The sequence below is a fragment of the Vigna unguiculata genome, chromosome 10, assembly GCF_004118075.2.
Source record: "Vigna unguiculata cultivar IT97K-499-35 chromosome 10, ASM411807v1, whole genome shotgun sequence".
NCBI lineage: Eukaryota > Viridiplantae > Streptophyta > Magnoliopsida > Fabales > Fabaceae > Vigna > Vigna unguiculata.
In genome coordinates, this window is record NC_040288.1 from 28485140 (window position 1) to 28557228 (window position 72089).

The 72089-nt window shown below is 31.8% G+C and overlaps 3 protein-coding genes and 2 non-coding genes across 5 annotated transcripts in view; all 5 read left to right on the top strand.

Moving 5' to 3' along the window:
* Nucleotides 1-24860: 24860 nt before the first annotated feature.
* On the top strand, nt 24861-30140 carry LOC114167006 (TATA-box-binding protein). Its single transcript, XM_028051897.1, has 10 exons — nt 24861-25133; nt 25423-25530; nt 26546-26633; nt 26967-27038; nt 27637-27687; nt 27970-28014; nt 28125-28217; nt 29232-29333; nt 29429-29502; nt 29718-30140. Coding segments are annotated over exons 2-10 (603 nt in total). The 5' UTR covers nt 24861-25133; nt 25423-25453; the 3' UTR covers nt 29719-30140.
* Nucleotides 30141-43905: 13765 nt separating this feature from the next.
* Nucleotides 43906-43996, top strand: TRNAY-GUA. The gene is given in 2 exon segments: nt 43906-43942; nt 43961-43996. It is a non-coding gene; the product is annotated as a tRNA-Tyr (tRNA).
* Nucleotides 43997-45302: 1306 nt separating this feature from the next.
* TRNAY-GUA lies at nt 45303-45390 on the top strand. Its single transcript is given in 2 exon segments — nt 45303-45339; nt 45355-45390. It is a non-coding gene; the product is annotated as a tRNA-Tyr (tRNA).
* A 21057-nt stretch (nt 45391-66447) lies between these two features.
* LOC114167172 (U-box domain-containing protein 16) lies at nt 66448-69086 on the top strand. The gene has a single exon (XM_028052163.1). The coding sequence runs from the start codon at nt 66852-66854 to the stop codon at nt 68919-68921; it is 2070 nt and encodes a 689-aa protein (XP_027907964.1). The 5' UTR covers nt 66448-66851; the 3' UTR covers nt 68922-69086.
* A 1861-nt stretch (nt 69087-70947) lies between these two features.
* LOC114167173 (transcription repressor OFP1-like) overlaps nt 70948-72089 on the top strand; it is a 1981-nt gene continuing 839 nt past the window's right edge. Inside the window, exon 1 of the mRNA XM_028052164.1 lies at nt 70948-72089. This exon is cut by the window's right edge and continues 839 nt beyond it. Coding sequence (XP_027907965.1) covers nt 71190-72089 — 900 coding nt within the window. The 5' untranslated portion in view covers nt 70948-71189.

The following is a 72089-nucleotide window of genomic DNA, read 5'->3' on the forward strand; positions in this document are numbered from 1 at the left end:
AGAAAGGATTATGTTATACATGTGATGATAAATTTTCTCCAAGTCATAGATGTCCTAATAGGAAATACTTATTGTTACAAATAGATGAAGAGAATGCACACTAACTTGAACTAGAACCCCTTGATAAGGTTACAACTATTGATACCACAAATGTTGCTACCTATTTTGATAATCAGCATCATTTGTCTTATGATGCTCTTAACGAGTCCTCTGGTGTGGGCACCATGAAATTTCAAGGAGTTATTAATGGAATGACGGTGCAAATTTTATTGGACAGTGGCAGCTCAGACAACTTCTTACACCAACGAATAGCTCATTGCCTCCAACTTCCTATTGAACATATTCCTAATTTTCAAGTGCTAGTGGGAAACGGGGATGAAATCACTATCGAAGGTTTAGTAAGAGTTTTGCACGTTAAAGTACAAGGTTACACTCTAAATCTCCCGGTATATTTGTTGCCAATTTCAAGTATTGATTTAGTCCTTGGGGTTGCTTGGTTGGCTATATTGGGACCACATATCTCTGATTACAGCAAGCTCACTCTGAAATTTTATTTGGGTAACCAATTTGTCACCCTCAACGGTGAACAACACAAGCTACCAACTCTTGCTCAATTTCATCATTTAAGGAGGAGGAATCACACTGCTGCCATTTCTGATGTTTTTACACTACATGATCAACATCATGACTGTCTTATAGGTCAATGGTTAGGTATTCCTAAGACAATTGTGTTAGATACAGACAAAGTCTCCACAAGCAGTTTTTAGCAACACTTCTTCAAGCTTAGTGGCACAAAACTCAAAAGGATTATGACTTGTCAAACTCTTCGGAAATTCATTTCTATTTTGCACACGACTTAAGCTCATATGAAAAAAATTGTGCAACAACATATACTACAGTGGAACAAATCAGAGCACTCTCAAGCTTCTTGGGAAGATCAACCAGCTAAGGCAGAAGCTTACTTCTATTTCAACCTTGAGGACATGTTTGTTTTTAATGGGAGAGGAATTGTAAAAATTAGTATAGGAGTGGGTCATAAAAATGCTCTTTTGGAGATAACACAATATGTGGCAGTTGAATCATGCAATGAGCTAGAGAGGAAAAAACGTGCCCAACACACATTCGAGGGATTTGGTGTTGGCCAGAAAAGAGAACATATTTCAGTTACAGAGAGAAAGGAGGGGTGGTGAATTTCTGATATTTGTCTCTCTCTTATTATGTTTCTTCTTGTAATCCTCTACTATTGAAGTAGTGTAGGAAATCTCTTATCATTGAATAATACAACAAATTCCCAAAGTATTTAACTTCCCTTTAGAATGCCATTTTTATCTTCATTACAAATTGCTCCCACTCTTTCTTTCAACCAAAACCAACACTCCATCTTTGTTTTCATCTTGGCCCATTGCAACGTAGACATAAATTTCTCCATCTTAATCTTTATCTCCCATTTTTACATTCAATCTTTAGCACCTCACATAATCAATCTTCATCATCACATCCATCTTCTACTTGGCCTAAATCACCAAAAAATACAACATTCTCAATTTCATCAGACCCTCCACTTCCACTCTACACAAAGCAATTTCAATACAACACAACTAAAATAAAGAACCACAATCTAGTTTATCCAAAAGAGTACCAAATTAAAAAAAATAAAAAATGAAAAGAAAAGAAAAGAAAAGATAGAGATGGAATTGTTGTATAGAAGCAGCGCCAAAAGAATCAACATTGATGACCATGGTGGCTTGCGATTGAGGGCACAATAATGGTGGCATGGTGCGACAACACGATTGCTACATCCTGGGTTCGCGATTTTGAAGGGGAAGAAAAAGGAGAGCCCCACACGAGGGAGGAAGACCGACAACGATAGCGACACAACACATTCTAATCGTTCCAACAACGTCAACAAACTAAGGGGGAGCTTGATGGTTACCAACAACAAAAGCATAATTAATATAAAATCTATAAATCTATAAATTAATTGGGTAAGACTTGGTCAATTAAATTAGTAAGCAAATAAATATTTTTATTAATATGATTAATAAAAAGAAAAAAATATATTATGTGGGCTTTTCTATTTTTCATTCGATAAGATTAAAATCCACGTATGAGACTCTTAAAAACATAAAAGAGAAGATACACATTGGTTCTCTTTCTAGAAAGAAAAAGGTGCAGTTTTTCAATATTTATCTGGAAGAGTTGCTTTTACCATATTATTAAGGTTACAGTTTTTCACATGTCAAGGGTTGACACCACAAGGCCAATCTCGGTGTGGATACACGTGTAAGACCTTCATGCTTTTGAAGAAAAAAAATCCCAAAACCCATACAAGATTTTTTTTCCTTATTTTTTTGTCTCCTTGATATTTAGTACGCATAATTTTAACCTTGGGTTGAGTTTTGGGTTCCTATGCCCTCTTTAGTTTAGGGTTTTCCTTTCTCAAAGTTGGTAGTTGTTTAAAGGTAAGGAAAGCTAGAACTCCTTCTTTTTCTTTGAAATGGATTGTACTTATTTTCGTTCTGGAATAGGCCGAGTATGTTTAATTGATGATTGCACTGAATGGGGATGAATGTCATGTTTGGGTATTGATGACTATTTTTCAACAACCATTTCCCAGCAAGTGTATTGGTACGTAGTAGTATCAATAAGTGTCGTATCCATAGGGATTTAGCAAGTATATTGGTATTTTGATTTTTGGATTTTTGATTGATAGAGAGTACAATTAAATAAAAATAGTAGTTATTAGATAGATTGAGTGGAGTAGGGGCTATGAATTGCTTTCATCTCATCTTCTCCTACTACACCACTGCCATCTTGTTTACTTACTTTACAAATCATTCAATGTCATGGGAGTACTCTTTCTATGTATATCTAGGATCATCTCTGATACACTAGAACCTAAGGACTCCAAACCCCGGTATGATCTCTCAACTCCTAGCAGAATGGGTCTTTGCTTTAATGTGTAAGACTTTTTCCTCCAACATCCATTATGGTATGCCATGAAGCATCTACTTTGGTATGCCATGAAGCATCCAGTACATGTATAATGATTTGATTTGATGGGACCACATTTTGAGATCGGATTCTCAACTCAAAATCCAAATCAGTTAAATAGATGAGTGATTAAGTCATCATTAAGAATAAATCAAACTACAAACAACTAAATGAAAGCAAAGATAAATACCCAAGAAGTAGAACTGAATAGAATCAGAATTGATTACATCAAACCTGGACACAAGGGAGTTCAGCTACTCATAGAATATTACAATGCAATTTCAGCAGCATCTACACATAAGATATACACTAAGAGCACCTCCCTCGTGCCTCACAGACCCTATTATGTCCTAATAGTACATTGTGCAGCCTCCACTCAATGGTTAGAATGAAAACCCAAGGTCTTTATTTATACAAAGTTTTGGGTGGTGCTCAACCCAACTTTTGGCGCTCAGCCACGTGCCACCTTAAATGCTAAGCTCATTCTTTCGTGGCTCAGTCATGCACCACCTTAAGTGCTGAGAACATTTTCTTATGGCTCAGCCATGCACCGCCTGTTGAGCACCATTTTGTTGTGGCTTAACTTCAAAAGTCATATTTTGGATTCTTCCTTGATCGACGTACTGGAGCTCAGCCATGAATTTGGGGCTCAGTTGCATCATTTTTAACTCTTTGAGAAATTACTACAAAATCATAAAAAATTCATCAATTTCTTATTTTTCTTCTTTGTAGTACCTCATTCTGTAATTGTCAACACCAAATTTCGTTTAGGTAAGAAATAAAAAATTTAATTAAAAAAATACAAAAAGTGAATATTTAAGTGAATATAAATATATATTTCTTTTTTTACTTTTTATATTATTTTAACTTTAATATTATCTTGCTTTATTTTTATTTTATCTTGTTTTATTTTTATTTTTATTTATTTTATTTTATTTTTACTTTATCTTATCTTACCTTTTTTATTTTATCTTTTTTTTTCATCTTCTTTTATTTTTGCATCATCTGATTTTATTCTCTTAAAAAAACATATAAAAATGTATAAAAGAACTTTTAGAAAATGAGAGCCAATCGGTTTGGCCTGTTGTTCCTACCTTGTTCACGCAACAAAAAACGTTTAAATTATGTTTTTCTCTACTTTTGGGTTCTTGGAAAAAGAAGGAAATGTTTGGGTGGCTATATCACTAATGCAGCCATGACAGTCGTAGTAGCAAACCTAGCAACAGTGGTAAGGTGGTTGGAAGATAACCTGCCTCATGCTTTTTGATCATTGGCAAAATTTCAAACAAAAGATACATAAAATGGGAAACTAGCATGATAATAAGAGGAATATAGCTGTTTGAAAAGAGGACAACTTCCTAGCACAAGCAGCTCACTCGTACGAGAGGATTTTACCGTTTCAAAATACAGTTGATAACATAGAACAAAAGGAAAAAAGGGGGAGGATGAGAAAAAAAAAGGGGAGAAGAAAATGGAACAACGGGAGGAACAGGAGAACAAAGATGAGGGAGTGATGGGGAGAGAATAACAAAGGTGGTTAGCCAAAGAAGAAGGAACGGGGTGATATCGGGATAAGCAACTACAAGAGGTAAGCACCCCAATCTTGAATAAATGATTGTTTGAATGAGCATGATGTTTTTGTGTGTTAGGCTTGATATGTTGGTGAGTTTCATCCTCAATACTTGAGTATTATTTGTGAATATGCACGATGTAAGTATGTTGGGTTTCGTCTTTTTGGACTATGAGTCAAATATATTGTGCTCCCTATTCTTGTTTGAGTCTGGAAAATGAAATATGCTCCATCAAAACCGCAAGCATCGTCGTGCACTCATCACCATTTTCGTACCATCATCATGGCCATCATAATCTTCTTCATCTTTCTTTCTTAGCCAACCTGAATAAAACAAAAAAATAGAAACACGCGAAGGCCAAAAGCCATGACAGATCTTCACCATTCTCCATAGTCCACTCTACTCCATTATTCCTATGCAACATAGTTTTCCTCCATTATCACTTTCATCTTGAACCTGCACAAACAGCACAACTAGTTCATCCATCACCTTCACTCACTCACATAAATTCACTTAACTCTTTCAACATCGGCATTCATCAACCAATACATACAAAACCAAATTCAACTCCAGCCCTGCCAGAGCCACCAAATCATCACACCCCATCTTCCACGAGATTCACCGTCACCATCAACAACCTTTATACACCCAAAACCATACCCATCACGCCAATGTACCCACACACAGAACCACCACCATTTTCGCATTCCACTCCCTTTGCTTTGTATTTTTGTTTTGGCCTTTATTGCTTGCCAACACCACTTCTCTTCACAGTTCACACCCCGCTTTCTAAGTTCACTCTACTTTCAACTTTTACTTGTTGCATGTAACATCCCTAAGGAATATTACTGATATTAACGAAATAAAATTCGAATTAAAATAAATGCCGCATTCAAAATAATTATTTCCCAAAACACGGGAAATTTAAAATTTTAATAAATATAGCCATAACACCAGGACTCAAGAGTCCATAAATCATAAAACCGTAATAAAAGTCAATGGCTCCCGAAAGGGTTACATAATTTTCTCAAAGCTAAAAACATAAACATATATATACATATACAAAAATATCCCCTGCTAGCTCTCGCTCGAGTCTAAGCGTCTTCTGGCCCACCTGTCACATCATCTGCTCCCGGATAACAAGTCATCTGATCATCGCCACACACACAGAAAGGGTGAGCTATGCACAATATATATATATAAACAAAACATGAATATAAATATGTTTCCCAACCCAAAATAATCATAACTAAATGCTCATACTTTTCAAATCATCCCACCATGACCTCATAGTCCTTCATGAGTTATATGCATGAACTAGATCTTGGGACTTCACTGTGCTTCCACGAAACTAACTCATTCGTGGTCCAACCCTATGAGCCTATCCCGCTCATAGTCCTGCCCTACAGACTCCTTGTCTGTAGTAAATCATCCAAGTCTTCTCACTTGGACCCTGGCATGCACGCAATCACCATACTACGTAGCCCTAATTTTCTCATCTTGAATGAGAATACGTAGGACCAAGGTCAATCCTTGTCGGACCCAAAAAATTAAAAAATATTTTTGCTTCTTTTTAGCATTATTGTCTTATTATTTTTGGAGAAAAATAATATTTTGAAAACCACATCAACTTTGCATTTTTAACTAAAGGTATTGCCCTCGGGCGGGTGTTGTAGGGTGCTAACACCTTCCCTACGTGTAACCGACTCCCAGATCCAAAAATCTGATTTTTCGCAAGCTTGGTTTATTTTCACAGTTTTTCATAGTTTCATAGAAATAACTATGGTGGCGACTCCAAATCTCTTTTCTAAACCCGTTTTCTTTTTTGGTTCGCTCTCCCGTCGCAATTTCGGTTGCGATAGTAATTATAAGCTAAAATAGGTTGTTTACTTAGAAAATTTGATCAACATAACCTTACTGGAGCTACAACCGTGAATTTGACCTTTGTCACTTGTTTACTGCATAACCTTTTTTGTAGCTACCCAATCAGATTAATTCTTTTTGCATCGAGTTCTTGATTCAATCATCTTTAATTTAAAATTAAATACAAAATTTTTGGAGCTTTACATAAGCTATAGTTTTATTTCTAAAATCCCAAATTTTTTGCATAATGTGTTGTTAAGTTGGATTGGATAAAAATGATAAGATTTAGTTATTTTCTAAGAGAGACATATGTTGTATGGTTTCTAATATGCGTTTTCAAGTGCTTGTGTGAGAGTATAGGAGATTCCATGTGGGAAATCTTATTTGATTTAATTAGTAGTGTGTTCATTGATGTAAGGAGTCAGTACTGGAGGTTTATCCTGATACTCTAATGTTCATTCAAGACTCATGTAGAATGTAATGAGTCATATGGTGAAAGGGGCAAGAGGTCTTGTCTTTAAGAACAACCTTAGAGTTTTTATGACGGTTAAAGGGACTAACCTTGTGTGGTAGGTTGAAATCCATTGACAATAACTCTGTAAGTAGTGGAGGCCACCACAAGTGCAAAAACCACCAAGAATCATACATCAATGTCTAGATCCAGATAATTGAGTCTAGAGTGTCATCATGTGTGATGGGTTAATTGATATTGCTTAGCTTGGTGTAATTAGTGCATTATTCAGCAATTGTTTTGAGTGTTATATATATATATATATATATATATATATATATATATATATATATATATATATATATATATATATATATATATATATATATATATATAGGGTTAAATATGTTTTTGGTCCTTCAACTTCTAGTGAAATTTGGAATTAGTCCCTCTTGAAAATCTTGAACCAATTTAGTCCTTCAACTCTGTAAATGCGTGAATTTAGTCCTTTTAACCAAATTTTATTAAGTTTATTAGACGTTTCAATACCCACACTTCAGTAAAGAGAAAATCAGTCTCCCTTTTCTCCACCAAACCTTTCCTTCCATCGTCTCCCCTTTTCCCTCTCTAACTTCCCCTAACTCTTATACCCCTAATCTTCTGTTTCTCATCTACATCCTCCATCCTTTTCGTAACAGAGACTGGATTGGAGACCACTACGAAGCCCTCCTCTTTCTGACTGAAAGTCCTTCCTCTTCAAAATCCTTGGGTTGAGTTTTGGGGTTCCTATGCCCTTTTACTCTTAGGGTTGTTTAAAGAACTCTTTCTTTTTCTTTGAAATGGATTGCATTTATTTTCATTATGAAATGTGCCGAGTATGTTTGATTGATGATTGCATTGAATGGGGATGAATTTCACGTTTGGGTATTTATGGGTTAGAGAAATTTACGGGTTTTGTTGAATGCATGTGATTTAAGATAAATTTGATGGAAATTGAGACTGTAATGTGAAATTGGAAATGTTTTTGACTTACATGGGGCTTAAAATGGATTTCAGGTTCATTTGATGCTGTGAAAATTGTAGAATTCGCATTTCTGCGTTATGTAGACTCGTTGGGCGAGCCCAATATCTAGCTGGGCTAGTTGAGCTTTCCAACTCCGACTTATCTCGCGAAATTTTGAATTCCCACTTTGTTAACCATCAGAACAAGTTGAAATTTTTACAGCAGGTCATAGACATATGATGCTTTGTTTTGACTGTTATGATCTCTGTTTGGAAGTCTATAGTGAGAGCAGTTTTTTATAAAGGTTCCCTTAGATTAGGTTGTTGGTAGCTTTGACCTTTCTCACTTGTTTACTGCATAACTTTTTCTGTAGCTACCCAATCGGATTAATTCTTTTGCATCGAGTTCTTGATTCAATCATCTTTAATTTAATGTAAATACAAAATTTTTGGAGCTTTACACAAGCTGCAATTTTATATCTAAATTCCCAAATATTTGCATAATGTGTTGTTATGTTGGATTGGATAAAAATGATAAGAATTACTTATTTTCCAAGAGAGACATATGTTGTATGGTTTCTAATATGTGTTTTCAAATGCTTATGTGATAATATAAGAGATTGCATGGGGGAAATCTTATTTGATTTCATTAGTAGTGTGTTCATTGATGTAAGGAGTCAATACTGGCGGTTTATCCTTATACTCTAATGCTCATTCAAGACTCATGTAGAGTGGAATAAGTCATGTGATGAGAGGGGGGAGGTCTTATCTTTAAGAACAACCTCAGGGTTCTTATGACGGTTAAAGGGACTAACCTTGTGTGATAAGGTAAAACTCATTGACATTGATTCTACGGGTAGTAAAGGTCACAACTGTAACATCCCGACCGGATATTACGGATTTAAATAAGGAAATAAAGAAAAAGTAATTTCAAGTCAACTAATACAACTTCATTTACCAAGAACACGGGAAATTTAGAAACTTTTATTTCATTCGCAATAGTCCAAAATTCCATAATTTTAAATATCATTATAATCATCCAAAAGTCTGGTAATGTAAATGATTACAATTTATTCATAATCATAAAACAGGAAATCTCTGATAAAAATATTTATCCCAAGTCTAGCCCTTGCTCCGTCTCTATGTCTCACCGGATCCACCTGCAACATCATCTACTCACGCGTACCGAGTACACGATCATCGCCAAACACAATAGGGTGAGTTAAATATAATAAACATATACACATAAGATATAGCACATTCAGATGTATAACACACAAACACACCAAAGGATTTTCCTTCCTTTTGAATCCATACCACATGGCCACAACCATGTAAATCGTGTCTACGTCTTCTCGTGAATACCCCAAGATGTCTTGCTGCCATACCTATCGATCACAACCGATAGAACACGTGCGGGAACCATGCTACAGATCACACACCGTAACACCGACTAGAATTCCCAAATACGAACATAGTTCGTAACGTCCCAAGACTACCAAACTTGTCAGCTAATCACTAAAGAGGACAATCCATCTGGACCCATCCATATTGGCCATAACCAGCACACTCGTCAATCCGAGCTCAACTCAAGGGTTCCTTGTGTTCATCCGCCATCTCGAGCTCAACTCGAGAGATTTCATTCCGAGCTTAACTCGTGAAATGTCAGGTGCTTAACCCCTATCCCGAGCTCAACTCAAGGAACACCAGCAACCCACCTTTGAAGCATCACTAAAGCCTTGTAGATCATGCAACCAAACAGCAAACACATCATTTTGCTGCCACCAGATTGTCTGGCGCTGCTCACGAGGCGTCAGGCGCTGTCGCTTCCAGATCACCTGGTGGGGGACGCGTACGGCCAGGCGCCAAGCGCCTCATTCCTCACTGCCTCTGTAACTATCGCTTGGCAAAACATCCTTCACCGCCAGGTGCCTCGCATCATACAGAGCTTCTGGAATAATGGTTATCGCCTGGCGGGTTGAACTCTGTCGCCAGGCACCACACCAGTACAACAAACAGTTCTTATTTTTCTGCACTTCATTCTCATGCTCCCCTCAGTCACGTAATTGCACATCTCCATAGTATCGAGTCTACTAATAGTTGTGTTATTACTAATGTCCTTACACCCATATGGGTTCCCAATTCCATTATATCAAGTAAATCTATGTAAGATCAATTGAACCACCAACCTTTTATTAACTTTATATTATCCCAATTGCTTTAGTCAATATACTTGTTCTTGTCAATTTCCACTAACTAGTTTTACACCCTTTGATCACTTTGTAATATACCTATTTTGTCATATTCAGTTACCCTTTGCAATTCACGCCGCATTATTCATCCCTTAGGCTCTGTTCACTTGGTAGGATAGATTTAAGAGAGAGTGTGAAGATAGATTTGTGTTGATTTGAGTAGATGAATATGTGTGTTTTTTTGAATGGATTTAGAGAATAAAAAGAGTGGATTTGGAGATGAATTTTAAAAAAGTTAGTGAGTGATTTGATTGATGTAATAGATTAAAAAAAGTTTTAATAGATAAAAATTTAAAAATTACTAAAATATCCTTGAAGATAAAAATAAAATTAAATGATTATTAAATGAATTAAAAATATTAAAATTTAACAATATAGTAATTATCATTAATTATTATAAATATTTATATATTTTTTTATTATTATTAATTAATTATAAAAATTATTATACATATTATTATATACAAATATATTATTAGTTATTGTATATATTATTAATTATATATAATATAAAAAGGACACAAAAGTAAAATGAGTTTATATTTCTTCAAATCCACTCAAATATGAGTGGATGGATTTTACCAAGAATCGCGCAAATCCATCTATGCTGTTCCGCTTGAATCATTTAATAAGAACAGGGAAATTTTTTTTCATCCATCTTTGTAGATCCGTGCTTTGTTACTATCTATTCAAACGAACAGAGCCTTAAACAACTTGGTTATACTCTTGGCTCACTAGGCACCTAATATTAAATTCCAAATGCCTAAATCTTTTCCCTTGATTCTTCCCAGCCAATCTCTTTCCTTACTCCTAATTAGGCACTAATTGTAAAGTACCACAAATCCTTATTCTTTCCATTCCACTCCACCCTCAAATTTATTCATTCCCCATTATCCTTTAGAATTTCTCAAAATCCAATTTCCCCCAACAACTGGATATCAAAATACCAAAGAAAAATCAGAATTTCCCCTCGCAGCCACACAGACCCATTGTCCCTGCGATGGTGCCTGGCGGCAGGACATGTGTTTCTAGGCAAATTTCTAGAATTTCAGCACCTGCGAAACCCCCCTCATTTTCCCAATGCTTTTCTTGCATTACTCAGCTGTTTCACACACGAATATAATAACCTTGACTCAATATTCGATTTGTTTAGCTATCTCCAGCAACAATCCAAATGGAATTAACAACCATGCTCTCAATTCATCAAAACCCCCAAATTCCAACCCTAAAAAGGATGTTCATGGCAATTTTATCGAATTTAACTTCCAATCACAAGCAATACATCAATGTAACACTTCTAATCACATATAATCACTTGAAACTTCCCTTTTCCCCGATCAAAATCAACCTAGAAACCCCAAAACACCAAAATCGAGTCAAATCGACTCTTGTCGCCTAGCGGGTATTCATCATCGCTAGGCAATTCAACCAAAACCTCAGAATCTGGTTTGCAGCCATGTGTCGCCTGGCGGCCAGGGATATGTCACCAGGCGATTCCTGCTCAGGAACCCAAAAACAAGCAGTACAAGGATGAGTTGCCTGGTGGCAATTCATCGTTTACAAGGCGATTTTTGGAAAATTTTCAGAAACAAAAATTTCGAGCAATGTAGGGAATCAATCATACATATACATGTTATAATTCTTACAATTTATGCGGAAAATAAAAGAAACGCAGTCCAGCTCCCCTAACCTGGTTTCCCTTACTTAAAACTTGAGTAGCCTTTGATTCTCCCTTGCTTCCAATAGCCTTACTTAGCTCCCCTCAATTCAACCTCAATGTTTCCCTCAATCCTCACCACTCTCAATTTTCATACTTTATTTTCTAAGCACAATGACAATTTAGCAAAAATAAAGTTTAATTTAGGTTCTCCAAGGCTTGAACCCACAACCATGCCAATTCCATATCAATGCTCAACCATTCAACCAATTCATATTTCATGATGACTAATATAATTCAATGATTATATTATCTGTCAACATGATCAACATATATTTAAAAATAATAATATTTAAATAATACACAATTGGCATACATAGGACTTGAACCAAGTCCTTTCACACAATAAAGTACTCTCAATCATTTGAGCTAGTAATTTTCCACATCACACCCATCAATATTTAATGTCATAAAGGCTCCCACTACTCGCATTTATTAATTATTTATTTATTTAATTAATTAATTTTCACGGGTCTTACAACCACAAGTGCAAAAGCCACAAAGAATCATACATCAATGTCTAGATCTAGATAATTGAGTTTTGAATGTCATCATGTGTGATGTGTTAGTTGATATTGCTTAGCTTGGTGTAATTGGTGCATTATTATGCAATTCTTTTTAGTGTTATATATATATATATACATATGTATATATATATATATATACATATGTATATATATATATGTATATATACATGTATATGTATGTATATATATATATATATATATATACACATATGTATATATATACATACATATACATGTATATATATATATACATGTATATGTATGTATATATATACATATACATATGTGTATATATATATATATATATATATATATATATATATATATATATATACACATATGTGTGTATATATATATATATATATATATATACACATATGTATATATATACATACATATACATGTATATATATATATATACATGTATATGTATGTATATATATACATATACATATGTGTATATATATATATATATATATATATATATATATATATATATATATATATATATATATATATATATATATATATATATATATATATATATATATATATATATATATATATATATATATACATGCGACAAAAGTACAACATGCGACAAAAGTGTATGAGAATCAACCTTCTACAGTTATTCAAAATATACCAAAGCAGGAGTACCATAGGCACAAGACAATGCCATAAACAGAACTTAAACATAAAATAGTTTAACAAAAGGATTGCTCGACAGAGCAAAGAATTACAATTAAAAATGTTCTTCAAAATGGTGCTCCAAAGAGTAATAACTACCACGTAGTCTAAACAGCAACATCTCCACCATCAGAACAATCTCCAAGAATCTCCACATCTGCTCACACCAAAATTTAATGATCATTGCAAAAAAGAAAACCATACAGGAAACAGACACAGAGAAAAAAGAGTAAACTAATTGGAAAAAGAAAAAGAAATACATATATATATATATATACATATATATATATATATGTATACATATACATATATATATATATATATATATATATATATATATATATGTATATATACATATGTATATGTATATATATACATACATATACATGTATATATATATATGTATATATACATGTATATGTATGTATATATATACATATGTGTATATATATATATATATACATACATATACATGTATATATACATATATATATACATGTATATGTATATATATGTATGTATATAAATACATATATATATATATATACATATACATATATATATATATATGTATACATATATATATATATGTATATATATATATATATATATATATATGTATTTCTTTTTCTTTTTCCAATTAGTTTACTCTTTTTTCTCTGTGTCTGTTTTCTGTATGGTTTTCTTTTTTGCAATGATCATTAAATTTTGGTGTGAGCAGATGTGGAGATTCTTGGAGATTGTTCTGATGGTGGAGATGTTGCTGTTTAGACTACGTGGTAGTTATTACTCTTTGGAGCACCATTTTGAAGAACATTTTTAATTGTAATTCTTTGCTCTGTCGAGCAATCCTTTTGTTAAACTATTTTATGTTTAAGTTCTGTTTATGGCATTGTCTTGTGCCTATGGTACTCCTGCTTTGGTATATTTTGAATAACTGTAGAAGGTTGATTCTCATACACTTTTGTCGCATGTTGTACTTTATATTATAATATGAAATGCCGTATTTTAATAGTTTTATACTACTAGAATGGGATGTTACAGATCCTTTAACATGTTTTTTTTAGATTAAGTTTTATTCTTAATTTCTATTTAACCTTTTACTTATAATAACATGTTTTAGTTTGATTTCTTTTATATACCCGTTAAATAAATTTAATCTTAAGCTTATATCCTAATTTTTCTTTTTTCTAGTGCTTTTAATAAATCATGGATATATGTTGTCTCATACTTGACTCTTATTTTTCAAAATTAAAAGTGATAATCAAAATATGTTTTTAAAAGGTATGGGTACTCGAGCAATCATTCACTCTAACTAGTACTTAATACATTTCTTTTTTAATAAATAATCAAATTGTGCTTTTTAAAAGGCATAAGTACTTGTGTGATCATCTGCATCAGTCTAGTACTTAATGCCTTTCATTTTTTAATAAATAATCAAAATATGTTTTTAAAAGGTATGAGTACTTGAGCGATGGTCCGCATCAGCCTAGTACTTAATGTCTTTCGTTTTGTTCAAAATATTTTCAAAAAATTAAAAATACTAATATTCAAAACCTTTTTTATCAAAGAACTATGTAACCTTGATTCTCTATTATGAATAGAGATACGTAGGAGCGAGAAATCATCGTTGTCGGGCCCCTAAATTATTTTTGGTTTTTTATATTATTTTTGGGATAATTAAACATCTTGAAAATCACATCATCTTTGTATATCTAGTTAAATGTATTGTCTTTGGGCGAGTGCGGTAGGGTGTTAATACCTTCCCTACAATGTAACTGACTCCTAGACTCAAAATCCGGTTTTTGCATACCACGTGTTTTATTTTATGGTTTTCCACTGTTTTCTAAAATAAAGTATGGTGGTGACTGCCAATATAGTATTTTATCTTAATTTTTTTTCGAGTTAGCCATCCCGTCGCGATTTAGGCTGTGACAATATGTAATGAGGTTTTACGTATAGGAAAAAAATGTATATTAAATACGTATGTAAAACATAGTTTATCAATATATTTTATTCTGTATGTAATTATCCATAAATAATTTAATTTTTTTTTTGGAAGTGGAAACAAAATTTGTTAAACTAACATTATTGTACTTATGGCATTTAAATGTCATCAAAATTAATTTTTGTAGTGAGAAGAGTATATGTGAATAATAATTTTATCCAAAAGAATAATAGTAAATTGTTACAAATATGTCCAAACATAATAATAATAATAAAAAAAAAGAGTAGAATGTAATAGTGATGGTAAAATTTTAAGATTGTAACAGTATTATTTTTTTAATATAATGATTTTATGTTATTGTTAACTAATTTGAATATTTTATTTACGTTTAGGAAGAAATAAATGATAGGATATTCTAACCTAAAATACTATATGATTTGTTATTTAAATTTGTATGATATATTCTAAAGGACAAATAAATATAAGTTTTTTGTTTTATCTTGTTTCACAAAATTCTTTAAGATAGATGAATTTAAGATTTCATGTGACACCATATCTAATATTTCACGAGGAGAAACAAACTTTAAGTTTTGTCTTACACGTTCTGTAGGAATTGCAAGGTAAGAAGGATAGGATTGTAAGACTATCCAAAGTCTTAACAAATCTTTTGCCAAAACTATTAGTCATAAGATTGATTAGAGTCTCGATATGATCAATTTAATGTCAGCCATTATTTCTTTTCTTCTACTCCATTTAAATCCTTCTAGATGTAAATTTCCGAATTATCGTTTTTATAAATTACCTGGAAAATTTATCCTTTAGTTATATTTTACAAACTAATCATTAAACTTCAATTCATTTGAAGCTGAATTGCCAAATTAGAGTTCAAGTTGAGAAAGAGGAATCATTATAAATTCTACTAAAAATAAGAATATTACATTGAGATAATTACTCACTCTCAAAAGAGAATAAACACCCAAAGAAAGGAGAAACATCACATTAACATAATTAAAACTCAATCTTCATTTGTTTAAGTAAGGAAAGAAGACATTTGTCATACATATATTATTCAAATTATAATGATCTTTATCAAATGGGGTGTCTTTAAACTCATTATTATGTTGAGATTTATAATGTTTGACCTAAATAAAGTGTTCTTGGTTTTACCTTGTGTGTCTGACACTGTTTTGAGAAGTGGGGATTTAAATTATGTGTAGACGGAGATTTAGTCTTAGGGATTTAAATGAGTGGTATTTGAACTAGATGACATGGTCTCATACATACAAGTTCATTTATCCTCAATAACATGTATAAAGATTATTTAAATCTATGCATGTGAATCAAATAGTTGGTTTGATTAATCACTTCATAAAAGGACTTTGCACAAGAATAAGCTGCAATAGTGCAACAAAAAGTTGGGAGACACTCCACCCATTATTGGTTTGTTGATGCTATAAGTAAATTTTATTATTTTAAGATTCATATTCCCTTCTCATTTAAAGTTGAGCATGATGTTATTACGACATTAAAGTGTTAATTTTTTTATAGATGAGCATGGAGTTCCTAAGAAATTAAAGTTGAAGGTTAAGGATGTTCGTAATAATTTATAAAATTGACTATGTATTGTGATCAACTATGATGAAAGGCATCAACCTATTGGTGAGACATTTTATTTACTTGGAGGTGTTGGTGGATAGTTAACAATAAATCATGTGTTATTTCTTATAAGTTTTCACAATTGGTCAAGGATGATGTATGAAATTATCCACTCTAGCTAATTTAAACTATATTATTTATTTTCATATTTCTTTATTTACTATGTTGTTCTAAACTAACATCGTATTTGAAGTACCGATTGTTTCAAGATAAATGAAGGCTTAATAAAAAGAGATGTTTTGTTTAAAATTTGGAAAACTAGGGAATGAGTATACATATAAGCGTTGAAATGAACTTTATGATGCACTTTTGAATAGAATTGATCCTATGAAAAATGTTCTAGAGGGTCATGGCATGGAACAATGGACATTATTTTTTAATTATCACCTTAAACTTATGCAATGGTACAAAACATACTAGTGATTATATTTACACTAATCTTCTCATTTACATGCGTAAATTGATTTTATTTTCATTTGTATAGCCTTGATAATATAAATAAAGAGATAAGTAAAAGGAAAATTATTCTTTTATTCAAGAATCATTCTAATGTATTATTTCAAAGAATAAGGTACCATATATATACATACAAGAGTGCTATAATTCCTCATCTATTAAAGGAATGAGTGCACAAATTTGCTCACAGAGGTAATAATGCCTAAATTATAGCTAATACAATATTTGATTACATAATATTTGCTAATAAAATATTTGACATATCTTAACACCCCCACTTAAGTTGGTGCATGGATATCACACATTCCGAACTTGAATAGAGACTCATTAAACACTTTGCTTGACACTCCTTTAGTGAGAACATCGGCTAACTGCAATTCTGATCTTACAAAAGAAAAGGAAATTATTCCAGCTTCAAGTTTCTCTTTGATGAAATGTCTATCAATCTCCACATGCTTTGTTCTATCATGTTGCACCAGATTGTGAGCAATTGCTATAGCCGACGTATTATCACAGTACAAACGTATAGTTTCATTTTGTTTAAAGCCCAAATCTGATAGCACATTTTTAATCCACAAAAGTTCACATACACCTAGTGTCATGCCTCTGAATTCTGCTTCAGCACTAGATCTTGCTACTACAGGCTATTTTTTACTCCTCCAAGTTACAAGATTCCCTCCTACAAAAGTAAAGTATCCAGAAGTAGATCTTTTGTCATCTTTTGAACTGCCCAATATGCATCAGTGTACCCTTCTACTTTTAAGTTTCTATGATTTGAGAAAAAAATTCCTTTTCTAGGAGTGGACTTTAAATATCTCAAAATACTCTCAACAACATCCATGTGAAGCTTTCGTGGGCCATGCATAAATTGACTAACAACATTCACTGCATAGGTAATATCTGGATGTGTGTGAGACAAATAAATTAATTTTCATACCAGCCTTTGGTTTCTCCCTTTGTCTATGTTTGCTGAATTTGAGCATTGAAAGAGTTTATGATTTTGTTCAATTGGTGTATCAACTGGTTTACTCCCATGCAGTCCAGTTTCTGATAGTAAGTCAATAGTATATTTTCTTTGGCATAGAAAAATACCATGCTTTGATCTAGCTACTTTAATACCCAAAAAATATTTGAGGTTTCCAAGTTGTTTCATCTCAAATTCAAATGCAAAGTATTGTTGTAAACTAGAAATCTCATCTTGGTCATTTCTTGTAACAATCGTGTCATCTACATATAATCAAAGCTGTAATTCTTCCTTTTCCTTTCTTAAAAAATAAGGTGTGATCAGAGTTACTAGCTCTATAGCCAAAAGCCTTCATAGACTTGGTAAATCTTCCAAACCATGCTCTTGGGGATTGTTTTAATCCATATAGAGCCTTCTTTAATTTGCAAACCTTCATTCCAATTGAATTTGTCATGCCTGGTGGAGAATCCATATAAATTTCTTTTGAAATTTCTCCATGTAGGAAAGCATTTTTCACATCAAATTATAGAAGAGGCCAATCTTGGTTTGCTACTAGTGACACAAGTATTCTCACAGTATTGAGCTTGGCTACCGGTACGAACGTTTCTTGGTAATCTACACCGTAAGATTGAGTGTAACCTTTAGCCATAAGTCGTGCTTTATACCTCTCAATAGTTCCATCAGCTCTATGCTTAATTGTAAATACCCATTTGCAACCCATGGTTTTCTCCCTCTTGGTAAGGACACAAGATCCCAAGTGTTATTTTTTTTCTAAAGCTGCAATCTCATCAACCATTGCTTTGGTCCATCTAGGATTTGCCAAAGCTTCTTGTATATTACTAGGAATAGAAATTGAAGATAATTGAGATACAAATGATGCATATGATTGGGATAACCTGTGAGATGACCCATATTTACTAATGGGATATTTAACTTTGGCTTGGAGGTCTGGTTCATATTTAGCTGGAGGTTGACCACGATTAGAACGGAATGGAAGATTATACTAGACAATAGTAGACTCAATGTTTGGTGTGTTGGTGGTCTCATGCAGACAAGGATCAATTCCATGATTGGTTTCGTCTAAATTAGTATTATCAAGGGTAGGATCAAGAGAAACAATTTCATGATTAGTTTCAACTACATTAGAATTATCAGAGATAGGATCAGAAGATACCTCTGAAGAGTCAAGCCAAACTTGTGGAGAAGATTGAGCCAATTGGTTAGGATCAAAAGATATTGCATTATCCAAAGGAGAAGTTTCCATATTTAGGATTGGCTCACTTCCTGCAGAATGATCCTCACACTATAATTTTATATATGGGATATCAAACATACTAACATCATGATTATGCACTTCACTTTCATTGTCGCCCTGAAGTGTAGAATCAACATAAAAAAAACTATCCTCATTAAATGTCACATCCACAGAGATATAAAATTTCTTTAATGGTGGATGGTAAGCACAATAGCCTTTCTGAGTTGATCCATACCCAACAAATACACATTTTAAAGCTTGTTCTACCATCTATCAAAAGTGATCTTGTCACCTCTAATATATGTCTATTTTTTCTCTCAATCACCCCATTTTGTTGTGGTGAATATGGACATGTAGTTGGATGTAAGATGCCTTTGGAGTTCATGAACTCGATTAACTCAGTCTTAAAATATTCCCCTCCATTGTCTGATCGAATGACCTTAATATGTGTGTTAAATTGAATAACTATCATATGATGAAAGGAACGAAACACATTACACACATCACTTTTATATTTAAGCAAATACACTCAAGTTACCTAAGTAGAATCATCAACAAAATTGATAAACCATTTTTTTCCATTATGTGTAGATTGTGGGACAGGGCCCCAAACATTTGTGTGGATTAATGAAAAAGGAAAATTTGTTTTTTTATTGCTTAAAGGAAACACAATACGATGACTTTTTGCCGTTACACAAGTTTCACAAATAAAATAAAAAATATTACATTTATGAAATAGTGATGGAAATAATTTTTTTAGATAATCAAAAGAGGAATGCCCCAATCTTCTATGCCATAACCAAATTTCCTTTTTATTTTTATCCTGTATGTGTTCATTCGCAAGACAAGTCAACGTTCCTATATGAGTTTGTTGTGAGACATTTTCAAGATAATACAATCCTTCTCTCCCTACCACTGCCAATCTTCTCCTTGGAATGGATGTTCTGAAAAAAAAAATAATGGGTTGGGTAAAATAAGGCAACACAAGAATGTGATTTGGTTAACTTGCTGACAGAGAGAAGATTATAGTTCAATGTAGGAACAAATAAAACATCAAGAATTGATAAGGAGGGTGAAAGGGATATAGTACCTACACCCTCAATAGGAGATGAGACCTCATTGGCATTAATAATAGCAGTTTTAGAACAATTAAGGGAAAATTAATAAATTTTTGTGGATCACAAGTCATATGATCGGTAACACCTGAATTATTTATCCAATCACTACCCCTAGTAACAACCAGAAAGATCAAGAGCAGAGTTAGATATACTTGACTTGGTCACAAATCTAGCAGTAGTAGAACTATGGCTCTTGGGAGTAGCTTCTACCTTGGTATTAGGAGTAGTTTTGCCTTTCGGATACCAATCCGGATAGCCATGGAGTTTAAAACATGTTTCCATGACATGATTATCCCCATTGCAGTGCATACACTTGTGTATTCCTTTCTTAGGAAACTTCTTAACAACAAAGGCAATCCCCATAGTAGACTCACTATCAAGCATAGCCTCTTGGCAGTTTGCCTCGGCACAAACAGTTGCATAAACTGATTGAACATTTGGAAGGGGAGTAGTAGCAAGGATACAACCATGAACTGCATCCAAATGTGTATCTAGGCCAGCCAAAAAGACATAAACTCGTTGATAATTAATCATGTTGTTATACTTTTCAACATCTTTAGGACATTCCATGCTACAATTTGTGATAGTATCATATTTCAGCCATAATCTTTGCAATTTACCAAAATATGTAATAACAAATCCTCCATTTTGCTGAGTAGATATTACCTCACGATATAATTGATATGATCAGGACGCATCCTGGTTGACTGAGTATGTTTGTTGCACAGTGTCCCAGATATTTTTTGCTGTAGCTAAGCAAATAAAAAGGGATCTGATTTCTTTCGTCATGGAGTCCAAAAGCCAAGACTTGACTAGACAATTTTCATCTTCCCATACTTCATATTCATCAGATTTCCTATTTTCTAGTGCAACCTTTGTTCCAGAGATGAAACCCAAACATTTTCTGCCTTTGATCTTGTTATGTGCGTTCAACGACCACTCAACATAGTTGGTGTCGTCAGGTCGTTCAGGGGTGAGCACTTCAAGCATATGGGTAGCAATGGAAGTCCCAAAATCATGTTTCTCCGATTGATTTTTACCGGAAGGAGCCATCAGAAATATTCAAATAAATAAGCATCGCTTCCTATATTGTAGAGGATTTCAGTGTTTGGCTCTGATACCATATATAAATGATGTAAAGAATTATTTTGATGTATTATTTCAAAGAATATGGTACCATATATATACATACATACATACAAGGAGTGTTATAATTCCTCATCTATTAAAGGAATGAGTGCACAGATTAGCTCACAGAGGTAATAATGCCTAAATTATAGCTAATACAATATTTGATTACATAATATTTGCTAAAAGAATATTTGACATATCTTAACAAAACATACTAGCGATTATATTTACACTAATCTTCTCATTTACATGCGTAAATTGATTTTATTTTCATTTATATTGCCTTGATAATATAAATAACGAGATAAGTAAAAGGAAAATTATTCTTTTATTCAAGAATCATAGGATATTTTACCTCAATCAAGAAAATGAAAGTATTTTCCAATCATAGACAAAATTTTAGAAAACAATTATGGGTGGTATTGATAACAAACATGAAGTATAGAAATAAAATATTAATATTGGATAATAAAGAAGATGATACAATATAAGGGAGAGTTTGTTGTAACTACATCTAAACAAAAATGAGTTTCATTGATGAAAGGAGAAGACAAAATTATTTTAAAAAAAGAGTCATAAAAACATAAGAGAAGAAATATTCGGCCAATGTGTGAGAAATTTATTTATTTTTTCCAAAATCATATCTCCCCATACACCATATCACTTTTAAAATAGTTCATTAAAACTCGATATAAAGAATAAATCATCTTTATCCATTTATATATTTCATTATCTATATATTTACTTACATACCTATCTATCTATCTATCTTTTAGGTGGAATTGGAATATTTAATTTTAAGCTAATAACTTTTATTAAAAAAAAAAATCTTGAATAATATTGTTTTCATAAAGATTTTCAAATTCTTTATGTCAATAAATTATACTTTTAAAGTTGAATATCCAAAATAAATAAAAAAATGTAAAGATGGAATTACTAAATAGGTGTTATCATTTACTTTTTTTTTTAATTCAATAAAAATGTAGGAATACTCTTTCTTTATTGATTCAAAAATGTATTTCCTATGCAAAAAATTCAAATTCACTCATTTCATATGATTTCTTCTATTTTTCATAGCTTGTAATTACCATGTTTTGCAATGCTGATCTAGTTGCTAGGTTTAAGGCTGATCTAGTTGTTAGACTAATATCAGTGAGACTATTAAGACAAGAGTATGAGACTGAGACAATAAATGAGGAGTTTAATGTTGATAATTCGTGTAAGTGTTCAAGACAGGACAATGAGCATGCATTAAATAGAGAAATTTGATAAACATTGAAGATGAGAAAAATCCAAAGAGTCAAAAAAGATAAACACAAAGGAGAACTTTGAAAGAAGAAAAGGACAAGACACTTCTGAACTTTTTGGTCAGAACAAGTATAAATATTAAAAATCATCTACATCTTAAAATTTTAAATTTTTATTTATCAACAAACTTACATTTAGTTTATGTATAAATTGATGTATTTATTCTTATTCCTTTTGTACAATGTTACAATGATGTTGATGTAGAAAAACTTCCAAAACCAACCCTGTACATTTACATTTTGTTTTAAAATATAATTTGGAGGGGTTTGTTTTACTGTATAATTTTGCATTCTAAAAAATCATATTCATAAGAATATTATATCTAAAAGAATTATTTCCATGGACATACTTGATTGATATTTAGTAAATTTAGATAAAATGATGATTAATTTTTAAAAAGAGGTGAAAGAATGTAAGAGGATATGATGGAGACAAATAATTAATAAATTGCAGTCGAATAAAAATAACGACTTCTCATATATATATAATACGAATATAATGCTTAGATTTTCTAAAAAATAAACATATTCAACCTATATCTTCATAATCTTTCTATCAAGTATAGAAATATTTATTTTCATTATAATGTTTATTGGGCCAAAAAATGAAAAACATGTGCATCTCTTATTTTTCATTTTTAATATTTATATGATGAGATTTTAAAAGAATAAAACTATATACGCATTCATTTTATAAGGATGGGTATAATTATTCTATTTGTTCGCTATATTTTATTAGAAGAAAAATGGATAAAGTAATATTGGAATTGTTGTTCTTCATTTAACAATTACTTGGATAAGAACAGAATATAAAATTATAGATATAAATATTTTATCTTTTTAATGGTTGTTTTTCTAGAGAAAAAAATACAGCAATTTAGAAATTTTATGTTTGTCATTTTTCAATAATATAATTTCTGTAAAGATTAAATATGTTTTTAGTGAATTTTGAAATTAGTTTATTTTAAAATTTTGGACAAATTTAGTCTCATATTTTTCAAAATACAAACGCAATTATATTGATATACAATGTACTTTTTTCATTTAAACCTTAAAACGTAAATTATTTTATTTTGAGAGAATATAAAACTAAAATTAATATAACCATTAAGTCTTAACTTAACTCATCTAAATAAAATGATAGAGAATTCAGAAACGCATATCTATAATTATTGTAATAAAAAAATAATTAAGTTTTAAATTCCATAAAGTCGGATATATTTTATTAAGCTGTTATTAGTTATTTTTTATTAAGCATTCTATTTTTCTTTTAATTTTTAATTAAATATTTAATATTTAACTTTTCATTTTTGGATGATTTGTTTCTTATCTTGTCTCGTTACTTAATTTGATTTTACTATTAAAAATATATGATCATGTGATTAATTAAATTGATATCTTCGTTAAAAACTAATTTATAATTTTTATGAACAATATATTAGCTAGACATCACAATCAAAGAATGTCATTATCACCACTAATCATATAAATAAAAATATTATTTTTATCTAATATGCTTTTAATCAAAACAATAAAAAATGTTTAATTTTAAATTAATTATAATATCATTATATTTTATAAAATCTTATTATAATCGAACAAGACGATAACATTATAAAAGAAAAATTAAAATATCATTAAAAATAAAAAAAATTAAATACTCACAAAAGATTTAATAAATACTTAAACGAAAATATGTAATATGGTTTAAAACTTAATTAAATTAATAATAAAATATTTGTTTAAATATCTTTATTATTGAAAGGAATTAAGATAAATAATAAATGAAATAAAAAAGAAAAAGGCGTGGTTCCCTAATTTCCCGAAAGCCCAGTCAAGTCAACCGTTGTAGCCACATGTCGTTGTGCAATTGGGCGGTGAGAGAAGAGGTGCGAGAATAGCATTGTCCTCCCTCACGCTTATAAATAAGAGGTGGCAGATCTCGTTTCTCTTCTCTCGCTATTGCCTCCAGATCTTTCCACACACATTACAAATACCTTTCACTCTCTCTTTCTCTCTCTTCCTCACATTCTCTGGACATACAAACTCTCTCTCTCTTCAAATCAAAACCTATCACAACATACAAATCCCAAATCCTCTGTCTATATAGCTCCTTTCTCATATAAAAGAACTCTTCTTTCGAATCCTTCCCGCTCCCTCTACACCTTTTCACTCTTTTCCCTCTCGATTCGCTCCACGCGCACATCCCAACCCTAATTTCTTTCTTATAGGTCTGATTTCACATGCAAATCCCCAATTTTTCTTTTTTTCTCAAACTAATTTTAAGACAAAAAGAGGGGTTCGTTGCATCGGGTGAAAATCTTTGATTAACTGTTTGGGTTGTTTTAATTTTCGAGATCTGGGTTCTTTGTCTTTTTTTGGTTTTTAATTTTTAAAGGGTTTTCCTTTTCTTTGGCTAGAGTTGAAAAAGAACGTAGCGAACTTTTGTTTGGTACTGATTGGTGTTGAACGTGGTGGGTTGTTTTTGTTTTGTTTTTTTTTTTTTTTGGTTGCGGGCAGCTCTGCGTTTGGGTTGTTAAATTAGGGTTTGATGGCTGACCAAGGATTGGAAGGGAGCCAGCCGGTGGATCTACAGAAGCATCCTTCTGGGATCGTGCCTACCCTTCAGTGAGTATCCGTTTTTTTCTTTTTCAACAAATTACATCGTTCTCTTGTTCGATTGATTTCAATTGCAAGCTTCAGATGGCTGGATTTTTAAGTTTTAACTTGTGGGGTTAGCCCCCTTTTTTTTTCGTAATAAGAAGTGACTTTTGATGTGTTGCTAGTAATAGCTATCCAGTAAGTCATCCCCTATGCCTTTGTATCTTAACACTATTGTGTTGCTAGGGAATTCAGCTTGTAAACAGTGATGTAAATCTTTCTGAGTGATGATGTAACTGTAGCTGGTATTGTTGGGATCGCTTTGTGGTAAATCACGGTGCAAAAGAGATGGCGGTTATACCTTTAGTTTACATTCAATTATTGTTATCTAACTAGTGATGACTGTGGGCGACTCTATGGCGTCCTAATCAGGGATTAGTAGGCATATGCTTATTGCTGGTCAAGGTTTCGAATTACTGACATTGCGGACAATTGTGAACAAAAGAAGTCGATATGGCCATAGGCAGTATCACAGATAGCCAATAAACATTGACATCAAGGCTGAAATTACAGCTGTGGACTTTATAATTATTTGAAAGACTGCTAAATGTTAAATATAACAGTAATTTTTACAATTTCCGCTACTTAACCAGTACACGGGGCAAAAAGATGCAACTTTTAATTCCCAAATTTTCTACTTAAGTTCATCCTAAGCATGTTTTGCAGAGTTGATTAATGTCTTTTTACCACCCTGCTTTTTTGTGTAATCCTTGACCTATGTGTCAAAGCACCAAATTTGCCACTTTTGATCATAAAATTTGCTTTTGTTTTTGTTGGAATGTATAATAATTTTACTTCTGTTCACATGGGAATGTTAAGGATTTTGCTTGAATTTACATTGTATTACTTGATAATTCTGTTTACAATTTACTTTGGACTATGCAAAGGATTTGTTTCTATTTATATTTGTGTACATGATAATTTTTCATCTATTTACGTGGTGTAAATTGTAATTTAAAAATCAAGCTGTTTGTACTGCCAGAAATATTGTATCCACAGTCAATTTGGACTGTAAGCTGGACCTTAAAACAATTGCACTACAAGCTCGTAACGCAGAGTACAATCCCAAGGCAAGTTTCATTTACTTGTTGTGAGTTTCACTCACATTTCCTCTCTGTACAGTTGTGGGTGTATACATGTTTTTTTCTCTGCTTTTGCATCTGAATTGCAACAAAGTTTGCTGGTGGCTGTGCAGTCATGTATTCTGCTTTTGGAATTCTTTTTGTTTTTATCTGGATCCGAGAAGTATGATTAATCTAAGATTGCTATTTTATATTAATATCCCGTGTGATATCTTCCACATGTTAGTATGTAAGATTTTTAATTAGCAGATGTACTATATATGCTTGTTCTAATTGGTTGGTAGTTTACTGTACTGATATTTGTGATGTGTTTGCTTGCAGCGTTTTGCTGCTGTTATTATGAGGATAAGAGAGCCCAAAACAACTGCACTTATCTTCGCTTCTGGCAAGATGGTATACTTCTTTTCTCTACTGCCGTGTCTGTCTACAAGATGAGAGTAGTGCATTGCGCTATATTCAGCACTGTCCTCAAATTACTTCAATGTTAATTCGTAGTTGTGTGGTTCTCTTGTTCCATTTTACTTGACTGTGTTTATCAAAGCAATGGACAAACTGGTGTTGGTTGTAAAATTCAGGCTTGTCTTTGTCTTAAGTTATATCATTGAAGGTTCTCGTAATGAGGTTGCAAACGCAGTTGCCACTTGTCAGAATTGCATGAATCAATTGGTTCTGTATAGCATGATGAGAGAAAAGGAGAGATGATGCATAGAGAAACCTCAGTGACCCAATTATTAATTTATGCAAATTATAAATAAAGAAGACATTCTATGTCTAAATTTATTTTTACAGTTTTATTTTTTTTCTTATTTCAACATTTAGCATCTATCTTGCAATTTACTATACATTTCAATTATGAATCAGATCGTGGGCCTTCTGGGTTGCAATTTTCTTTTCTGCATTATGTCATTGCTCTAAATTTTTTTTATAAAACCAAATTAATTTGGTATCCTTCTTGTGGACTCTGATTTATTCTTTTATGACCATTGGCTAGGTTTGTACTGGAGCTAAGAGTGAACAACAGTCTAAATTGGCGGCCAGGAAGGTATGTTACTGTTCTTTTATTTTATTTTTTCCTATTGTCTTCTGGGTATTGATGATTTTTTCGCAAATTGAAGCCCTGACCATTTTGTTGGTAGCTTGTTTTTGAAACTATTCTTCCTGTTTTTAGTAGACTGAGCTGTTAAATAGTTGAAGGAGGCTGGCTGTTTTTTATTCTTTGCTTGTGTTTAATATGGTCTTTAGGTTCGTCACCTCAGTTAGAAATGTAAAGTTAATTCTGAAAAAGTTACATATTTTCTGAAGTTTTCTATTTTCCCCCTTTCAGTATGCTCGTATTATCCAAAAGCTTGGTTTCCCAGCGAAATTTAAGGTATTACTTTTGCTCCTCATGATTTTTGCTGAAATTGTTTTATCCATTGTTATTTTTTCACTTAATTAAGTAGTGTTTGATTACTAATTTATTCCTTCGTTACTCTACAGGATTTTAAAATTCAGAACATTGTTGGCTCCTGTGATGTCAAGTTTCCCATACGACTGGAGGGTCTTGCGTATTCTCATGGTGCTTTCTCAAGTGTAAGTTTTTTAACTTTTGGTAAAACATTTCACAGGCTTGGATCGGATCTTTGATGTTGACTTTTAAAATAACACTATTATTTACTTTCACTGTCTTGATGCTTAGCAGTCTCTAAAACAGTTTTAAGGGCGTCTTTTTGAATTGTATACTTGATATGAAAATAACCTGTGGAAAAACTGTATTTTGTTTGAAGCACTATGTTGCAAGGCTTTTTTTAATGTGTTGCTTAACAGTGTAGGTACTTAATGTATTGTTTGGTATGCATGATGTATTAGTTGTGGCGATTGATTTGAGATGATTTGTGAGGATTGTGTGTATTTGGTTAAGGTGATTTGTGATGATTTGTAGGTAATGTTTTGAAAGAGATAATAATGAAGAGTGAGATGAGGAGAAAGTAGTATATTTGGGGGGGTTTAGTAAATTACTAATGTAGCCCTCCATCTAAAAGTTGATTTTTTAAATAATTCTATTTATTTGACATGTCTTTAATTTTTTACAATTACTGGAAATTAATAAATAATATTTTTAAGAAATAATTTATTTTCGTTTACCCAGCTAAATTTCTTTTAACCAAAATGTTTATATTTAAAAAATACACCTAATGACAATTTTTGTATTACACTAAAAAACAACTTACCACTCTTCATTAATTCAATCAAATCAATAACATACCAATAAACTTTCTACTCAAATCCATTATCTTCCATTAAACCAAACCACCTCACTTTCTCTTAAAATCCCTCCAAATCAATCCACTACAATCCACCCCTCAACCAAAGCATAAAGGATGGAAAGGCTTTTTGATTTTTAAAATTTTAAATAGAGTGAAATGGTTGAACCGGACTAATATTATTATAAATCACTATGCTCGTGTGATCAATTAACTTGATGAAGTATAAATTGTGGAAAGGGACATCTTCTGTTATGTTTATGCATGTGCTTAATCTAATGTTTTGAAGTAGAGGAAAATGATGGTTATTTGCTGATACTTTACTTGTTTGTGGTGTTGGTAGTATGAACCAGAGCTGTTTCCAGGTCTAATCTACCGTATGAAGCAACCTAAAATAGTGTTGCTTATATTTGTCTCTGGAAAAATTGTTCTAACAGGAGCTAAGGTGATTTTTTGCTTTATAATTTCCCATTGTAATTGCCATCCACCCACGCCCCCTTTTTTGTACTGGATTTTAGCTGTTTTCATTTCCATTTTCAGGTGAGAGATGAGACTTACACTGCCTTTGAAAACATATATCCTGTACTTACTGAATTCAGGAAAAACCAACAATGGTACGAATTTGTCTTTATATATTTAATTTTTTCTATACATATATAAATGTAATTTCAACGATTTCCATAAGGGTGGCTATCTTTTGTTTAGCCATCTGATTTATGAATTGCGTTAGATTTAGATCTGGTAAGGTTGTACTTTTTGTATGAGTGTTGATGTAGTTACACTTGATGCATTCGTGAAATGAATTTATTATTTGACCTGGTTATGGCAGATTTGTCAAGAAAGAGCAGGAGCAGCGGGTCTTGCAGAGAAGTTCGTGGAACTGTAAATACTAAGACAAAGGAGATGATATCTAGATTGATATAAATTAAAGACAGCCGTTTGTGTTGCCTTGTATCTGTTTTTTGATTGATCTTCATGTAGTAAAGTGCCAGACATTGTTCTATTGATTTGAAATTTTAAAAAAAGATGATTGAGGAGTCAGAAATGAAAAAAAAAAATGGAGAGCAAAATACAGCAGTAGCACATTCAGTCCTGACTGACTGACTTTTCAATCTGTTTTCATAACTGTTTCTACTAATTATCCTTAGTGGGTACTGGACATTTTGATCAACAGATTCAATATTTTGATGATGGTACTACTTGGATTCAGTATTTTGGACATGGATTTGGTTCCAAAATGTGTTGTTCTCAAGAGAGTAAAGGTGTCATAAAGTTGCTTTGTTCATTAGAAGATCAATGGCTAAAATCTATAATACAATCGTTGATTTAGTCTGTATGGTATTGTAGCATTTTTTGAAGAGTGTATTATTCACTTCAGAGATCTAGCTCTTATTAATCTCAGCATCACAGTATTGAAATAAAAAATTGAAAAAAAGAAACTGAATTCAATTTTTGTTTTTTAGGGTCAGCGTTTATTTTAGCTGAATCAATTTTTTGCAAAATCAAGAATTAGTAGCTTTTTATTTAATATAATTTTTTTTTACTTTTTAATTTATTTTGAAAATCAAACACAAAAAAATCAATTTTAATTGATTATTAATTTGATGCAGAATCAAACAGAAACTTGTACTAGTTTGTTTCTACAATAACGTAAGCTAAGAGATAAACAAAGCATTGAAGTGATTTGGATTTGGACGTTTTGAAACGGAGAATTTATTGGCATTTAATTTTTCTTACCTTTGCCAGAAGTTATCTGAGTCTGATGGAAGATCAAATAAATTGGTATTACCTGTCATTGAATGAAGGATAATAGCATAATTAACGTAATCATTCCCTTTTTCTCAGGGATGCTACACTAATTTTTCAACTCCATATTTATTGTGTATGCATATTTAACTTTTACAATTGGTTAAATCATTTCACATCTCTTAATTTTTGCAGTAAAATTTTTAGTAGATTTTTTCATTTTTATTTAACTTAATTGAGTCTCTATTTTAGAAAATTCATTGTTAGTAGTATAGTATACATGATTTTTAAATTTTTATTAAATTTTATTAAATTTTTTTTCTTTTTTTATAATTTAAAAAAAAATTGTTATGTTTCAATCTGATATCGTGTCACGTGGCAGAGATAGTGTGATGTGATAGGACCACGTGTCACTATTAGATGTGAAGTCTCAATGTAGTTTTTGTATTTGTTATTTTGTTTCAATTTGATCTCAATTTTGTTAAAACTGAGTCAATTTGATCGTTAAATCAAATTTAATTTTTATATAAATTTTACAATAGTATTTTTATTATAATTAATTAAGTTTATTTAAATATATATTTTATATTGAGTTTTATTTAAATTTTTTTAAAATATTTATATATCTTTAATTTTTTTAAAATTATTAAAATATTTAAAATTTAAAAAAAATTAAAAAAAATACGTATTGAGATGTGGAATATAATTAACACGGTTTACTATTAACAAAAAGACTTGATTGAAACGAATTTTTTAAAATAAAAATTCAATTGAATTAAATAAAAAATGAAAGAACATATTTAACATTTGGCTGCTCCATGAAACCTAGAGAATGATTTAACCTTTCCGATTTTACTATTTTGAAACTGCAAAATGTTCAAATCTCGTTTTTATTATTTTCCGCCTAAAAATAACGAATGTTCAGAAACAACTGTTTTTTAATTTCACATGTGTTCCTTATGTTATTACATATTAGTTTAGGATTAGTTGGGTGGTCACACTATCATATAGTATTATTTATTGTCTGACATTATGAGGTAGTGTCATTGATAGAAGATATATATTTTTTTTTAAGTCAGTTGTTTTGTGCATTTTAATGAATAATTAAATGTATTAGGATAATCCAATATTGATTATCTCATAACAAAGTAAATTTATTATCTAAGACATTGTATATATCCATGACATAGTAAAATAAAAACTAGGTTTAATTATGCCTTTGGTCTCCATTTTGGAGTCAAAATCTCAAAATGGTACTCAAGTTTTTAAAAGTTTCAAGTTGGTCCCTTTTTTTGTTAAAACGTCTCACGTTTGTCCTTTCGGTTAAGTCAAGGTTGACGTCGTTAGAGGGAGTGTCACGTGTCAGTTCCTTGATTTTTTGAATTTTTTTATTATTAGTTTTTTGAATTTTTTTATTTTTTATTTTGAATTTTTTTTAAAAAATCCAAAAAATTGCCACCTGTCAAGCTGTCATCGTGCCACGTGGCAGTGACAGAGTGATGTGGCACGTATCAAATTTAATAAAAATATTTGTATAACATTTATATAAAATTAATTTTTGTTTCAATTTGAAAAGGGATAAAATTGCTACTTTTTACAAAAATTGGGACTAAATTGAGACAAATTAAAATAAAGGGACCAAATTGAGACTAAGAAAATGACATCTGTAAGACCCAATATTTCTGCCCTTATGTTTAAGGGCTGCCTCAGATCTAATTGGGCCTAAGGGCTGGCTCATGAGGAGCCAAAGACCCTAAACCAGCCTAACACTCTCACTCCCATCTCACTTTCAGAAAACATCTGTCCTCAAACCCCTTCGTTCTCAATGGAAGCTTTGCTAGGGTTTGATCCTTAGCCTTCGTCAAGGTTGCTCAAGCTCTTTCGGCCCCACGTAAGTTGCTCATTAGCTCATACTAGATCTCTCCTGGTCTTATTTTCGTGTTTACTCTGAGGCTCATCTCAATGCCCTTGTTCTGTTCCATTTTTCTATTTTGCCAGCTTCTAAGTTTGTTCCTTGAGCTGTGATGTTCCGCTGTTGGTGTCGAGGCCTTGCACTAGCTCATTCCAGGTGAGGGAAGCTAGAACCTAATCTTGTATTCGTCCTTTTTACTGTTTGGCTGTTGTACTACGATTTTGTGGTTGATATGATGTCCTGGATGCGTGAAATGCTTTAGTGTGTTATTCTTGGCTTGGTATGAATGGCTGTCACAGGAAAACAGTGGCGAGACCTGATAATCTCGCCCAGGCGAGCCTGTCTCGCCCAGGCGAGCCTGTCTCGCCCAGGCGAGATGAGCAGAGGCTCGCCCAGACTTTTTACGCAAGGGGTCGCTCAGGCGACCAGCTCAATTTTGAGCGAGCGAGTGTCTCGCTCAGGCGAGGGGAGTCTCGCCTAAGCGAGAATGCGCATAGGCCGTTGTGGTGTGTGTGTCGAGCTCTCGCCTAGGCGGAGGGAGCTCGCCTGAGCGAGATCCTCCAGCCTGAGCGACGAGCTGGGCGAGAATGCGTCCTGAATTGGGTTCCCTTTGTGCTTGAATGTTTAGCTAGTACTTGTATGAGTTATTGTATGATGGCTTAATGGGAATGTTTATGCATGATTGGGAGAGGGTTTTATGTGTGAATCATGAGTTTGACATAATCTTTATATGAATTATACTCGAGAGGTTGAATATATGTATATATGTGGTCACGAGTTTGACATGAGCAACAATGGACATGATGGTTGGTAATCTAGTGGCATGGCTTTGGTATGAGGAGAAACTCTTTACTCATTGTTGGGAATGACGAGTTGGTATTGATTCAATGTATGATAAATAAGGATTGGTTACAAATGAGGGGATGAGGTTCCTATTTATGATATATGTATCTGTTACTTGGCTGTTTGTGTATGTTTGTTGTGTGGTCAGTACGTAATCCCTTGAAGTCTCTAGGTGGAACTTCAGGGTCGTGCTTCAGTGGTCGGGACGTAATTCCATGGCCCCTGTTAGTGGGTGTCCATGGTGGTACCCCATCTATATAACTTGGTAAGGATTCAAGTAAAGGATCGTATCCTGACACTCTAAGGAGTCAGTTAGTCTCACTTAGAGCGGACTGGCTCCTGTGGTGAGAGTAGTAGGAGGCCTGAAACTCATTAAGGGCTAACCTTGTGTGTGAGGGAAATCGATTCATTGTAACACTTGTAACACATAACTCGGGGGTGAGCACCTCGGGGGTGAGCAGAGGTATCCACCACAAGTGCAAGTATCCGCTGAATCCGACCAGGTTATATATATCCGGATGAGTCGAGTCTTAGTGTATTGTTTTGGAAGGTCATAACATGCTTGGGTGATGTATGTATCATTGATTGTGAAAGCATATCTGATTGCATGATAAAACCACTTTTGGCTCTAGCTTACCCTTTTGTTTTTGTTGTGTGTTCTGCTGTGTGGTACTCTCTTTTGCGATGATCATCAACTTGTTGATGTGAGCAGATGCGAGGAACATCCGTGGTCAACATGGAGGTGATGGTTATGCTGCTTAGCCTTTGGGTTGACTTCTGCCTTTGGGCTCTTCATTTAGGGCTAAGGCCCATGTATTGTTTTCTCCGGGAATTTGTTTAAGTCATTTTCACTTTCTTACTTTACTTTGTACCTGACATCGTGGTGTATTTCTTTTATTCGTCCTCTAAGCAATTGGGATATCTGTAGGAGTGACGTTATACTCTTTTATCCTCGTTTCTTATATTATATTGTGTGACATATCCTTTATTTAGCTTTATTAAATAAATGGGGTGTTACAACACCTAGCGTAATACTGACACGTGTGACTATCACTGCCACGTCACTTTGTCACTACCACGTGGCGCAATGACAGCTTGACACATGGCAATTTTTTTTATTTTTTTAAAAAAAATTCAAAATAATAAATAATAAATAATAAAAATTCAAAAAAATAATAATAAAAAATTCAAAAAATCGAGAAACTGACATGTGGCACTTCCTCTAACGGCGTCAACCTTGACTTAACGGAAAAGGCAAATGTGAAACGTTTTAACAAAAAAAGGGACCAACTTGAGACTTTTAAAATTTTGGGTACTATTTTGAGATTTTGGCTCCAAAATGGGGACCAAAGGCATAATTAAACCTACAAACTAATTAGTAACTTAATATTTTAGATGAAAGAAAAAAACTTGATCATATTTTAACTAAACCACACATTTGTATTAAAGTTATCAAATCAATATTTGACCTTTTATGTAAAAAATAAAACTATGCAATAATATTGTTTTTCCAAAAATAATTGCTTGGAGAGTTGGATTGAGCTTTTAATTTATTGATTGACACTTTTTGTAAATATCATTATAAGTGATATTTAGAAGTTAAATTTATATGTTAAGCAACTAGTTGATGATAATTGTGTAGTTGTGCTTGATGATGTGCAACAACGTAATTTTATGGCTTAACTATTTATTGTTTAAAACATTTTGATTATTATTTATTCACACAACGAATCTCCTTTTACATTAGACAATCTTGATTATTGTCTTTTGTTAATAAATCTCTACAGTAGACTGAAGAAGTTATTAAAATTCCTAATTACATGTAAGAAACATTTATATGTTATAGAGAAATGATATTTTGACAAGAAAAATCTGAGAAAGTATCAACATTCAACATAAGCTATACATCAACAAGCATGAAGAGTGATGGACGTCCTTGGTGTAGGAGAGGGAGGAAATCCATGGAGAATGTTGAGGAGAAGATGAAGTGCAGCGGAATTTGGAGAATTAGAGGAAGGTTGCTCTCGGAAATGGAGAATTTGGTGAAGATGAAGAGTAGAAGTGGAGCTATGGTATGGAAGGTGGCTAGAGGAGATGAAGGAGAAGGTTAGCCATGTGTGCTCTCAAATTAATAGAAGTGTGGAGTGATCTCAAACACTAGCATCTAATAGCAATTCAAGAGTAACCATTACAATATTTGAGTGGCTCTATTTATGGGCACATGGCCGACCAAATGAAAAGAAAATGCAACAAAGATGAAATGCAAATGTAGCTTGGAGAAGAAGCTTGATTATAGACCATGTGATGTAGTAGATGAGTCTAGATGGTGCCAAGTGGCATATCACACTCTCTTTGCCCAAGTCACACGCACCATGCTTCCATCACATGCTCCTTGCTTAGTTCATGCTTTGCTTGCATCCAAAAGGAGAGCCACTCTAGTAACTCTCGGCCAATGGTAGCACATTGGGCTCGGCCCAAATGATCCTAACAAGTGTTCTAGCTTTTATTGAAAGCAAAGCCTAAACAATGGCCCAATTTAAATCTAGACTACTTCCTTCATGCATCATCTCATATTTTAGAGATTTCTTTAGCCCATGTAAATAATGTAAAAAGCCCATGATTGACTTGATCATCTTGTGAGAGGCCCATGTGAATCTTTCTCATCATGCTTCTTTCTAGTGATTGGGCCTTGATATGGGCTTGGTCTTGTTGATGCATTTGAGCTTGGGCTTGTTGGGGTCACATCAAAGAGGCACCGGTGACAACCCCTATTGTTGACGGCGGTATCTTTGACGGAACAACGGCTCCGGCGATGGCTATGGTGGCCCGAGATGGAGACGTTGAACATGAGGGTTACCGTTTAGTGATATTTCGTGCAGAGGCAAAACGGAAATGGCGCCGGCAAGGTTGTTGAGGGCGATCGGGGCCGCCGGCGCCGACTTTGCGGTGAACAATGGAGATGGCAGTGATGTTGATATTGTGCATCGGGAATGTGGGATAGAAATTGGAGAAAATTAAGTTTGGTGTGTTGATGAATATGGGGATAGTGGACTAGTGTTTTGTTGCCGACAGAATATAACATGATGCACCTGCATAACTTAATTTTCATAACTCTCCAAATTTGCATAATAATTGGGCCATTTGTTTTATTTTCCACTTCATGCACTTTTCAATGTAAGGGGTTTTCTTCCTGCACCCCCAATATTTCTTCTGCACCTCCAAACTTTTCATAAATTCCAAAACTACCCTTTTAGTATTTTTAAATTTTAAATCAATTAATCTCTATTTCTCTCTCCTATCTAATGCTTCACTTGTTTTCACTCAACCTTAGCCGTCGCACACCCCCCATTCTCTCATCTGCCCCACTCACCTCTCTAACGTGCCTTACTGTCGTGCCCCACTCCTTCTAATTTTTGTCCGCTCTTCCTCTTCCCTTCACCATTCCTCTCCAACAGGTAAGTAAAGCTATCCTGTTGTATATTTTAATTTTTTAATTTTTTGATTGTTTCTGCCATGTTTGTTGTATGTAGTTATTATTTTTTATTTGAATATAGATCTGTAAAAACACAAACTCGGAAGTCGTGGACTTCCATAGAACCAGGTTGGGAAGCAAAAAAAAAATGGCACTTACGGAAGTCGACTTCCGTAAGCCATTAATACCGGAAGTCGACTTCCATAGTTAAAACTGAGTTCCGTGAAAGTAAACATTATTGATTTCTGTAAGAACATATGACTTCCGTAGAAAATGGCGTGACTTTCGTACGCGACTTCCGTAGGCGAGTTCCACTTTCGTAAGGTGAGTTCCACTTCCGTAATAACGTAATGATGGTGTTCCGTAATTTTTTTTACTTAATTTTAATTTTAATGTAAATAATTTTGATATTAATTAATTTTAATTATTGTTAATTTTAATTAATTATAATTTTAAAAAAGTAAAATTTAGAATAATTAAAATTTTAGTTATTTACTATTTTGAATAATTTTAATTTTATTTAATTTTATTATTGAGTAAATATAATTTTAAAAAATTAGAATTTTAAATAATTAGAATTTAAAATAATTAAAATTATAGTTATTTACGATTTTGAAAATTTTAAATTTTAATTAATTTTATTATTGAGTAAATATAATTTTAAATAATTATAATTTAGAATAATTAAAATTTTAGTTATTAACGATTAAGAATAATTTTAATTTTAATTAATTTTATTATTAAGCAAATATAAGTTTAAATAATTATAATTTTAAATAATTATAATTTAGAATAATTAAAATTTTATTTATTTATGATTTTGATAAATTTTAATTTTAATTAATTTTATTATTGAGTAAATATAAATTTAAATAATTATAATTTTGAATAATTATAAATTTAGTTATTTACGATATTGAATAATTTTAATTTTAATTGATTTTTTATTGAGTAAATATAATTTTAAATAATTATAATTTTGAATAATTAAAATTTTAGTTATTTACCATTTTGAATAATTTAAATTTTAATTAATTTTATTATTCAATAAATATAAATTTAAATAATCATAATTTTGAATAATTAAAATTTTGGTTATTTATGATTTTTGAATAATTTTAATTTTAATTAATTTTATTATTGAGTAAATATAATTTTAAATAATTATAATTTTAAATAATTATAATTTTGAATAATTTTAATTTTAATTAATTTAATTATTGAGTAGATATAAATTAAAATAATTATAATTTTGAATAATTAAAATTTTAGTTATTTACGATTTTGAATAATTTTAATATTAATTAATTTTATTGTTGAGTAAATATAATTTTAAATAATTATAATTTTGAATAATAATAATATATTATAATTTTGAATATTAATAATTATAAATAATTATTATTTGTAAAAATTATGATTATTATTTATAATTTTGGATAATTTTAATTAATTATATTGTTCGAATAATTTTATTTTTAATTACAGACATGGCTAGGACAGGAGAAGCTCATCGTGGTGGCTTAAGTTCTTCACATGCTGAGGCTTCTAATATCCACAGCAAATGGGTGACCAACTAGTGTATGAGACACATCATGGTTATGATATCCACACATTACCTTCAACATCCAACCATCTCCATTACTAATTGGTTTGCCTCTGAGTTTAAATGGACAATCACATTTTCTTGTGCCAGAGACACTAGGCTGAACATCAGATTTATACTTCCTATACTTACCACCCCTTTCACAGCCTAACAATACATATGTTTTCCTCCCAGGTTGACTAGTAGCTTTGTTAGATCTGATAGTGACAACAACAAAACCAAGATGAAATGCTATTCCTCGAACCCACTGAATCAACTCATCTCGTGTTGAAAATATCTGATCAGTCGTAAAATTATTTGTATAGTCTCCATCACTCATCTCATTTATAAAAGAAGAGAAATCTGAGATGAAACTCGAATTTACTTGTGAATCCATGAAATTTAAAGGGAGATCGTCCATCTTAGATAACTTTACCCACCTATAATCTAACATTAGTAATCAATACCACTTTTTACAAAATAAAATAAATATAAAAAAAATTAAAATATTCCTCAAACAATTAAATAAATATAAAAAAATAAAATATACATAAACACTCAACCATAAAAAAATCAAAATAAATAAAATTAAATCAATAAAAAATAAAAATATTCATTCAAAAATATAAAACAAACACACAATAAATAAATAGTAAACTTAAACAAATAATAATTAAAACACACAAAAATATAACAATAAAAAATATATAAAAAATAAATAAATATTCATGTAAATAAAAGTTAAATAAATAATATAAATAAATAATAAATAAAACATAAGTTATTATTTAAACCCTAACAAAATTATAAATTACAAAATAAAATAAATTAAAATATCACTAAGTCTAAAAGCATGGAAGTAGAAGAGTGAAAGAAAAAAGAAAAAACAAAACTTAGTGTAAAAGCATCTACGGAAGTGGAAAACTGAAAAAAAGAAAAGAAAAAGAAAGCTTTGTCTAAAACCATCTACGGAAGTGGAGTGGAAAAGTGAAAAAAAAAAGAAGCATGGTAGAACATAGAAAGCATCGAAAGTGGAAAAAAGGAAAAACAAGATAAACCATTAACTACGAAAGTGGAAAAAATTTACTCACCACACTACTTACCAAACATATACTCGACTTCTGGGCGAAAAATTGACTTAAAAGAGCGGAAGTCCACTTCCGTAACACTATAAAAATTTTACACATCACTTCCACTTCCGATTAAATCATACACTTCCGGAAGTTGACTTTCCGTTTCACACATACATTTCCGGAAGTCGACTTCCGTAGAAGAGAAAAAATAATTTCATTTTCGTAAAGTTAGATTTGGCTTCCGGAAGTCGACTTCCGTTTTACATATGCACTTCCGGAAGTTGACTTCCGTATATGAAAAAATAACTTGACTTCACACTTTCGTATTGACTTCCGTAAAATGTAAGAATGAAATATTAAAAATGCACCAACATTTATCTCAGAGATAAACTTATCAAATATAAACTTCTATTCTAAATGCACATACCTCTTTTTCCGAGAAGAAATGAAGCAAAGCAAATGGTAAAATAGGAGTGGACCCTCGACTAAAAATTTCACACCTCAACCACCAACAAAATTTTTTGCACTGAAAGTGAAAGTGAAAGTGAAAGTAAGTGTAAGTGAAAGTGTAAGTGAAACTGAAGAGGGGTGCAGGGTATATAAACCATTGGCCGGAAATTAATTCAGGCACCCAACTAACTCTGTCATTCATAATTGTTTAATTATTGCATCTACCTAATTAAACTTTTTTATTTATTTAATTTTCCAAGGGCATAAATGAAAAACCGTGAATATTTGGAGGTGTAGAAGAAATATTGGGGGTGCAGGAGAAGAAACCCCTTCAATGTAATAACCCCGGTTTCTTGCAACTTTTGTTTCATTTTTATTGATTTTACTTTTATACTTGGATTTTTACTAAGTACACACTCTACTTTAATTTTATTTGTGGACTGGTTTACTTTTTACACTACGTCTTTTTGCTATGTGCACCCCATTTCAATGTATAATTTTTCTCATTACACTTATATACTCACTTATGTAAACTCATTTTTTATTTCCAATTTTATCATTTTTTAATTAAATCTCATATTTCAATCACATCATTTTCTAAAATAATAAAAATATTTTAAATTGAAATAAATATTAAAATAGTTTTTAAAATGATAAAATTAAGAATAAATAAAAATTTAGTTTTTTTTTTCTTTATTCTTTTTTCTTTTAATGTCTAATTGACCGTTCGCATCGTATAACACTTCTTTTTAAAATACAAAAATTATAAAAAGTCTAATAGACCATTCGTATTGCACGACACTTCTTTTTTAAAATACAAAAATTATAAAAACAGTTGGTGTCTAATCGACTGCTCGCGTCGCACGACACTCCTTTTCAAAATATAAAAATCATAGAATATTTTTGGTGTTTAATCGATCGCTCGTGTCGCATGACACTCATTTTCAAAATATAAAAAATCATAAATTTTTTTTTGTGTCTAATCGACCGCTCATGTTGCACGACACTCCTTTTCAAAAATATAAAAAAGCATAGAAATGTTTTTGTGTCTAATCGACCGCTCGCGTCGCACGACACTCCTTTTCAAAAATATAAAATATAAAAAATGTTTTTTGTGTCAACCCGGTCGCACGCTTCGCATGACACTTATTTTCAAAAATGTCAAAAGACAACTTTAAAAATTAAATATTCTAATCAAGTTTTATCTAAAACTATGTGATTCTTGATTTTCCATTGTGAATGGAAATACGTAGGAGCGAAGTCAAACCTTGTCGAGTTCACTTTCAAAATGTCATTTTCAAATAATTTTATAAAGAACTACTTAGCTTTGATTTCTCCTTTTTAATTAGAATATGTAGGACTAAGGTTAACCCTTGTCGGGTCCTTTTCACCCAAAAAAATATATTTGTTCATTTTATTTTCTTATTTTTGGGAATATAAATATTATAAAATAAACACATCTCTTTTGCAAATTTAATTAAAGGTACTGCCTTTGGACAGACGTTGTAGGGTGTTTATACCTTCCCTCTATGCGTAATCGACTTCGGACCCTAAATTTGGTTTTCGCAGACTTTATTTTATTTTTATGGTTGTCCATAGTTTTCTAGAATAAACTATAGTGGCGACTTCTAATCTTTTTTTTCAAATCGATTTCTTTTTGATTCGCTGTCCCGTCGCGATTTAGGTTGCGACACAAAGTTTTGACAAAGTTGAGGTGGCTTTCATGTGGCATCTGTTTTCAATTTCTTTTAATTTTTAAAAGCTTTTCCGTGTGGCAGAGGAGAGAAAACCTGTTTTCACTACTTTTTCATTTGGCACTCCTCTTTTCTCTCATTTTCCATTCATCGAAGCACAAATGAAGAATGACATTCAAACTCAAACCGCTACCTCTTCCTTCCTATCTTCACTCCTCTCCTCACCAAAACCCTAATTTCACACTTTCAAATCACCTTCTGTATATTTTCTTCCTCTCGGTTTCTCTCTCAACCATAATTTTAGCTGTTTTATCGTAATGCCTTCGTAACTGCTCAAACATTTCAAAATGATGAAATCACTAACGAAGTTGAAGAAGAAGAAAAGGAAAAACAAATATGGAGGCAACCTTAGATATAGCATAAAACTCCCAGTTATGATTCAACTGCTTCCATATTATAGTGGTCAATTGGATGGTGATCTTTGCTCAACACATCACCTATCCCTAATATCGGTGCTTATGTTTTGAAGACAAAAAGGTTGACATAAATTAGGAAGATTTAGGATTGGGGCTTATGGTAGTTAGAGAAATCAGGAACAAAATCTATAAGTTTGGACTCTTGCAATTGGGAACAAATTAATTTAAAAAATATATATTTACTATTTTTTCCAAAGTATTAGGTACCAAATATAGAGTAATTATGTGGCAAACGTATTGTGACTTTTTAAATGAGTGGTTAAGTGCCTTGTATATGTTATGAACAATATTTACAAGCTCACAATTGAATCACTTAAGTGGTATTTACAAGGTGTAGGTTTGTCCTCTTGCAATCAGGAAAAATGATTTAAAAAAAATATACATTTGCTATTACTTTCCAAAGTATTAGGTACCAAACATTGAGTACTTATGTGACAAAACAATGTTACTTTTTCTTCATGATTATAATAATTGAGTGGTTAACTACCTTGTATACATTATGAAGGATTCTCCAAGCTCACAATTGAATTATATTTACAAAGTGTAGGTTTGTACTCTTGCAATTGGGAAAATTAATTTAAAAAATATATCATTGCTTTCTTTTCAAAGTATTAGGTACCATAGAGTAATTATGTGACAAATGCAATGTTATTTTTTTCATAATTATAATAAATAAGTGGTTAATTACCATGTATATGTTAAGAAGAATATTTACAAGCTCACAATTGAATGGTATCTACAAAATATGTAGGTTTGGACTAATTGGGGAAAAAAGTAACATTGTGTTTCTCACATAATTACTCTATGTTTGGTACCTAATACTTTGGAAAAAATAGTAAATTAATTTTTTCCAATTACAAGAGTTCAAACCTACACATTTTGTAAATACCATTCTATTGTGATCTAGTAAATATTCTTCACAACGCATACAAGGTAGTTAGGCACTCATTTATTATAATTACGAAAAAAAATACACATACGTTTGTCACATAATTACTCTATTTTTGGTACAATACTTTGGAAGAAATAGTAAATATATATTTTTTAAATTAATGTTTTTCCAATTGGAAGAGTCCAACCTTACATGTTTTTTAAATACCATTCAATTGTGAAAGCTTGAAAATTTCTTCACAACATATAACTCAATTATTATAATTTTGAAAAAAGTAACACTTTGTTTGCTACATAAGTACTCTATGATTGGTACCTAATACTTTTGAACAAATAGTAAATATATATTTTTAAATTAATTTGTTCCCATTTGCAAGAGTTCAAACCTACACATCTTATAAATACCATTCAATGGTTAACTTGTAAATATTCTTCGTAACTTATACAAGGTAGTTTTTGAACCATTCATTTATTATAATTATGAAAAAAATAACATTGCATTTGCCACATAATTACTCTATGTTTGGTATCTAATACTTTGGAAAAAAATAGTAAATATATATTTTTTAAACTAATTTTTTCTCGATTACAAGAGTTTAAACCTACACATTTTGTAAATACCATTCAATTGTGATCTAGTAAATATTCTTCACAACATATACAAGATAGTTAAGCACTCATTTACCATTCATTATTTTTGAAATATATTATATTAAAAAATAATTTTAAAATTTTTTTCTAAGAATTATAAAAGTAATAATCAAATGAACTAAATACAAATTTAATTAGTTTAAAAGTAAAAGGGAACAAATTCTCCTTTTGAAAATATATTTGTACTGGTATTTATATGTTAGTTTGCTATTTTAAAAGCAAAACCGACCTTAGCTCAGTTGGTAGAGCGGAGGACTGTAGTTGTTGTAATAAATGGAAATCCTTAGGTCGCTGGTTCGAATCGGGCAGGTCGGATTTTTCTATTTTTCAGAACTTAAACAATATCTTTATATACATATATTTAACTGTCTTATGTTTTAGTTTTAATTCATATAAAATTTTTGCTACTTTTAAATTTGGAAAATTTTTATTCTTATTATTAATCAGTTTAATTTTCACAAATATTAATTAAAATAAAAAAATCATAATCAAATTATTTTTAGGCATATAAGTTAGTCAAGTAATATATTTTTATTTCAACTAAACAAATTTTAAAGATAAAACCAATAGAAAATTATTTGTAGCTATAGACAATAAAACTATGGCTTAAATATGTTTTGGTTATTAAAAAATTTAGAAATTTTACATTTAGTGTCTAATAATTATTTTTCAAAATTTTCATCCTAAGATTTTTTATTTTTATCAGGTCTGCCCCGGATACATTGTTATTAACCCAACAAGTCCCATATGATACAAAACATATAAGATATTATGGCATATAAAATTTAAGCAAACAAATATAAAAATATTTGATAAACACTTGAAAATATAACAGAATGGTAAATAAATTATAAATAAATGTATTTTTAAAAACCAAATAAAAAAATTATAAATGTTCCAAAGATAAAAAAAATGAAGAAAAATTATATTCGAAACTGGATTCAAAATATATAGTTTTTTAAAAACTAAAAACATTTGAAATCAAGAATTTTATTAAATTAAAACATAACATCATTATTTAAAATTGATAATTAAAATAATTCATTGAAAAACTGATGACTTATCAAAATGTGATGTATAAAGATCTATCAAACTTTTTATCTTCTAAACTATTATAAAAATATAATTTTAATTATTAAGTTAAATTATAAAATATTTTGTTTTTATATTTTATAAAATTTATGTAAAACAAAAAATTATATTATATTTTATGATTGAATTTTATTTATCAATACAAAATATTTCACATATCATTTACTGAAAAATATATTTTACAATTTAATTTAAAGATAAAATTTAAAGTTTTACAATTTGCTACGAAAAATATATTTAACTTCAATCTATTATATAAAGATTAATTAACTTTCTTGATGTTATACTATAATAAAATATGAATGTAACCAAAACTTTTGTATAAGTACATATTCTACTAATAATTTTTGATGCTAACAGTTAAACCAATTCAGATAATTTACTTTTAAAATATGAAAATTTGTGAAGCAAACAAAATTATGTTGCAATAACCAAAATTAGTCATTAACTAAATAGATCAGGGAAATTGCGTAAGCATAAGTCAATAAACATTGATTATATACTCTTAGTCTGGATTTTCGAAAACAAACCGACCTTAGCTCAGTTGGTAGAGCAGAGGACTGTAGTTGTTCAAAATAGACATCCTTAGGTCGCTGGTTCGAATCCGGCAGGTCGGATTTATATGTTTTTAAAATTACTAATTATTTAGTGTGTAAAAAGAATTTATACTGCTAAAATATTTTCAAATTTTAAGTTTAAAATTAATTTTTGTTTCCCTATTCATTTAACTAAATTTTTTGGTTCCTTTATTATACAATAGACAGTTTAGTCTCCTAATTTTCTAAAAAAACCATGACTTTGGTCCAATATTCAGATCTTATCTCTTCATTTTTTTTCCTGTCTTTTACGTTTTAATTTACTAAATCATTTATGACAGTAAAAATAAAAATGTTTGATTTAGGATTCAGTTGAAGTAAAATAAAACATAAAAAATTAATAGATTAAACAAAACTACTTTTTTAAATAATATAAGGGTGGATCCAACAAAATCAAGAGAGTTATAGCTAAACCTAAATTTTAGGATGAATACGTAAAGTTTTATGTAAAAATTTGTGTTTAATCCTATCCCCTCAATAACTTTAACCTTTAGATGTTAATTTATTATTCTTTTTTCAATTCTTAGTAATTTCACTTTAGAATAATGTTAGGTAATACTCTTTCCAAAGTAATATGTTTTTTTTAGATTATATATAATTTGTAATATTTACTCAAATGATAGTCTGTATTGTTTTCACATCAGAAATTTATGATTTTTATAGAATAGCATAGATACTGCAACAATTGACAAACTTATTAAATATTATGATAATTTCAATAAATTTGTTGAGTTGATTATGTAACATTTTAAGTAATAAGTAATGTATTATATTGAATTGAGATTTGTTAATGAAATAATATATTACAATTATTTTTTATTTTTTAAGTATTATAGTATTTTTTTTTAAATTAATATTTCTTATGTAAAGAAATTTTATGATTTAAAATTGATAACATTTTAAGTTGTTTAATAATGATAATTTTATTTGATAATAAAATTTACTATTTAAGTTATAATTTAAATTAATTATTTAAGTTAATATTGAAAATTTGTATGTATTTAAATGTATTAGGAATTTTGTTTCCAAATGATTTAAATTGAATTTTAAAAGGTATATTAATTTTTTTTTTCTCATTAAAATGATGAGAAAAAAATATAAATTTAAATAAAAAAAATTAATATATAAAAGATATGCACATTTTTGTTCAATAAATTTTTAAAATTTTATTTTGTTACAAATAATTAAATAATACCCTTATAGTTTATTATCTGCAAATTAATTTTAATATTATAATTCGAATAATTATAAAAGAATTCTTTTGATATATCATAAATAATAATTTTATAAAAAAAGAACATATATTTATATTTTATTTAATAGTTATAATATTCTAAAATTATAAGTAACATAAAATATGATAATTATTTTTTCCATACTTACACAATTCAAAATTAGTAAACGTTATTGATTTAATAGTCTCTTTTTTTTTGTTCTTACATAACAATAGTCAATTTATAATTAGATAATATATTTGATTAGATCAAAATTACTTAACTAAAAAATTTAAAGCATCTACGATTATATTTTTTTATATATATAATATATCAAATATTAAATTAAATCTTTGGAAAAATTAAAAAGGAATCCGACCTTAGCTCAGTTGGTAGAGCGGAGGACTGTAGTTGATTTACACTGATATCCTTAGGTCGTTAGTTCGAATCCGACTTATCAAATTTTAGTAATTAGGTATTTAATAAACTTCTTAAATTAATTTTTATATAAAAATATCATTAGAAAGTTTTTGTTTCCATTATTATACATCTATGAACAGTTTTAACATCTAATCTAAACACTCAATTCAGTTTTTGTTTTTTAGTAATCAGTGTTTAAAGATATTTAAAAATGATTAAATTATTTTTTATATAAAAATATCATTTAAAAGTTTCTGTTTACATTATTTTATAGTTTTAGCATAATTGTACTAAACACTTATATTCAGTAAAACTATATTAATAATTTTTACTACCAGTCAATTTTTTAGTTTCTAAATAATTTTTACCTTTTAACTAATTCTTTGATTAGTTTTGTAAAATATAATCCAAGTGTAGTTGTAATGATGTGATTAAATATGTATACAATAATTTTTTTCTCATACCAACTTCATAAAAATTTAATTCATCATAATTCAGTGAGATTTTAAAAATAATATTTTGAAAATATCAAAATAAATGTACAATTTTTTTGGAATGTTATATATATATATATATATATATATATATATACTAAAATTAAAATAAATTATTTTTATTTATATATTAATTTCATATATAAAAAATTAGAAGGCTAAGACTTTCACAAAATCAAAGAAGGTTCTCCACTCTCTCAATTGGGTCTAGTTATTCACTTAATAATGTGAATATACTTTTTTTTAGCAATTTTATTTTATTTTTAAAAGCTTTGAAATATCATTGTCTTAACTTGTTTGATTAAAAAGACTTTGGAATCATAACTTTAAATATTTCTCAATTTAAAATTTAAGATTTTGCATCCAATTAATCATTTACTTTCTATTGTCATTACTTGTTGTGATCGAGATATACTTTTAATTAATTAATGTTACTTATTCATCAAAGATTTCCAGAATAGATATAAATATTATAATTCTTTATATTAATGATGTTTAACATCAATTAATTAAGCACTTTCAACATATCAACTCTAATTTCAAAATTCTTTTTGAGATCAACAAGTTGTTGCATTGAGAGTTTTGCTATTTTTAATTATATTAAAACTCTTTAATACGAATTATAGTAATGAAGAAGGATTGTAGGGTTTGTAGAGTTTTGCAAACATGAAAATTATTTTTTAGGAGTTAATAGGAATTTTATGAGATTTTATAGATAGGTTTAATGTTTTATGCTGTTATGCCTGTAAATATAATTTTTATAAAAGGATTAAAGTGCTCTAAATATTTCTATATTTATTCAATTTTTATTGTCAATAAAAAATTATATATTGTTAATATTTGATTATTAATTTTAAAATTAAATATATTTTTGACTCTTTAAAATTAAAATTAAAATTAATCTTTTATCAAAATTTTAAATAAATTTAATTTTTTATAAACAATTTAGTTTTCTTAATTAAATGTTATTTAACATTTAAAATGTTTTTCTTAATGTTTTTTTTAATTAAACACTAAACGGATGTGTGAAATGATATAAACAATTTAAATATTATTAAAAAAATATTTAAAATATTAAATAAATTTAATAAAATTTTGTTAAAAATATTAAATTTACGTATTTTTAAAGTTAAAGTTAAAATAAATGAATTTCGGTAGAAATTAATTTTAATTTTCATTTACATTAAGGAAAAAAAATTTAATCCTAATTTTAGGTTGATTACATTTTAAAAGACCTTACGTTCAGTTGTTAAAACTCTTAAACAAAGATATTAACTCAATCACTACAATAATCATAGTACAAACATATTATAAAAGAGTAAAAAATTAGAAAACACCACTTTTGAATCACACAAGAGATGAAGACATCTCCCTTGAAATCCACAAGGGATGAAAACACCTTCCCTGAATCACACAAGGAATGAACAAAAACTACCCCTGAGTCACACAGAGGATGACCAACTTTTCTAGCAACAACACAACACTCAATCCTCTAAGAACTCACTTAGAAAAGTTATCGCTCACTCACACTAGGCTTTTCAAAGCTATTTTTAAGAATCTCACAAAGCACTACTTTGCAGTTACAACACAAGAACTCTGAATCTTAAAAAGGAACTTTTGAAGTTGGAAACTAAGTTCTATTTAAAGAGGTTTTCGAAAGCTAAATTAGAAATGAAGAATTGAGCTGAAACTGTCAAGGATAATCGATTACCATTTAAAATAATTGATTATTCTAGTGGTTTTCGAAAACAAAGTTTTGCATTGGTAATCGATTACCCAAAATGGCAATCGATTATCTCATGTACATTTTTGAACAAATAATTTTATAATTGCCAGTGGTAATCGATTATCAGATATGATAATCGATTATTTCGACTGGTTTTGGAAGAGCCAAGTTATAATTGTTAATGATAATCAATTACCATTTGTGGTAATCGATTATCTTAAGTGGATTTTCGAAGAATAAAAGTTTTGAGTTGGTAATCGATTACCACACTGATTTTTGCGAAAATTTATTTTTTCTCAGAGGAGTTGCTAGCTGGCTGTTGTTCTAACAATCTTAACACTAAATAGAGAAAGTTAAGTCTATTACAATAAAAGATTTAAATATAAAATGTACTGTCTTCAATATCTTCAAGTATTTTCTTCAATATCTTTATCATCATCAAAATCTTTTTAATTGTTCTTGCGGAAACAAATAAGAGATGTTAGGTGTTATCAACAGATTACGTCTTATCTTTTGAAGTAGGCGGCCTGGGCCACTATGTATTTCTGCTTGATCGATTATTTACTTAGTAATTTTATTTGTGGGGTTACGTGTAGGCGAGCTTGGCCGTGTGGTTTTCTTGGTCTGCCTAGATACAATACACCAGTCCCTCAGCCTTTGTTGGGAGAGGTGTAGCGTCAAAGGCTTGGAAGTATACGAGTAGTTCCCTTGGTCCGCCTAGGTGCAGTACAATAATCAATCTTCTTCTTTTGTTAACATAGATTAAAAATATACAATGACAAAAAGTATGAATCAAAGTCAAATAATTACCCTCAACAAATCAATACTTCCAACTAGAATTGCAGATAATTGTTTCCACATTCTCTGACAAAAGTCGATTCCTATATTTGTTAAGGATATGAGATCCAATGCTAAATGAAGATTCATATGCCACAATGCTTATTGGAATGGATAATACGTCTCTAGCCATTAAAGATAGACCAAAAAAATCTTTGGCTATTATTTTTCCACCATTGTAAGGCATTCATTTGCTCCAAAAAATCTAAATCTAAATTTGATTCATCCAAATATATGTCAAGTTGTGTCCTTCCAAGTTTATTAGTTATTTGATGCTTGCACTCTATCAATTCTTATTATAATATTGCATAACATAATGAACAATTGCAAAAGAATAAATTTAAGTAAATTAAAAAGAAGCAAACAACTGACATAAAAAAGGCGTTTCATGTTTAAGGATGAAGATTGTCCATGTTCGCGCTTTTAAGCATTTGATGATGTTGTCAAACCTTTACTATTATATTCACCAAATAGGTTATACAAAACTTTCTTGATTTTTCCAATTTTGGCTCCCAAGTGAATCAATTTTTCTTAAAGCAAAAGGCCAATGTTTCTAATTTCATTCTTAGGTCTAAAATTGCCCTAAAAGCAAGCATAATGCAATATTGATCCCAATATTTTTCATAATGCAATATTGATCCCAATATTTTTCAAATTTGACCATCAACAATTCAGTCATGTTCTTAATTACTCCATCCCCATCCTTTACATTTTCAATCAACATCCTTTGAAGCTTCCAAACTTGTAGAAAATACAGATGGGAGGTAGGGTAGATTGTAGCAGAAATTAAGCAGGTGATGTCATAAAAATACATTAATAACCTACAAATGTTTTTAGCCTTGTCTCACTCGTACTCTGAAGGGAAATATTTGTAACATTCATCAATCAAGTGCAAGTTGAAAAACATGTCTATATTTAAGGACACTTTTGAGCATCAAGTATGTTGAGTTCCAACGTGTGCGAACATCAAGACACAACCCACACAATGTATCAATATTAGTAAACCTCTCATAACACTGTTTGAATTTTATCATTCTAGCCTTTGAACCCCTAACATATTTTATGCTAGTTCTGATTTGATCCAGAGCATTGCCAAACACCTTTAAACATTCTTGAACAATCAAATTCAGAATGTGTGCACAACAACAAACATGAAAGATTTTCCCCCACATATAAAGCCACTTTGTAGAATAAGTTGACTTTTTAAGCTATTTTGGAGCACATCATTATATGAAGCATTGTCCAAAGTGATAGAAAATATTTTTTTTTCTCTAATCCCCAGTCTTGTAAAAGTTCACAAATGTTTTTAGATAACTCAAAACTTGTGTGGAGAGGAGGCATATGACAAAACTTTAGAATCTTGCTATTTAATATCCAACTCGAATCAACAAAATGAGCACTCAAAGATAAATTTCTTTACACAACAATTGACTGTGCACTCCTTGATTTATTTTTTTCCCTTCAATTTTCCATGAATGTCTAACATCATTTAACCAATAACCTCAGTTTTATTTTTATCACATTTCATAGCATGACGATTCAAATTAGAAGTACCATATTTTCTTCCACCACACAAAAATATTTTGTAGCAACCATTGCACTTTGCCCTTTCTTTTCCATCCCTATCAACCCCAAAATCTTGGTAAAATACCTCCAACAGTCATATGTGGAAACCTTATCCTTTTTTCCTTTTATCAGTTTCAATAGTTTCAGTATGATTCACCCCAATCTCATTTTCACAAAAGGGTATATTAATATAATCCCTTTTCATTCTAACTTCTCAAAACAATTTGGAAAAATTAGAAAATATGATGCACTTAGAAAACCATGGATTAAACAATAGAAGCACACACAAGCACACAACTGGAGCTTACACTTAATTAAACTTTTTAACTAAATACATCTTTAAATTAAAAAACTTGTTGAACTTGTTTCAACATATATCAACCATCGAAACCTTCTCAATTTATGCATAGTAAAGTGACTCAGGCCTAAAAACTGCTCAGAATCCGATTAATTTAAACCAACATATTTATTGATTGCGATGAACTTTTAAAATTAGAAATTGTCCCCTCGGGTGTTGATTCAACTCATATGTTCATACATAGATATCATACATAAATCTATTTAACTTTCAGGAAGGGATTGGTCATTTTTGTGACAACTCAGTAAAAGCACACACAATCACACAAAAGATTAAGACTACACTAAATAATCATGAATTTTTTACACAACAGTGTTGAAGCATAAACGATATCATATATATCTATATATATATATATATATATATATATATATATATATATATATATATATATATATATATATATATATATATATATATATATATGCATATTCAGATTTGAAGAAACACTTAAAACCCAATGAAGAAGAGGAGTTCACCTACAAGGACAACAATGAGGTCTCCAAAACGAATGAAAGAGAGGATTGAATTCATGAATGACAATGCTGGTAAGGAGGCCGCTGCTGCCGCTGCTCGGAGTCTTCGTCTACGGTGGAGGCTCGTGTCCCGACGCAACAATTCAAAATCCACAGTGCAGTTCTTTGAAATCTGTGAGTCAGATGACTTTGTTTGCTACGATGGCGAGTGAGATGCATCTTCTTCTTCGTTTGCTTTGCACTCGCGTCTTTGTTTGCAGTGGTGGTGGGGTATGTGCCAGCGCCTTCATCTCCATTTGTTGTTGTTAGTGGTGTGAGATGAGTGGTGGTCAGGTGAAATGAGTGATGGTGAGTTTAGGGACGATATGTGATGAGTAGAAAGAGAACGCAAAACATGACAGAGAGACGAGAATCCAAATGAATTAGGGTTTCAACATTTCAATTAAATTGGGGTAAGTTACGAGTCAGCGGGCGAACTCTCCCTGCCTTGCCTCCAGCCCGTGCAGGCTGCGAGTTTCACGGGTCGGACTTCTACGGGCCAGCCCTACATTATCACCCCTATATAATAGGGAATAATATACTTTCAATATTTTAAAAGTACTTCTTAAAATATAAAAATAAAAAGAGTATTTTTCTTTTACGAAAATACATGTATTTTTCTAAAAGTATTTTTTGACAAGATATTAAAGTTTTGCAAGAAAAATAATGAATGATGTTAAGAGAGGAATAACTATTTTAATTTAATTGGAGATAAATGCACTTACTTAAATAATCCTATAATGGTAGTAGAAACATTATTAGGTTGAGAGAATAAAAGTATAAAGGAGTTTGTGATTGAAAAAGAAACAAGAGTGTTTAAAATAAAATTTGAATTTATATATAATACAATTAGAAGGATCACAAAAGGCAAGTTCTTAATATTCAATCAAACACAAAATTCAAAATATAACAAAACTAACTAAAAGGGGAAACTTTTACACACTTAAAATTTTGACAAGTGTTTCCGTCTTAGATTTGGCAACGAAAAAGGTTGACACGTGCATTAGTAACACAAAAATCAACTTCTGCAATTTTAACTTTTGAATTTTGAAATGTTCAGCGCCTTACATTTATTTCTCTCATCCTGTGCATTTCTCTATCTCTTAGTTTCAGGCCTCCTACACACACCTCCCCCATTCTCCAAATGCAAAACCTTAATTTTTTTTCCCCTGCCACTTTATTATCACCACAAACCTTACTGCACACCATATCCAACATACATGAAAACCTCATCCTCTTCTTGCTTCTTCCTTATATACTTTTCTCTTAGATGATTTAATTATTTACTTTGCTTTTTCAACATTCGGAAATCTATATGCCTTTTCAGCATTTCTAAATTTTGATTTCATTCTTCAACAAATGTCATTATTGTTGGATTTGCCTTGATGATTTTCACTTTGAGATGCAGTAAAAGTTCGAGAAAGAGAAGAAGAAAAATCAAAGAGCTCTTCAAAGTGCAAGAGGAGGCTTTCAAGCAGAAGAACCAACATCATTTTTATTAGGTTCAAATTTTTGAATTTTAAACGCTTTGATTTTTATTATTTCCCTATTTTTAAAGGTTTGATTTTTATGTAAAATGGTTTGATGTTTCTGAAATCCTAATCTACTTTCCACCATATGAGACTGTACTATCTAATTTGTCTTGACCACTGATCTTTTATTCAGATCCTTTCTTCTCGTGTTGGAGATTTCTAGCGAAATAGTTAGGAATTTTTTATGCAAACTATTCGTTTGCTCCGTTCCATAATTAGTAAGATCTGCACTTTGGCCTTTATTAGTGCTTTAACACTTATTTATTCTAAGAGTTTTTTTTTCTTTCACACATTAATTTGTAGTGTAACCTACGAGCAGTATCGCAGATCTCTTGGCGGTATATGGTGGAACACGATGGAGCTTCAAGTGAAGGCCACCAAGGACCTATTGTTCCAAGACAATTATTCCCAAAACTAAAGCACTCTCATCACACTCTTTTACTACTGCTTTCAATAATTGTTGTTTTTATTTCGGTAGCTCTTGAAATTTAAAGAAGTTATATGATAAAAAATTTCCAATTTTCACTTTTTTATGGTCTTATTTTTCTTTCCTAAAAGTTTTGAACAAGAAATTTATTTTGTCAATTGATTTATATGAGATATAATTTTTTATGTTAAGTTTTTTGAAATCACAACTAAGGTTTTATACCAAGATATAAATTATTTTTATAAGTCCAAATCACCTTAGGAAAAGTTAGTAATCTTTTATCAAATGAGAGCTTATTCATTAGTTTGATTTTAAAGTTTAATGAACTATACGTTGAATGAGTTTATAAAAAAAGTCTTGAAGCACTTTCATATGTCCAAATAGCATCGTTCAAACAACATTGTTCAAACACTTGATGAGATAACATTGGATATTGGAATGTGGATATTTAATGACAAGAAACAAACTATGATTATTTACCCTACACACAATGGTAGATGTTGATAATCTACCATGCTAAAATTTATGTTGGTTTTCATGTTATAGATTGTTTACACAATATTGATTGGGTGATTAAAATGTTAATTTTTGATTGATGACTCTTGAATTTGTTATTTTTCACATATTGCATAAACTAATTAATGCATCACTACGACAACAAAAGAAAATGCAAAATTTCTCTCTTCATCCCCCCACATTTAATGATTAATGTTCTATTTGGACTGCTTCATGTATTAATTTATTTATTTATTGTACAAGTTTTTGACTTGATTGAGTTCAAATTAATATTCTTGTATCCATGAATAATATTTTTTTTTCTTAGTTTGGAGATTGAGTTTACAAAGTCATATGTTTTGTTGGAATCCTAGGATATTTTTTTTCTGCTTAGTATGCTTTTTGGAAGCATTGGTTGGGAAATAATATATTGGGTCTTATGAGTGAGACCCAATAAGCCTCTTAATGGATTTGAGTCTATGGAAGAGCTTTACCAGAAGGGTTCATAGAAAAGATCGAAGAAAGAAGGACTACATATGAAGGTTAGATGCCACAATGGTTTATCTTAGGACATCTTATGTTATTTTGAGTGCCATTATTGTCATAGGTTTTGCTAGAATCCTGGGATATTCTTTTTTCTACTTTTATTATGTTCTATTATGCATGATTATTCTTTTTCGATAGGATAAATGTAATGCAATTATGTATTTTAATTGTAGGTTTCTTCTCTAAATGCAAGGCTCTGATGGTGAAACATTTGTTTATTGTTGGTTTCTTTGTTGCTGATCTTCAATTGGGGGAATAGGACATGTGTCATAAACCTCAAAGTGATGGCATATGTAATGGATCGGGTTTTTAAGCTGGCACATTTTTTTCCTTCTGAACAAAAGAAGAAAATCTACGACACTAACTCATTACTATTCATGTATGAAATATTTGAATTGAAAGTTTGACACTTCTCAAATGTTTGCTCTATTAGATGATCAATATTTGTTATCTTTGAATTAAGTAATCAGTAATTTAGCAGATAAATCTAATATACGTTTTGGCTTGTTCTTTATTCATATTTTTAGAGCTGTCAAAATGGGTAACCCGGCTCGACCCGGCTCAACCCACCACGGGTTGATGATTTAGTGAGCCAACCCAACCCGACTCACTTTTTAGCGGGCCAAAAAAACTCAAACCTGGCCTGACCCACCACGGGTTGGCGGGTTAAACGGGTTGGCTCACGGGTTTACTTAATTAAAAAAATATTATTTTTTTTATTTTTTTCAGTCAAAACTAAATTGTAATTCTAATTAAAATGTAAATAAACTTTAATACAATCCAAATACAAACTAAAATAAAAAAAATACAAATTATTTATGTGTTGGATAAAAAACAATCTAACATGACCCAAATGTAAAGCCCAACTTAATAAAAATAAATAAAAACACTTGTGTGACCCTTTTATCTGCGGGTTGGTGAGCCAACCCGACTCACCATGGGTTCAACCCGGATGAGCCGGGTTCTAAATGAGTCAGGTCAAAAATCAACCAGTATTGAAATTTGTAAAAAGAATTCAACTTAACCCGGCCCGAACCAGTGGTGAGCCAGGTTGGCTCACAGGTTCCAACCCTTTTCGACAGCTCTACATATTTTCCAGTGCTGGAGATAATGACAATGTAGTTTTTTGTTTTGAGTGTTCTCTTAAAAGTGCAGTTTTTTAATTATGGTATTGCTATTTTGCAACTTCTTGATCTAGACTTTTGGTTCTTTTTTTTCTTCAAATTTATACCGAACTCTACTTGTTTTAGTGATAATGCTTATGTTTACTAGCATACTAATCAAGTAGACAAATGGGTTTGCAAACAATATGCATTTACCTACCTTTCACAAGTGTAGAACCACTCTCTTATCTCTCTATTTGTGGACAATGATTTTGTGACTATTATCTCTCTATTTGTGGACAATGATTTTGTGACTACTATATTTTTTAGTACTGCAATCAAAGTTTGCTATGTTGAGTAGATCAATGTTATTACTAAGCTACCGGTCTCATGCCCCTTTTTCTGGCAAAATGGTTAATATAGACGTTATTACTCTCCTTTTCTTCATATTAATGCTATAGATGAACAAGATCCGCTTAATATGAGAAAAACATTTCTTGATTCATATCATTGGCACCAAGTGAAGAGCACTCTCAAGTAGCCTCTCGTTAATCGAATTTGACCGGAAAATGGATGTTGCTAGGATATATTTGTAAGTATATAGAAATTGACTTTATTTCAGCTAATGTGTGTACTTCATTCTATTATAGAAGTGAAATTAATTTGATTATTTATCAAAGTCTAATTGGATATTTCTATGATATTCACTACAGAGTGTTGGGATGAAGCAACTAATAATTCTGCAAAGCAAGAACTCAACCTTCTCCTAGCTATTTTGAAAACTTATGTTAATATTTTATAAAATTTTAGTGGGATGAATATTTTAATGTTTAAGAAGGAATTTTTGTATAGTAAAAATGTGTTTAGATTTTAATTTGGTACTCAAAGTGGTTTATATGGAATATATTCCTTTCAAAATTCACTTCACAAAGAAAGTATAAATTTTATTTTTAGATTTAAATGAGGTTAACTTAATTTTTTGTAAATAAATGTACTTATTAAATATATTGTAATAACTTGCATCATCTTTTACAAAATGTTGGAATCATTATTTTCGATCTCTCCTTAACATTATGGATTTTGTTTGAGGGAATGAGAATAGAAGATATAGTAAACTAATTGATTTTTTTTGTAGAGTTGATTGATCTTACAAAAATACAATTTTCGTATTAATTAGTTAATATAATGAATAATAAGATTATCTTTAATTTAGTTTTAATAAAAAATACATATGCACTGAAATTAAAAGATAACTAATTACTAAGTAATTAATTCATAAAATAAAAAGTAATATTATTAAATTGTTTAAAAAACACATATTGACATGATATTATTAGATTTGAGTGCAATCTGATTACTAGGATCTATGTATTTTTAACTACTTTCCCTAATAAACCTTGACAGAAATGTTAACGTTACTTTTAATAATTGCACTAAAAATATTCGATATTCAGTAAAAAGAAATCATGTTCATCCCTTATTTTATAAGTTTAATTATGAATTTTAAGAAATAGTATGTGAAATAATATTTAGAAAAAAAAATGAAAACATGAATTATAAAATATTACTTTAAAATGTAACATAAATAAAAATAAATATATATTTTTTACTCGAATATAAATCTTATATATAAAATATTTATATTTAATTAATGGAATGAAGAACTGATTTAAAATGATATTCACATATATTTTTTATTTTTATTATAGTATTTTTAATTCCTATGAACTAAATTTAAATTTAAATTTATTTTACAATCAATATTTTACCGGATAACTTTTCAGTTAAAAAGTCAAAATATTTTTTTATATAATTAATATATATAATTTAGTTATAAAAATCCAAATAAACTTTAATTAGTTTATGATTAATTTCTAAAAATACTGTAAGAAAATAAGTATAAACCTTTTACTGTTTATATATATTAAAAATAAAATTAAACAATGAGTATACTATATTTTATTTTTAAAAATTACATTTGTATTTATATTTTAAAATAGAAAAATCAATTAATTTAGAGTGACTTTGAAATTTATATTTTATTATTATAGTTATTTTTATTAATGTTATTTGTAACACCCCATTTAATCAATAACCTAATTAAAGATGCGTCACACAAAATAATATAGCAGTGCAGTTCTAGAGTATAAATACTACTCTCTATAATATCCAAGGCAGGCCATGATGCCAAAACAAGACAAGATACAAGGTTCAACATTAATCAAAAAGAGATTTTAAAAGATAAGCCAATACATGGGCCATAGCCCTAAAGAAAGCCCAAAATAGTAGAATCCAGCCCGGTAAGCTACGCACCGGAACCTCCATCACCTTGATGATCACGGGTGTTTCTCACCTCTGCTCACATCAACAAGTCGATGATCATCGCAAAAAGAGAAAACCACACGCATAACAATCAAACAAGTAAAAAGGGTAAGCTAGAGCGAAAAAGAGTTTTATCACACAATCATATACACTTTCACAGTCAAATATACATACATCATCCAAGCATGTTATGACCTTCCAAACAATACACTAAGATTCGAGACACGACTCATCCGGATACATATAATTAGTCAGATTCAGCGGATGCTTGCACCTGTGGTGGATTTCCCTGCTCTACCGAGCTGCTCTCCCCCGAGCAAAGTGTTACAATGTCTCAACCCCCACACACAAGGTTAGCCCTTAATGGCTTTCAGGCCTCTTGCTACTCTCACCACAAGAGTCAGTTCGCTCTATGTGAGACTAACTGATTCCTTAGAGTGTCAGAATGCAACCTTACCTTGAATCCTTACTAAATTATATAGATGAGGCACCACCATGAACTCCCACTAAAAGGGGTCATGGAATTACGTCCCGACCAATTGAGGCACCACCATGAAGTCTCATCTAGAGGCTCATGGAATTACGTCCTAACCACATACAAATCAGATTTCCAATAATCACATCAAATCTTTTATCATGCCATAATCATGCCCTTTTGATAATCAACCATCCCATTCAAGTCACATGCCAAGACCATACCAAACCTATTATTCACAACCCATGAACCATATCACTTATGCATAATCATTCTTCTCATGCTTTTAACATAACCATCCAATCAAACAAGTGTCAACCATCCAAGAACAGAGAAACAACAAAATAGCAAAGCACCCTCGCCCAGCTCCTCGCTCAGGCTTAAAGGTCTCACTCAGGCGAGAGGGACCCTCGCTCAGGCGAGAGCTCGACATAGGAATAGTGGCCTTCAACTCATTCTCGCTTAGGCGAGACTTCCCTCGCTTGAGCGAGACATTCGCTCGCTCAAAACAGGGTTGGTCGCCTGAGCGACAACTCGCGTAAAAGGGCCTGGACGAGCCTCTGTTAATCTCGCCTAGGCGAGACACGCTCGTTTGGGCGAGAAAACCCGTGCTCACCACTGTTCTCTCGTGCAACAATCACACAAACACACCCAAACAGTTCATGAATGAAGACGTTAGGGAAAGGTGTAATTGAACCACAATAAACTTACAATGCAACAGTGTGGATGATGAAAGCGTTGTCGTCGCCCACTTTAGGTCGTCATTGTCTCCACTAACCCACACAGACGATTGGAAAATCAATGGAAGTGGATGAATGATATTCAATGGGAACAGTGGAAGTGGTTGCCGGTGTGGACGATAAAATGGTGGTCGTCAACGACTTCAGGTGGCCGCTATCTTCGTTGTCTCGGCTAACCCATACATAGGGTTGCAATGCTTCTCACAGTCCAGTAGTTCTCTCTCTCTCTTCTCTCTCTCTCTCATCAACCGTTCTTTTCATTAAAGCATTTCCCATTAAAAATTTAAAACTGCCTTGCCACATCAGTATTGTAAAAAATGAGTCAAAATTTTTTGTTTGAATATCATTTTCGTTTATTGTTAGAGAAAGAATGAGAGAGTTGACGGGTGACTTCAGACGTGACAAGTAAAGGTAAAAATATTTTAGTTAATCAATTAAACAACTTTTTTTCAATAAATTTATATTCATATTCCTTTTTTTGAAAATAACTTTTGGATAAATATTTTGTAAGTCGATAAAGTTACTAAATAGAATACTTTTTTTTATGGAAATTAAAAAATAAAGTAATAAAGTTTTAAGATTTTTTTTTTATTAAAAATGATTGTTTGTCAAAATTTGTTAAACAAAACTTTGTTAAACATTTTCCTTTCTTTTTTTTCCAAGTTTTCTATATGTCTTATAAAGATAAAATTATGATTATAGGTTTTAAAATAGGGACTTGAGATCAAAGTATTAATGTATCTATGAAAACAAAAACCCTCTTAATCTTTGATTGAGAACTTATTTGTATATATCTGATAGTCCCACATTATTAAAAAAACTAACGTTGGTGAGAATTTAAATATATTTTACTCCTTTAAATCTCTAAAAATATTTTTTAAGAACACAATTATGTAAAAGTTTCAATTTTTAAAATATATAATACATTAAATATAAATACGATCTTAATGATATTATCTGGACTCATATGAATCATCTAAATTTATATAATGATTAAAATTTAATCAAGATAAAGATAGAATTTTGTCTACTAAAGAAATAGGAGGGAGCACGTATCTTGAAGGAAAAGTGGGATCGCTAAGGAAGAGGCAGATTAACCTTGAAGTCACAACTTGGGTAAGTTGGTAACGTGCTTTTTGGACTTTTCCACTTTTTTGGATATGTTACTTAACATCATATGTCCGAAAGTTGCCAAACGGTGCTTTGTGAATGAGTATTGGGACAAAACATTATTTGTCATAAAAGATGTTCGGCTATGAATCATTCTTCTTTTTACCTTTTTTTTCTTTTTCTTGTTTTATGAAACCATAATTTGGTGTATTGTTCGTGGTATGTCATTCATTAGTCTATGCCTAAGCTACAAGGTTGTCATTTAGTTGGTTAGATTCTTGGAGAGATCAAACAAACCATTTTCTATACCATGGCCGGCTTCATTTCTTCTCAATCATGCAAGTTTGTTACAACTAACTTTAATTAATGTTCCCTACTGCTTCCTCACTCAATTACTTTCATCAACCACTTATTACTTCTTATGGATATGTTTATTCTAACCTTTCCGATACATAATTCTAGAAAAAGATTTGGAAGTATGAAATTAGTTTGTATATACATTTAGATGATTTTATATATACCAATTTATAGCTTTTTTGAGTGTGATTTCTTAAAATTTCTATTTTCAACTTGTATATAAATTAACTTTAATATATAGAAAAAAAATAACTTTACTTTTTTGTATTTTTATCTTCAAGATATTGTTATAGAGTGAACCACTCTTAAATACTAAAGTAAGTTAATTTAATTGATAATTAATACATTTAATTTTGTATAAATTTTGACAATTTTTACCATAACATTTGATTGTATGTTTTTCTTTGGTATAAATATACATTTGGTACCCAAACTTTTTCGGAAAGTTCAATGTGGTACCCGAACTTTAGGAATGTTCAATTTGGTACCCCAATTTTCTAAAGAGGTTCAATTTGGTCCTCTCCGTTAAGTTGGAGTTAACACCCTGTCCGTACAGGACACATGTCAAACCATGAAATTTTTATTTTTTTTTAATTTTTTTTCAAAAAATTAATTTTTTTTTTCAAAAAATTAATTTTTTTTTCAAAAAATTAATTTTTTTTTCAAAAAATTTTAAAAACTGCCACGTGTCAGTTTATCATCGTGCCACGTGGCAGCTTACAAGCATGACACGTGGCAGTGCAATAGTTGTTTTCAATTTAGTACCCCAATTTAAATTTTTGGTTCAATTTAGTACCTCAATTTTTTAAAATCATTCAATTTCGTCATCTTCCATTTGAGACCAAATTAGTAAATAAGCTTAATTACAACCTATATATACATGTTATAATAACTTTTTATAATATATATACATCAAATCATTTCACCTAAATACTTAAATTATTTTATTTTTTTCATTTTAACCTTTGTAATTTTTTATACATGAAATTTTTTACACTTGTAAAAAATAAAATAATTTGAATATTTAGGTGTAGTGATTTGATGTATAAATTCAAAACAATTATTTTAACATGTTTATATAAATTATAATTAAGCTTATTTACTAATTTGGTCTAAAATAGGAAAGGACGAAATTGGATCATTTTAAAAAATTTGGGTACTAAATTGAACCAAAAATTTAAATTGGGGTACTAAATTGAAAACAACTATTACACTGCCACGTGTCATGCTTGTAAGCTGCCACGTGGCACGATGATAAACTGACACGTGGCAGTTTTTAAAATTTTTTGAAAAAAAAAATTAATTTTTTGAGAAAAAAAATTAATTTTTTGAGAAAAAATAAAAAAAAAATAAAAATTTCATGGCTTGACACGTGTCCTGTACGGACACGGTGTTAACTCCAACTTAACGGAGAGGATCAAATTGAACCTCTTTAGAAAATTGGGGTACCAAATTGAACATTTCTAAAGTTTGGGTACCACATTGAACTTTCCAAAAAAGTTTGGGTACCAAATGTGTATTTATACCTTTTTCTTTTTACCATAACCAGAAGTTGAAACCACTTGGATCAGTCTCGAATTAACTTTACCACTAAACATAGGAAATAAAACGTCATTAATTAGTGGTTGGGCTTCTTCTAATCCCACTACAATAAAGGTTAATTTTCCTTAATGAATTGATATTGTTTAAACTTCACTTGTATTACTGATAACCTATCAAGAAGACTGATACTATGAGCCATGCATCTAGGACTGTATAACAGGAGCCAAAGAAGTAATGTCAAGTGGTCTTAGGGATTTTGGGTCCTGAAAGAACATCAAGCATTGAGTCTTGAAGAGTATTGTATGTTATGCTTGCTTTATTTTTATTTTTTTTCATACAACTTCTATTCTTGTAACATTTGACAAATAAAATATATTAATTTTTATTTTTTAATATTATTTATATAAGGAAATTGTCTGTTTTTATTTGTTATCTTTTATATATTTGTATATTGTTATTTTTTTAGAAGTAATATCTTGAATAAGTCCCATTAAGAATCTATATTTATGATGTAATTAACATTTAATAATGAATAAGTTTGTTTGCTTTGCAAATTTTGAATTATATATTATCTTATTTAGAATCTTGTATTTTTATTATTATACTAGAGTGTCTAAGGGCCAACCAAGGGTGTGTTTGGAGTGGAGAGAGGATTTGAGAGAGAGAGTGAGATAATGAATTTGAGGGGATAAAGAGAAAATTGTAGTGTTGTTTGAATTAAAGAAGAAATTATATGATTTGATATGAAAGTTTGTGAAAAATTGTGTATGATGTGATGACTATGATAAACTAAAAAAAAATATTTTAATGGATAAAATTAGATGACTACCATTTTACCCTTAAAAATAAATATAATAAATTTAAATATAAATAGTAGAAATTATATTAAAATAAAATTGAAGTTATTATTTAAAATTACAAAAATTTAATTTACTATTCTTATTATTATGGAAGCATCAAAATTCATGGAAATAGATTTAAAAAACAACAAAATGATGGTCAATTCCCTGATTCCATATGCACTCTCAGAATCTATTTCATCCCCACATGGCTATTTTGGTAAATGTACAATCCATTCATACAAATCTCTCCATTTTAGAAAAGATGGAACACACCCTTAGTTTGTGAATGGAGAATATTAATGTACTATACGGAACTTTGACAAAATCGACATAAAATAATACTCGAACTTGGTCATGAACTAATGTTACCACAAGCATAGTCAAATACAAAGATGCCTAATTAACAGCTAAAGTGTATAGATCTCGTAACCTCTCTACAACCAGAAAAGGCCGCTTACTTAGAAAATGTCACTTACTCAGAAAAGACCGCCTACTATAACTTGGAATAAAACAGCTAAGCCACCCAAACTCTGGTGCCAAACCTGAAGCCTAAGCCTTGAATCAGGTCTATACAAGCCCAAATAAGTGTCCAACCCATAAACAAAGTAAAACTATAATTAATGCTCTATAAATACAGGAAATACATGTGGACCTCAACAATTAAAGGTACACAATTTATTAATACTGAAAACTGATATTTGACTTTGAGAACTCTTACTGAATTGATCGATGTAGTCCTTTTTGAAGGTAACCTCCAAAATGTCCCCCCAACAACAACATAATATTGAAAAGTACCCATCTAAGAAATTCCAAAATTGGATAAAACAATATTTATGTCTAATGATAATTTGTTAATGTTTTTGAAGAACAATTAATATCTTCACACACATTTTTTGTTGTCGGTAAGTTGAGACATGGCAATACATTTAAGATATGGATTAAAGTAGATATCTAACTCGTTTTGGTAATGTTACCTTAAACCACAATGGAAGTAATGGAAAAAATAAGTTTGCTTTTAAGTTATACTCAAATTTTCTGGCAACCAAAAACAGAAAGAAAGCACAAAAACAGCGTGGGACATAGTCACAGCAACCATGGGATTCAGTGATCAAATACATGAATATGAACATTGAACCCTTAGCTGGTGAAACACAGCCCACAGAAACCCACCAACCAACCATGTCTTAAAGATTTTCCACGCCTAATAAAACAGTATCAAAATTGGGATCGTTCTCTATGAATGTGGCCAAAAATAAAGTGTAAAAAGTGAAGATGAAGAGACCCTGAGCAGAGGAAATAAAAAACACAAGTAGGACTTTAAATGATACTTGTGAAAGCGAAATGAAAGTCTTATCCTATTAATAAATAAACCGTAGCATTACTTGGCCATCTTAATTGCGTGCTTATCAAAGTTATTTGCAGCTTAGTCAACATCCGGTTAATCCATTGAAGTCATCCAAATTTGGCGGCTAAAAATTGGAGTTAGTAAACCGAAAAAAACCTTGGATTGTGTGCCCCAGACATGGATAACAACTGTTATCAAATATAAATGTACAAAGATTTATTTGGATAAGAAAGAATCTCAAAAGAGGAAAATTCAAAATAAATACTTTTTTTTTTCAAATTTTTCTCTTGGAGAAAATTTTCTTAGCATATATGATTTGTGTACCGAAAGGAACTGTCTATGATTTCGTTTACCATATTGAATTGAAGAGTTGTTGAAACTTCCTTAAAATGTCAAAATCCACTCTGCACAAAATTCAACAACATCAATGATGAAATCATAGGGCACACGAATCCAACATTTATGCCCCATTAAAGACAGTAAAGGAAGCATCCCAAATAAAAATATCAGCACCATTAATCTCACAGATTAATTACTAATTAATTAACTTTTGAGACCAGCAAGACACGTATTCTTCCAGCTGTATTCATGTATATGATGAAAAGATAAAGTTAGATGCTGTGGTCTCACTAGATTTCTAGGCTATTTCGCAAAATCATTGCTCATCATATGTGGTTTTTCTGATACGTGTATGCTCTATGTACTTTAAAAGAAAATTTCAAAATGTAAAGGCTTTTCTTTTCTTTAATATTAAATCCAAATAGGATATATACCAAACCAAAGAGTGATCCTGAAAGTAATTGATTGGTTCAATGAATACTTTAATGCAATGATGGAAGACCATAATATATGATTAACAGCTAAGTCCACAACAACCCTTACCAATTGCAGCCTCACCAACTTGATCAAGCCAGTGCCTACCAGTTCATACAAAGTCAAGAAAACTATAATAGTAAAATATGCAGAACATTATTGCATACACAATTTCAATTAACTGTTTACCCCTTTTGCTTCAAACTCACAAACTCAAACTTTAACCCAGGAGCGTGATGTGGACTTCAACAAATTGGCTGCTACACGCTTTGTCAACTAATAAATTTGACCACAAAAACAACAATGTCAACTGAGGTATCACCAAAAGATTAGAACTGCACCAGAATTCCGTGTGCACAAAATATCACAGAAACCAAAACCAAAACGCAGTCAAAATTCAAAAACCACCCACCATCGTTGTATATTATTATTATTCATGGCAATAGCAGACCCATCCTTGAACGAGTTTGGCACGTAGAAAACAAAACCTGGAATTGTTGATGGATAAATAAATAAATATGGCCACACATAACATATTTTTTTTAATGTTTCCATTATTTAATCTTATTTTCTTGCCGTCATCAACTACCATGAAAAGTCTTCTCCTTTCTTCTTCTCCCATCTTCCACCTTTCTCAACTTCATTTGCACCCTTTTAACTATCATCATCAATTGGGCACTGCGCATTGACCACAACAGCAACCATGGCTCTTTCTCCTGAAACGTTCACAACCAGAAAACGACGGCCCGGGGCGTCGTTTAACACTTCCAAGCTCAGCGACCTTAACCTTCTCTTCTCTCTGCTTCAGCTCACGGATCAGATATGTTCTTTAGACCTTAACAGCGCCGCCAACTTTCTCTTCAACCGCGCTTCATGTTCCGCCATCCGCAAAACGCAGCTCCTCAGTGTCGTTTTCGAAGACCTGATTCGGTCTTCCACCGCCAATCCTGATTCCGTTGTGGTTCCCCACTCTCTCTTCCTCTGCCTCGAAGAAATGTACATCGTTCTGCACAAAATCAAAACTTTGATTGAAGATTTCTCCAGCGGAAGCAGGTTCAATTTGCTCATGCAAATCGAAATCGTCGCCGACACCTTCCACAGGCTCACCGGAGAACTCTCCACGCTGCTCGACGTCTTCCCTATCCAGGAACTTACCCTAAACGACGACGTCCGGGACCTCGTTCTCCTCGTCAGGAAACAGTGCTCCGAATCCAGGCCGGTCATCGGAACGGAACAGATCAACCTTCGACGCGAGGTTGTTTCCGTCCTCGACCGGATCAAGAACGAGATCGTTCCTGATCAGGCGCATCTTTCGTCGATTTTCGAGAAACTGGAGATTCGTGACGCTTCGAGCTGCAGAGCGGAGATTGAGAACTTGGAGGAGGAGATTCAAAACCGGAGCGAGGAGCAATCGAAGGCGGATCTCGTAGCGTTGATCGGCCTTGTTCGTTTCGCGAAGTGCGTTCTCTTCGGCGCGTCAACGCCGTCGACGAGGAGCGTCAGTCTGCGACGGAGTCGGTCGTCGGAGTTTGCAGTTCCGGCGGATTACCGGTGTCCGATTAGCCTAGAGCTCATGCAAGATCCTGTCGTGGTGGCGACGGGACAGACGTACGATCGTGTATCGATCAAACTATGGATGGATTCAGGACACAACACGTGTCCTAAAACTGGTCAAACTCTATCACACACCGACCTAATCCCCAATCGCGTGCTGAGGAACATGATAGCCACGTGGTGTCGAGAGCAGAAAATCCCCTTCGAAGTGGAAACAGTTACAGGGAAACTCAACGGCGGAGTAACGAACAAGGCCGCGTTGGAAGCCACGCGTATGACGGTGTCGTTTTTGGTGAACAAGCTCAGGGAAAACGACAACGCTCCTTTGTCCGTTGAAGATACGAACGGCGCAGTTTACGAGCTTCGGGTTTTGGCGAAAACAGATTCAGATAGCCGAGCCTGTATTGCCGAAGCGGGGGCGATTCCGCTTTTGGTTCGGTTTCTCGACGTGGGAATGGAGAACCCGAGCCTACAGGTTAACGCCGTGACGACGATACTCAATTTGTCTATTCTGGAGGCGAACAAGACAAGGATAATGGAGACTGACGGCGCGCTAAACGGCGTTGCCGAGGTTTTGCTCTCGGGTGCCACGTGGGAGGCGAAGGCCAACGCGGCGGCGACGGTGTTTAGTTTATCGGGTGTGCCAGCACACAGGAAGAGGCTGGGTAGGAAGACACGTGTCGTTAGCGGGTTGGTGAGTTTGGCGCGGAGTGGGCCCGAGGGGGCGAGGCGCGACGCGCTGGCGGCGATACTCAACCTCGCGGCAGACAGGGAGACGGTGGCGCGCCTGGTGGAGGGGGGCGCGGTGTCAATGGCTGCGGAGGTCATGGCGGCGATGCCGGAGGAGGGAGTGACGATTCTCGAGGCGGTGGTCAAGAGGGGTGGGTTGGTGGCAGTGGCGGCGGCGTACGCCGGGATTAAGCGGCTGGGGGCGGTTCTCAGGGAGGGGTCGGAGAGGGCGAGGGAGAGCGCGGCGGCGACGCTGGTCACCATGTGTCGAAAGGGAGGTTCGGAGATTGTGGCTGAGCTGGCGGCGGTTCCCGGTGTGGAGAGGGTAATTTGGGAGCTCATGGCCGTGGGGAGTGTGAGGGGGCGACGGAAGGCGGCTACGCTGTTAAGGATTTTGCGGCGGTGGGCGGCCGGGCTGGATGGCGGAGAGAATGAAGGGATGTCAACAACCACCATGGTCGCTCCCTCAACCACCACCTTAGTACCGTAACATTTGTATGTTATTCTGTTAATAACAATTTGTAAATATGTCTGAAAAAAGTGAAAGATTGTTGATTCATTGTTTTTGTTATTACAATTGATTTTGCCATCCCTGTAAAATGTAAACTATGAGCAGCTTTATATTTTATAAAGATTATTTTGGAATTCTTTCATTTCATTGAGTTTCCAACTTGTGGAGTTGCTATGGTTACTCGTCTTTCTATTGTTTATGTTCAGTCTATTCATTTTTAATTACTTGTTTGCAATGGCAATGGAACTTTTAGTACATGAGTTGCTCTTTCCTATGTTGTTCAAGAGATCGTGTAGACATGAGCAGCAGTAACAAGATCCTTGCTTGGCTTGGTTTTGCTTGTATGTGCCACACATTCCTTGAGTAAACTTGGAATACAGTTGAAGATCCATGTCTTGCTGACTTTTTTTCATTACTACTATGCGAAGTCATCTAGTTGTTTTTATTGAGTCATGAAAAAAGAAAAAAGAGGGTGTGAGGAGAAAAAGGTAAGCATATTTACTTGGGCCTGGGCTGACATTTATCTTGCCAAGACTGAAAAGCCCGGCCCATAATACCCGATATCTGATAATGGGCCTGAAGGGTGTGAATATGTATAGAGTGCAAGAAAAGAAGCAACCTACACATACATACAGTAATACAAAGAAGTAGCAAAGAAGGAGTATAAGACTAGAATGAGGTACATTCTTTGTCTTTCCTAAAAATACAAAGAAACTTAAATACATATTTTGAGCCATGAACGACACTTGCACTCTTTGGTCCCCTCACTAATGAATCCATTTGATTGTGGAACATTATGCATAGATTCCAGTTCGGACACCAACACTAAACCTATACCGTTAACATGGCCATTGGTATTCCACCTTTCCATGCAATATGGAGGGGGACCAGTATCATGTATTGACCAAATTTATGAGCACTTAACCCATCAAAATACCCTCAAAAACCCCATTACAGATTTCTGGGGAAGACACACAATGCACCCACATCACACATATTTATTTCTTACCGCTTTAGCAATCTCTCCAGTACATTCCATGTTCATCATGGTACCAATATTATTGAAAACTCTAGGGTTTTGAGTTGACATCTGCGTCAATTTTAGATCTGGGGTGTCCGTGTCAGCACCCATCAACTTTGTTTTCCCCTTTGCAATGGGGGGAATTCATGGCCATTTAGCTTTGGTTGAAAAATGATTCGTTTTTCTTTACCCAAGAGACATGGTACGTCAAGGCCTCCCTAGAAAACGATGGATACACATGGTGCCAAACCAAAACCTAGACTATGTAGCAGGCCCATGTTCCGGTTTCCATAACCATGAAATACAAACAATTGTAAGAAACAACACAGATCAAAATTGTACACTAATCCAGTGTTACACAACCCCTTTAATCGAATGGGCCACTTAGATTTTCTACATTTGGATGCACTTAATCCTGACCCACAACAACAAGCTTTTTCCACTCCCAAAAGCTTCTTCCTTTCCAATTCTTTTCAAGCCCTCTACTCTCCCTTTCTTTGCACAACAAAATTTTAACCAAAATTGAACCATGTAGCACTACTTCCACTTTCTGAACTACACACACTTCCTTTTTACAACTAAGTTTGTTTTCTTGCTTTGGCTTGCAATCACAACTTACACTGCTGCTTTTACTTTACCCTATCTCAGACACCCACTTGGTCCTGCTTAGTTTCACTGTTGGTGTGTTGTTGGAACTTCCTGCTCTCCCATGCATGTCTGAAACCCTTTTCGGCCACGTTCAATGTGGACTCCTTTTGGTTCTGGTGTGAGGCATTATATATGTCAGCATGCAACCCACGTGGAGGAAGAAGCTTTGCCTAAACCCCAGAAGGCATCAAATTTCTGTAACCAAGTTGTCTACGTGGGAGGGTGTTTTTTTAAGACACCAAAACCTTAAGAAAAAAAAACAGTGATCACTATGGTTGTTTTAACAGCACACATTGTGTTTTGTTTAGGCCTTAATTGGTGTCACAGTTCCACAATGTCATTCACTTCTTCTGCCCCACTCTTTTGCCTTTATGCCAACTTTTTCCTCTCTTGTGGCCCCAACCCCTTCACCTCCAATTCCAAATACCCTTCTCTCTCTTTCTCTCTCTCTATTTATTATCCTACAAACAAAGAGTGCCAAAACAGACACTGATAGAGTTATCTAACGTCTCATCCCCACACTAGAGAGAACCAGAAAGCATTCAACAACACCTTCACAAACTCAGACTGAGAGAAGCATGGGGAATCACAGGTTTAGATTATCAGATATGATTCCAAATGCTTGGTTTTACAAGCTGAGAGATATGGGGAAGGGAAGAAAGCAAAACACCACTCTCTCTGGGAAAAAGAAGCAAACTTCAATCACTTCAACCGCTTCAACCACACATTCATCAAAACCAAACCAACCCCTTCACCAATACAGCAACAACAACAACAACAACCCCAGAAAGTCCTACTACATCACAAGAGACCTCAAAAACTCACCCTCAAACACCCCGAAATTTTCCCCTCCCAGAAAATCAACCAAACAAAGAACCAAAAGAAGAGCTCCAAGAACCTCAAAACTTGTCTCCTCGGGTTGCAGCTGTCGCAGCACCCTTGAATCCATGTGGACCAAATCAGATTCACCGCTGGAACACTCTTCCTCATCCCCATTTGACTCCTCACCCGAGTCAGACTCCCCAGAATTCAGAACAGACCGTGTTCTCCCGTGTTCTTCATCGTTCGATGAAATGGTTTCCTTGTCAACCACCTCTTGCGCCTCTTGCAGGCTTAACACCAACAAAAACAACCACCCCACCAACGACATCATCATCGACGTCGATAAAAACTCCATACCAAGAAAGGATAACAAGCTTGATGGCTACTACAGTTACCACAACGACGACGACAACAAAAACAGCCATAACAACAACGACTATGATGACACCTTCTCAGAACTTGAGCTTCCTCCGATCATAACCAAGCAACCCAAGTTGTTAAAGAAGAGAGAACTGAAACAAGGGTCGTTGAAGGTGAGAATTGTGAAGGAAGAGTCTGCAATGAAGGAACAGAGGAACAGTGGTTCTGTGAGGCGGTTGTCTGTGAATTCTCCGGGGATGAGGTTGAGGGTCCACTCGCCCAAAATCGCCGCCTGG

Excerpts from the sequence above, each read along its gene's own strand:
- LOC114167006 (XM_028051897.1), top strand. The coding sequence starts at position 25,454 with ATGGCTGACCAAGGATTGGAAGGGAGCCAGCCGGTGGATCTACAGAAG. Across the intron at positions 25,531-26,545 it reads GGGATCGTGCCTACCCTTCA|AAATATTGTATCCACAGTCA; the intron begins GTGAGTATCCGT and ends TTGTACTGCCAG. Across the intron at positions 28,015-28,124 it reads GTTTCCCAGCGAAATTTAAG|GATTTTAAAATTCAGAACAT; the intron begins GTATTACTTTTG and ends GTTACTCTACAG.
- LOC114167172 (XM_028052163.1), top strand. The coding sequence starts at position 66,852 with ATGGCTCTTTCTCCTGAAACGTTCACAACCAGAAAACGACGGCCCGGG.